Source organism: Coenobita brevimanus, chromosome 40 (genome assembly GCF_032717465.1).
Source record: "Coenobita brevimanus isolate Jiangsu-jjx chromosome 40, ASM3271746v2, whole genome shotgun sequence".
NCBI classification, from domain to species: Eukaryota; Metazoa; Arthropoda; class Malacostraca; order Decapoda; family Coenobitidae; genus Coenobita; species Coenobita brevimanus.
The window spans coordinates 3710303-3774016 of record NC_136993.1 but is presented as its reverse complement, the minus strand read 5'-3'; the positions used below and the strand labels follow the sequence as shown (position 1 = coordinate 3774016).

Genomic DNA, 63714 nt, shown 5'->3' with positions numbered 1-63714 from the left:
GAAAGGGTACAGCAGGGAAGAAAGGTTGCTGGTTCTTTGAAAGCAGTGATAAGAAACAGGGAAGTGAGCATGGAAGTGAAAAAGTTACCACATGACAGTATTGTGATACCAACTCTAACGTATGGAAGTGAAGCTCGGATGTTGTTGGAAGGACACAAGTCAAGAGTGAGAGCAGTGGATATGAATTATTTAAGAGGAGCCTGTGGAGTCACATGGAGAGACAGGCTGACGAATGAGAATATAAAGGAGCGCTGTGGTGTGGATGTGGATGTGATAGGAAGCGTTATAAGGAACACACTGAGGTGGTTTGGCCATGTGGAGAGGATGGAGGGTGAAAGACTGATGAAGAGAGTGTATGTGAGTGAGGTGGAGGGGGGAAGAGGGAGGGGGAGGCCGAAGATGAGATGGAGGGATGGGGTGGAGAGGTATATGAGAGAGGGGGGTGAGTTGGGAGCAGGGCAGTGAAATGGCGGGGGACAGGGCGACTTGGAGGCGATTTGTTTGTGGCCAGCCCAAGCGGGATTGAGGCGTCTGGCAATAGATAGATAGATAGAGAGACAATGTAACCCAGAGATGATTTTGTTCTACCAAACCTATCAGGGGGTTCCCCGAGGGCTGATGACAATAACAATGCTGATGATAAAATAAGGAGCACGGTACAGTAATCCAAAGAGCACTGTTTCTGGCCCGCATAGGTTGGACTGTAAAACTAAATCCAGGGGTGCTTCTACACAACAGCCATCCCGGTACTGATGTGCATTTGAAAAGCTTGATTTGTTGGGCTGTATTCATTTGTGTGTTACCATGGGGAGCTGCTGTGCAGAGATACCCCAGATTCAACATGTCTTCCAACTAGGGTAGCACAGACATTAAGTATTACAACTGTACACTCTGTTGTTTTCATGTCTTTTATCTGAGTTCTCATATCAAAGAGTCTGGGTGGGACAGATCTTAAATAATTTCACCATTATTCTACTATATATTAACCCGTGGATTGCAAGCCACAGCTCAGGCTGGGTAGCGTCGCATTGCAAACCACAATGCAGACTGTGCTGGGCGTGCATCACCGTAAACAACTCGACCCCTACGCAAACTTATGCATGGCCCTATGCAAAGAGAGAGAGAGAGAGATTTTTTCTTTTCACCAGATGATGCCCTGGATGTTTATCTTCAAGCTTATAACAAACAAAGCAAAAAAATTTTTGTTTCCCATTTTTTCACTACTCCCGTATGGAAACTTAGGCATGGCTCTACACAAAGACGGAGAGAGAGAGTTTTTTTTCTTCTCACCAGATGATGCCCTCAATGTTTATCTTCAAGTTTACAATACACAATTACTAAAAAAAAAAAAAAAAAAAAAAAAAAAAAAAAAAATCCTTTTTTTTTTTGCACATCACGGGGTGGGATAAAAAAGGTAATTGCGCAATCCACAGGTTAATGGCTTACTACACTATCAGCTTAGTTCTCAACTGAATTTAGGACACTAAGTGTACGGAAAAATTACTAATTTTTAAAAAGAATGCACAGCGAGGTTGGATGGTGAGGAATTGGAAAATGTGAGTACGTTTAAGTATTTGGGTAGTGTGATGAGTAAGGATGGAGGTTTGGAGGGTGAAGTGCTTGAAAGGGTACAGCAGGGAAGAAAGGTTGCTGGTTCTTTGAAAGCAGTGATAAGAAACAGGGTAGTGAGCATGGAAGTGAAAAAGTTACTACATGACAGTATTGTGACACCAACTCTAACGTACGGAAGTGAAGCTTGGACATTGTTGGAAGGACACAAGTCAAGAGTGAGAGCAGTGGAAATGAGTTATTTAAGAGGAGCCTGTGGAGTCACGTGGAGAGACAGGCTGATGAATGAGGATATAAAGGAGCGCTGTGGTGTGGATGTGGATGTGATAGGAAGTGTTTTGAGGAACACACTGAGGTGGTTTGGCCATGTGGAGAGGATGGAGGGTGAAAGACTGACGAAGAGAGTGTATGTGAGTGAGGTGGAGGGGGGAAGAGGGAGGTGGAGGCCGAGGATGAGATGGAGGGATGGGGTGGAGAGGTATATGAGAGAGGTAATCCTGTACCTCGCCTATAGACCCGTTTGCAAAATGGTGTTGGGGGGATTTCTCACCTGATCTTAGTTAATGGGTCCCTGGACATGACAAATCACGGAGGTGCTTGTCCGCCATCGCGCCACGAATGTTGCTGTGGTCAAATTAAATATGGCTGCCGTGAACAGTGATAAAAATTCACATTTTTTTATTATTTTCAGTAGATACACATGTAATACTTCCAATCCAACTATTTTGAGGGTGGAAAATTCATTTTTGATGTTTCTTTTACCATTCATTGTCATCTTGACCTTCAAATGTCTGGGACAATGTGACCACAACTAGACCGTAATTCACTCATGGGTTCCAAAATTAATACCTCAGATTTAAACCAAAACACACACTATACTGATTTGTGACATGATGGTATAAACAGAAAGCCATAATTGCTCTGAAATATATGGCTGAATATTATTGATAATTAAATAGAAAGTGTCATAGTGTTAATAAAATTATAACATATTCTCCGTAAAAAAAAAAAAAATAATAAAATATGCAGAAGGAAAACAAATAATATAATGTTTTTCCAAACGTGCGCCACATCACATCTCAGTACCAGAGAGTGATTATCTGTCTGCATAGTCTGAGTTGTCCATGGCTGCCATCGTGTAAAACTCCCTGGTAAAAGTGCTCGGTAAGGGTGTCTCTTCTTTTTCTGAGCATTTAACAGCATAGCTAGCAAGAAGGTTACGGGCAGTTCTAATGGTCTGGTAGCTTGTACATGAACCAATTCTATGGAAGACTGTGAGAAGGCTCTTACTACGATATCTTGCATAGAGGGCATGGCCAAGCATCATATGTAATGGAGTTTTTTTCCTTCCACTGTGGATGTTGTACACAAGCATTTGGAACAGACAGTGCAGCTGTGTACTCTTGTGATCCCTGACCCATGTCTTCTCTTGTTCCTGAGAGGGTTTTTGCTGGTCGGAAGGCAAGTCATCTTGCTGCTGTGGGAACTCTCCTTCTTCTCGGCTAATATCTTCATCCTCGAAAGGCTGGATAAGATCCTCTAGATCTTTAATACTACTTCGGAAGAGCTTGTGCTTTTCCACCTTGAATAGAGCAGCTAAGAATGTGAGAAGAGGTGCTGGCATCATTGTTCTCTCCCATGATGTCTAAGTCAGTGCCGTCACAGAAGCTGTCCTGCAGACCAAAGTCGACGTCCATAAGTGAGTCTCTCAACTTGCTGCCAGCCTCTCTCATTATGTCCTGATTCTTCAGTTTTACGGCTAGATCAGCAGCTGTGATATCAGAGGAAAAAAAAAATCTCAGGTTCATTCACCTTACTGTTTGGACTGATTGTGACTGATTCACCATAATGGAAGATGATCAACTGTTTCATATCACAGTTTTGAAAGGTGCTCGTAAGCATCTCTCCTTCTTCCAGCAGACTCAGTGCAAATTCTACAATATCAGTCATAGTCCAACAGTCTCCACTCATCAAAATTTTGTCAATATATGGGATAGCACGAGTGAACAGCACACGCTCCACATTGTTGATGGGCAGTTTTTCCAGCTCTTCTGGTCTAATGTCACGTTCGTATTTACGCATGTAGTTTTGACGTTAGAGATTCTGGCAGTATAAATCTGCAGATACGACTGATCTGACAGAGCTGTCTTCATCGTCATTCAGTCTATCTGCAATTCTTGTAAAAACAGCATCTTTGTTGTGCCTCGCAGCATTAATGAATTTCTTAGCACTGCCATACTCACAGATTCTGAATTTGTCACGACATTTCTTGTGTTCGATTTTCGCGCAGATAACGCAAGGTAGTGTTCTTGGATCCTTGTCGCAGCTTGGAGGTGAACAGGGTAACGCACTTTTACGAAGGGTTTTCTTAAATCCAGCAGTTTCACAAGACGTGACTTTTGTGTGGCACACCATAGGCTCTTCAGTTCTTGCACTCTTTTCCTCAATAGCTTTAAGCTTGGAAGAATGTGTGTAAAATTTGTAGCACTTGTTGGTATTATGGTAAACAAACATGCCACTGTGATCACTCTCCTCTTCATCCCCTGTCACCAGTCTGATACGCTTTGTAACAACATCATTTCGAATTTTGGCAGCTCTTTTCATTTTTGCACAACCTGTCTTTTCACTAGTTACAGGTACTTTGTTATCTTCTTAACAGATAATGCAGAGTTTTGGATTTACTATCTCCCTTTCCACTGAGGCGACCAAATTTACCCTACTTGGTACAGATAATGTAGAATAATTCATGATTAGCAGTGAGATGAAACTTCATGAATTCAGGAACAGCATGCACATGGCAGTGAGATGAAGCTTCATGCATTTAGGAACAACATGCGCATGGCTGAAAAGAAACAAGAAAAAAGAAACATTAGAGTTCCATTCAACATTCAGTAAATGGCAAAATTCATGCAATATTGATGACCCACACGGGTGAAGGCCAAGATGACCCTGAATGGTAAAAGAAACATCAAAAATGAATTTTCCACCCTCAAAATAGTTGGATTGGAAGTATTACATGTGTATCTACTGAAAATAATAAAAAAATGTGAATTTTTATCACTGTTCACGGCAGCCATATTTAATTTGACCACAGCAACATTCGTGGCGCGATGGAGGACAAGCACCTCCGTGATTTGTCATGTCCAGGGACCCATTAACTAAGATCAGGTGAGAAATCCCCCCAACACCATTTTGCAAACTGGTCTATAGGCGAGGTCCTGGATTAAGGGGGGTGTGAGTTGGGAGCAGGGCAGTGAAATGGCGGGGGACAGGGCGACTTGGAGGCGATTTGTTTGTGGCCACCCCAAACGGGATTGAGGCGTCTGGCAATAGATAGATAGAATAGAAGTGGATCTCAAATCATGAGGTCTAATGCAGGACTGGACCTTCTCCTCCATGGGAGAGAGTTAGCCAAAACAGACCCTTCCCCATGCTGGCACACACAAGGAGTGTCTGTAGGAAGAGTGATGTATGTGAAAGAGAAAGTGTTGTAATGGCTGTGCTTGTGTCAAAGTTTGCATATGGTATCAATGGGAACTGACAGGGTGAAAAGACAGGCAACCATATAACAGGACATACTAATGTACCAACACCCAATTAAAAGCCCATCATGACTTGAACCTTAGACTCAGGACATACACAGACTGCAAGACAGACATGCTGCCAAAGAACCACCATGTCTCTACAATATTTGAACTGGTGAGTAAAACAGCAAACATGCTCTGCACTAGTATTCACAACTTTCCAAGTATACAACTGTTAAGCACCTGACCTTGAGTCTGACTATATTTCTGTTTAGTTTTCTTACAAAGCACCAACTACTGCAAGCTCAGCTTTGGGTTCTTTCTTTTACATTTAAAAAAAATTGTATAATGGAAATGATTGGATGAGTGAATGGTGAGGCTATATAACTTACCTGACAAGGCTATTCAGCTCTGTAGCATTTACAGTATACTGAAGTGCATATAATATGATGGAAGGTATGGGATGAGGAAATGATCTGGTTTGATAACTTACCTCACAAAAATAACCAACTCTTCCCCCTTCATTTTCAATGTAGGTTACGGTCACCACACCTTCACCATACTCTTCAGCTAAAATAATTACATAACCATGTTCACAATGGGAAACAGACTGACTACAACAAAGTTATTTCACAAAATGCCAGGTTATATATAACTAGTTACATACATCAGGGTAATTGTGCCAAGTTCATTCTCTCGGCATTAATCTTGGAATAATCATATTACCTCTCTTGTAAAATCTGCTTCCAAGAAATTAGGTGTGTTGGGCTGACTCCATACCTTCTTTGCACTGCACAGCTGATGATTTTATACACGGGTTTCATTTGCCCATGTAGGGTACAACTCTCGTGTGGGGAGGCTCCCCACATACAGCTCTTCTCAACAAGATGGAGTCAAAGGCATTTCGTCTCATTAACTCTCCTCCTCTTACTGGCTCCATTCAACCTCTGTCTCTTTGTCACTCTGTTTCACTTTTTATTTCTTTTTTATCACTACTTCAATGGTCACTGCTCTTCTGAACTCTCTGCTTGCATCCCTCCACCACTGTAGCAGGCACATAGCACCTAACTGGCAGCAATCTGTCATCCTTTTTCTGTCCAACTCTCTAATGCAAGAGTTAACCATTACTCCCAGTCCTTCATGTAAGCAACAGGTCAACTCTGGAACTGTCTTCCTTTGTCTGTATTTCCTAATGCCTCTGACTTCCGGTCGTAGTCTGTCCAGGCATCTCAAAATGAACAGATCTTGAATCTGGAACTATGTTTTCTTGTTTTTATATTTTCTTGGAGGGAACAATCTTAGGGGCTTCTAGCATTTGGTTCCTTCTTCCTTGCATTAAAAAATAAAATAAAAATAAAAAATAAATACAAAAATATTTAATGAAATGGGGGTAATTTTGCCAACTAACTGAAAGCGGTCAAAATGTATACACTTATTGAAATATAGCCATCCAGAATTTATTCACTACTCAATGTTCTACATAATCTCTAAATTTTATCAAGTTAATGATTAGTACCACATGTACTCTTATCTTAGGAAAAACGGTTACCATCAAATCTTTACAAATATATTTGCAAAAAATGTTACCGTCTGGCATTAAATGAAAACAGTCGCCTGCATAAGACAAAATGCTATCAGTAATTGTGGACAGTATAGGGCATGTTATGGCAATCATGTGAATTTATAGCTTTTGAGCACATATGTAGTCCATTCTACACTTACGGGGCAAATGCACTAAGGTTGTATGGGGCAAATGCACTGAACTTTTTCAGTGTCTCAGTTACACACAGAGTAGGCCAGCATGCTCTCCAGTACAAATTTCTCCAACTATCTACACCAAACTACATGCACAGTACACACTTCACTTCCTATTCAAAATTTAACTAAAATGGCATCTCTTCACCAAGCCTTGGAGTCCCCAGGGGGGGGGGGACCATAAATGCCCCCACCATCCGCCCTTCTCCCGGTGATGACTCGAGGTGCCTGGAACCACTGTCTGACTCTCTTCTTCTTCATTTCTGCAACATTCGATGCCTTTCCTCTAACTTTCGCTCTGTTGAGCACCACCTCTCCTCCTCTAAACCTCACCTTCTTTTTCTAACGGAGACTCAGCTGTCTGAGGCAACTGACAGCAAACCCTTTTCTGTATCCTCCTACTTTCTCTATACTCATCTGAAAGCCAAAGGTGGCTCTTGTGTATATATACGCAATGACTTATCTTGCTCTCGTGTTCCTGAATTCGATCCCTCTGAATTCTCTACACTCTGGCTTCGGCTTTCCTGTCATTCTCTGACTAAATATATCTGTGCTGTTTACTTATCCCCTAATTCTACTGACTATCAAAAATTCTTCGACTATCTTACTTCTACGATGGAAAACATTCTATCCATATCTCTTTTCTCTGAAATCTCCATTCTAGGAGATTTCAATGTTCACCACCACCTTTGGCTCTCCTCTCCCTTCACGGATCCACCTGGTGAACAAGCCATCTTTTCTATCCTTAATGACCTAGAGCAGCTTGTACAGCACCCTACCCGTATCCCTGACCACCTTGGAGAGCGCTCCAACATACTTGACCTCTTCCTCACAACTAATCCTTCTGCTTACTCTGTTAATCTTTTCTCTCCATTGGGCTCCTCCGATCACAACTTTATTACCTTAACCTGTCCTATCACTCCGGTACAGCCTGTGGACCCTCCAGGGAAACGTTGTCTGTGGCATTTTGGAGCCACGGACTGGGAGGTCCTCAGGCAGTACTTCTTTGATTTTCCCTGGAATGATTATTGCTTCCATGGCCGGGAGCCATCTGAGTGTGCCTTGCGCATTACGGAGGTTATTCTCTCGGGCATGGAAGCATACATTCCTTTCTCATATCCTTTGACTAACGCAAGAAAGCCTTGGTTTAATCATGCTTGTTCTAATGCTGTCCGCAACAAGGAGAAGGCCTACAAAAGGTACCGAAGCCAACCCACCCCTGAATCACATCAACTTTACGTTTCTGCCCGGAATAGTGCTAAGTCTGTTCTTCGCTCTACTAAAAATAATTTCATCCATACTAAATGCTCTCAACTCTCCAACTCTAATTCTTCCCACTCCTTCTGGCACCTTGCCAAAAATCTTTCTAACAACTTTACCTCATCATCCTTCCCTCCTCTTTTCTACTCTGATGGTTCTGTAGCTATTTCTTCTACTGATAAAGCAGATCTCTTCACACAGACTTTCTCCTCCAATTCCACCTTAGACGATTCCGGTGCTGTTCCTCCATCACTTCCCCCCTCTGACTTCCTCATGGCTGACATTAAAATTTCTTCAGTTGATGTATTTTCTGCCATCACTGGCCTCAGTACTAACAAGGCATATGGGCCTGATGGGGTCCCTCCTGTTGTTCTCAAGAACTGTGCTTCTGTGCTTACACCCTGCCTAGGCAAACTCTTTCGCCTTTGTCTGTCAATTTGTACCTTTCCTTCTTGCTGGAAGTTTGCTCTCATTCAGCCAGTCCCCAAGAAGGGTGACCACTCCCAACCCTCCAACTATCGTCCAATTGCTTTAACGTCCTGTATTTCAAAAGTTTTCGAGTCAATTCTTAACAGAAAAATTTTAAGGCATCTGTCCTATCACAACCTTCTTTCCGATCATCAGTATGGGTTCCATCAGGGACGCTCCACTGGCAATCTTCTCACCTACCTTTCAGACTCCTGGTCATCCTCCTTTCAGGACTTTGGCGAAAGCTTTGCCATTGCACTTGACATCTCAAAGGCTTTCGATCGAGTCTGGCATAAATCTTTAATTTCCAAACCGCCCTCCTACGGTTTCTATCCTTCTATCTGTGCCTTCATCGCTAGCTTCCTTTCTGGTTGTTCTATAGCCGCTGTTGTAGACGGCCATCGTTCTTCTCCTAGATCTATCAACAGTGGTGTTCCTCAGGGCTCTGTCCTATCACCAACTCTCTTCCTTTTATTCATCAATGATCTTCTAAGCTGTACATCTAACCCTATCCACTCATACGCTGATGACTCCACCCTTCACCTTTCCATTCGGTTCCCGCAACGCCCATCTCAACAGTTACTTCAAGAAACAAGGGATGAGGCTATGGCACACCTAATGTCTGACTTGGCTCGTATCTCTGACTGGGGTAAAAATAATATGGTTGTCTTTAATGCATCTAAGACTCAGTTCTTACACCTATCAACCCGACAAAATCTTCCACAGGTATACCCACTAATGTTTAATAATATTCAGCTTAATCCTGCATCATCCTTGAACATGCTTGGGGTTTCATTTACTCGGGACTTATCTTGGAAAGACCATATTACATCTCTTGTAAAATCTGCTTCCAAGAGATTGGGTGTGCTAAGCCGACTCTGCTCTTTCTTTACCCCTGCACAATTGTTGACTCTATACAGGGGTTTTATCCACCCCTGTGTGGAGTACAACTCTCATGTGTGGGGAGGCTCCCCACATACAGCTCTTCTCAATAGGGTGGAGTCAAAGGCTTTTCGTCTCATTAACTCTCCTCCTCTTACTGACTCCCTTCAACCTCTGTCTCTTCGCCGCACTGTTGCATCTTTATCTCTTTTCTATCGCTACTTTAATGGTCACTGCTCCTCTGAACTGTCTGCTTGCATTCCTCCACCTCTACGACGGGCGCGTAGCACCCGTCTGGCAGCAAACTCTCATCCCTTTTCTGTCCAACTCTCTAATGCAAGAGTTAACCGTTACTCCCAGTCTTTCATTTATGCAACAGGTCAGCTCTGGAACTGTCTCCCTCTGTCTGTATTTCCTGCTGCCTATGATCTCCAATCTTTCAAAAGCAGTGTGTCCAGGCATCTCAAAATGATCGGATCTTGATTTTGGCTCTCTATTGTATTTTGTTTTTCTCTTGAAGGGAACTGTTACTGCGGGCTCATGGCCTTTGGTTCCTTCTTCCTCGCATAAAACTATATATATATATATATATATATATATATATATATATATATATATATATATATATATATATATATATATATATGTATATGCATATAAGTAATCCCTCTAATATCCGAACGCCCACTATCCGAACATCCCCACTAACCAGACTTAATCGTCCCGGGATCCAATATTCCCAAAATGGTCCGAAAACTGCAAAATATTAAAAAAAAAAAAAAAAAAAAAAACGATTTTTTTCCTGCCCGTAATTTGAACTTGGTGCGTGGGGCAGCTTTGTTGTGATGCGTCATTCCTCCGACGTCCGCTAGAGCGCCCCTGCATCCTCCCCACTTTCTGCCTGTCTCTCGTCGCGAGTGAACGCTCGTCGTCATGGCTGCCCACGTGCTCGCTTTTGTGGTGGTGCCTTACCTGCTGCAGGCACTCCTGCTGCTCTCGTGCCTCTCCTTCGTGTGTGTGATGATGGCCCCGCTGCCTGAGAAGAGGAAGAGAGTGGTGGAGAAGAAGCAGGAGATATTGGAGAAAGTAGATGCGGGGTGGTCTTCTTCACGCATCCTCCGCGAGTTTAACCTGGCTCGATCCACTTTGTTTGATATTAAGAGATCCCGAGACAAACTCATGCAGTACATGGCTGACTTCTCGTCGAGAAGCAAATGCAATGTGGAGAGAAAGGTGATGTTTACTCCCAAGTTTGCTGAAGTCGACCGCTCCACGTTCATTTGGTATCGACAGCAACATGACACTGGTGTGATGGTACGTGGTATGGAGATGAAGGCTGCTGCTGAGAAGTTCGCCAGGCTTCATGATGCCCTAGACTTCAAGGCATCCGAGGGTTGGCTCTTCGCATTTAAGTTACGAGATGGCCTTACCAACCGTAAGGCTCATGGCGAAGCTTTGGACACTAACAAGGATGGAGTTGACGAGTTTTGGCACAAGGTGAAGGGCTTAATCGACAGGAAGGGCCTCACTCTCGGTCAAGTCTACAACGCAGAGGAAACTGGTTTATTCTATCGCTCTTTGCCAACGAACACTCTAGCCGAGGAGACAGAGAAGCGTGTATATGGCCGCAAGCTCTCCAAAGAACGGATATCTGCTTTGTGTTGTGCCAAAGCTAACGGCATGCACCGGCTTAAGCCCGTTATTGTTGGCCGCGCAAAGCAGCCTCGGTGTCTTCGTGGGGTGATGGATGTCCCTGTCGTCTGGTACCATTCTTTGAAGGCAAGGTTCACAGCCCAGATCTTCAAAGACTGGTTCCACCGCCATTTTGTCAAGGTCATACATTACCAGATAGAGAAACTGGGAATCCCACGCGACCAGGTAAAGGCCCTCCTTCTTTTCGACAATGCACCTGCCCACCCGTGCAACAGGGACTTGGTGGCTGAGAATGGCCGCATTAGGTGCATGTTTCTGCCACCTAATACGACTGCTCTTATCCAACCAATGGACCAAGGAGTGATCGTGGCAACGAAGAGCCTATACCGCCGGAAGTTCCTGGACGAGGTGATGGTTGTTCTCGAGGACGAGGACGAGTGCAGGGAGGGACGGGACACGCGAGGCCAGCGGACTTTGGGAAACCTTCGCTGCTACATCAAGTCTGCAATCTACAACTGGGCCAGTGCATGGAAGGAAATCCCGGTCAAGACTCTAGAAAATGGTTGGTCTAGTCTGCTTCTCGGAACGGATGTGGAGTACAATTTCTTAGGTTTTGACATGGATGACTTCCATGCACGTCTACGTACACATGGCGACGATGTTGATGTGGACGACATGCGTGAGTAGTTGGATGATGACGAGGGCGATCCTGGATATCAGACCCTGTCTGATATCGAGATCGCATCTTCAGTTGCAGGTGTCAGTACCCAGCTTGAAGATTCCAACGAGGACGGCGACGATGATGCGGACTCCTCTCAGCATGACACAACTCCAGCCATCCCCAAGCTGAGCGCACTCCGGGAACACCTAGAGTTCATTCTGGACTACCTGGAACACCCGGACTGCGACAAGGAGATGGGGCCCTTGGGACTTGTGGAGGAAGTGCGTACTTTCAGGCAGCGCATCATAAATCGTCAGAGTCGTCGTTCCTTGCGTCAATCAACCACTGACAGTTTTTTCAGGCCTGTGACCCCCGCTGTGCCCAGCTCTGGCTCCACTCCATTGCCTCCCCAAGACAGGCCCTCATGCTCCGAGCCACAGCCCAGCACATCAGCCACGGTGGAGTCACCGCTCGACGTGAGTTTGCGTCTGTCTTCAGAGTCGTCTGCAGTGGGTATGGCATCACCACGACCCAGCGACGCACCCCTAGGTCACCTCCCTGTGCTACTCTCAGACAGTGATTAGACGCCAAAAACTTCTCCACTAGACCACACGGGAATTTACAGTGTTGTGCAGTGAAAAAACAGTGCATTGTGTTAAGGATTTACAGTTGTGAGTGAAAAGACAAATAATTTTTGGACTAAATTTAACGTAAATTAACTTGTGTGTTTTTGGTTTAGAAAATGGTTATAGGAGTGGAAAGACTTAAAGTGCAGAGTGCAACACTTATTAAGTTACTATCTATTGCCAGACGCCTCAATCCCGTTTGGGGTGGCCACAAACAAATCACCTCCAAGTCGCCCTGTCCCCCGCCATTTCACTGCCCTGCTCCCAACTCACACCCTCCTCTCTCATATACCTCTCCACCCAATCCCTCCATCTCATCCTCGGCCTCCCCCTCCCTCTTCCCCCCTCCACCTCACTCACATACTCTCTTCGTCAGTCTTTCACCCTCCATCCCCTCCACATGGCCAAACCACCTCAGTGTGTTCCTCATAATGCTTCCTATCACATCCACATCCACACCACAACGCTCCTTTATTTCCTCATTCGTCAGCCTGTCTCTCCATGTGACTCCACAGGCTCCTCTTAAATAACTCATTTCCACTGCTCTCACTCTTGACTTGTGTCCTTCCAACAACGTCCAAGCTTCACTTCTGTACGTTAGAGTTAGTATCACAATACTGTCATGTAGTAACTTTTTCACTTCCATGCTCACTTCCCTGTTTCTTATCACTGCTTTCAAAGAACCAGCAACCTTTCTTCCCTGCTGTACCCTTTCAAGCACTTCACCCTCCAAACCTCCATCCTTACTCATCACACTACCCAAGTACTTAAATGAACTCACATTTTCCAATTCCTCACCATCCAACCTCGCTGTACATTCACTGACTTCACCTCTCTCAAAGACCATCGCTTTACTCTTCCCTACATTCACCTTTAGATTCCGTTTCTTACACACTCTCCCAAACTCATCCACCAAGCCTTGCAGCTCCCCTTCGACTTCACTCAACAACACAGTATCATCTGCAAACAACAGTACAGGGAGTTTCCAAATACTACCCTCTCTCACCAGGGCCACTCCAACATCTACTACCCTACCTTGTACCTCTTTTATTACCCCATCCATGTACAGATTGAACAACGATGTAGACATGACACATCCCTGTTTCAACCCAACTTTCAAATAGAAAAATTCACTTAGTTCACCATCCACACGCACTGCAGCCTTCGCACCATCGTACATACTCTTCACAGCACTGTGAAGAGAATGGACTTCTGGGTGCGAATGACTAAGTTCAGCGCAAGACTTCATGAACAGTGTACTGCAAGTGCTTCAGGAAATCCTTCTTACGGTCAGAGTCTGAGAGGAGGCGGTTATTCATCGAGATGGCCATGGACTTGCTGTAAGTAGGGAGAATGTTTCATACTGTACTCTACTGTATTTTCCATACTATACTTACCTCAAACACCTCATTTCACTCTTTTATGTCCCTTATTGGTGTGAATATGCTGTGTCTTAGGTACAATGCATGTGCAGTAGGGAGGTGTTTTTCTGAGTTAGGCTAGGTTAGAGACCATAACTACCAGTCCAGGAGCCAGGGACTTGTAAGTACTCAGAATGTTGAATACAGTATTGTATGAACCTACCTCAAAAACCTCATTTTATGCTTCTTTTGCATTTATTTCAGTCTTTTATGTCCCTTATTGGTGTAATTTGGGTCTTAAATAGGTGCTATGCATGTCCAGAGGGAGTTGTTTAGGTGTTTTTCTGAGTTAGGGTCCATAAGTACAAGTCCAGAAGCTGGGGCCCAATATCCGGACAGGACCACTATCCGGACCTGCCTATGGCTCCATTACGTCGGATATTGGAGGGATTACTTACATATATATATATATATATATATATATATATATATATATATATATTTTTATGTGTCCAACTCTGGGCATAGGCTTCACAGCCTGCTTCCAAGGCCCAGTAGTCCTCCTTCATACTATACACCTCTACATGTCACCACTTCGGCACTAACACCCACCGTCCATATTGAATACGTGCTCGGGCTGTCTCATACAGGACTGGTGTATTGGTATTAGCGGGGGTATTTTTACGACATGTCGGCGGGTCTTCTGGTAAATCAGTAACGTCTGTTTTTATAAATTCAAATCCTTAAACTGTTCCCTGCCCCAGCGAGGATTTGAACCTGGGTCCGGTACGACCGCAGGCCACCTCTCTACCGACTGAGCTACCGCCTCCCCCAGTACAATCCCTGCTATCCGGTATCCAAACAAACGGAATACTCAGAAAAATGGGAAAATTCAAGGGCTGGTGAATGTGGCAGTAAGTTATAACTGTACGCCAATTTGAATGGACTGCCAAACCGCTGTTTAACCCTTTAACCGCGGGTGTCATTCCAGAATGACGTTGCAAAAACTGGACCAAACCGCGGGTGTCATTCTCGAATGTTTGTGAATATTTTGAATACCCCGCGTTTTTTCCGTGCGCCAATTGTTTCAAGGGAGAGTAGCTATTAAATTCTTTCACTCCAGCCGACCCCCACCTCCCTCTTCCCCCCCTGGGGCCCCACCTCCCACCCCCTGGGCCCCCCACCCCACCCCTGAGCAAGCGCGCATCAGTATCTGTCCAGCTGTGTGAGTGACAACACATGTTGATGTGGCAGTGAAGTGCAGGCAATTACAGTGCCTTTACCTGTCTCAGTGAACACAGAGTGGGTGTTTATCGTATGTGCAGTGTTCATATATGTTTATAGTATTATTATCAGAATGTGATTGGCATTTGGTAATGGTGTGTGAGCGAAAAATAGTGATTACAACACCGCTGATGTGGCAGTGAAGTGCAGGCAATTACAGTGCCTTTTACCTGCCTCAGTGAACACAGAGTGGGTGTTTATCGTATGTGCAGTGTTCATATATGTTTATAGTATTATTATCAGAATGAGGTTGGCATTTGGTAATGGTGTGTGAGCGAAAAATAGTGATTACAACACCACTGATGTGGCAGTGAAGTGCAGGTAATTACAGTGCCTTTTACCTGCCTCAGTGAACACAGAGTGGGTGTTTATCGTATGTGCAGTGTTCATATATGTTTATAGTATTATTATCAGAATGAGGTTGGCATTTGGTAATGGTGTATGAGCGAAGGTAATGATGTGTGAGCGAAAAATAGTGATTTTACACCCCTCACTTCTAACGGCACTGCCCGTCCTGTGAAAGTCAACAGAGTCATGAAACCTACATCAATGGAAAGCTGAAGGTTAGTACTTTCTAATGGTACCTAATTTTTTTCTCTAGCTTTATTCTGTGCAGAGTTATTAAGGTTTAAAGGTTTGTTTACATTTGGCTGAAACCCCCGCGGGAGAGGACAGTCAGACCAAAACAATACCCGCGGTTAAAGGGTTAATCGTGTCACGCGAGGCTGGGTGAAGTCAGACAAAGCGAGGTGAAGGCATTTCCAGTTAATGTAAATCCCTAATAAATCCTCTTAACCACCCCTCCTCTCCCCCTGTTTCCCCTTCTTGAATTCAGTCATCATCCACATCCTCCATAAATCACCAGTCTGCTTTTTACCACCAGACAGTAAACAAGCTCACTTGCTGTTGTGTTGCCCTGATAGACTGTATTTCTACACTCCAAAATGCCTAAAGAGCAAATTCAACGTAAGCATGTCGTGCTTACCTTGAAACAGAAGCAGGACATATGCAATTGACTTGAAAAAGGCAAACAATATAAAACACTGATGACTGAATATAATGTAGGAAATTCAATGATTTACAATATCAAGACCCAAGCATCCAAACTCAATGAATTTTTCATGAAAAGCAAAACAAGTAAGTCCACTGCAAAAAGGCATACTCTTCATCGTATGAGTGGTTTTGCTTAGCAAGATTTAAGGGAGCATGTATTTCTGGTCCTCTTATACAAGAAAAAGCAAGAGAGTTTCACAGTAAATTGAATATAGAAGTCGAGTGTGATTTCAGTATTGGATGGTTAAATCGTCTCAAAGACAGGCATGGAGTTGGTAAACCAGACTCCTCGGAAGAGCAAATCAGCAAACGTCGGTGCGTTTTTCTTCCTAACCGACCAACTATAACTTGCACCACATTAATTCATCTCAGAGCACATATGCACTGGCAGAGTTTAAAAAAAAAAAAAAAAAAAAAAAAAAATTAATAGGAATGAATGCTTACTTTGCTGGAAGAAGAAAAAAAAAGGCTTGCACTTTGTACATCATTTATTTTATTTTGTGCAAAACAGCTGCTTGGCGGGTGAGGGGTGGATTGGTGGCGGTCAGGGAAGAAATACAGTCAGGGGCAGGACCATAAACAATGCTCATATGGGGGCACAGGTGTCGTGATAATTCTACAATGCAGTCTTAACATCAGTTCATCAATAAATGTTCAGGATTTTATTTCTTTATTTTTCCATTTTTATGAGTACAGTACATACAACAAATACTTCGGTAGTTAACAGAACGGTGCAAAACAGCAGACTGGTGGGTGATGGGTGGAATGGTGGTGGTCAGTTGGGGCCAGGACCGTAAACAAAGCTCACATGGGGGCACAGGCGTCGTGATAATTCTACAGTGCAGTCTTAAAATCTGTCCACCAACAAATGTTCAAGATTTTATTTATTTTTCCACTTCTATGAATACAGTACATACACCCAATAATTCGGTAGTTAACAGAATAGAGTTGTGCATTTTGCAGTACTGCTAGGCATTGCATGCACGTGCATTATGACCATGGTGTGTGTTTACGAGGCAATTTTTCAGGTGGAATCTCTTAGTGTGGCCCTTGATGTGAGTGGTGAGTACCTGAATTGTATTTACTGCTGTGAGAATTATGGCCTTTGTATAGACCCGATTTGAATATCAGAAATACGGGAAAAATCTGTAACCGGGAAGGTAAATTCCCCAAGCCTCCCGGTTAACTGGGATTGTACTGTATATAGATAGATAGATAGATAGATAGATTGACAGATATACATATTTGTATATACAAACATTCACTCAGTATCTGTTTAATTCATTTTGGTTACCGTATAATGTGTGAAATGCAACACTGTTCTTCAATTGTTTGGTGGGGCTAGATCAAGACTGAATAACATCATCTGCATCTTTGATCCACATGAGATTGCCTCCTTGAACACGTACACAGCTGATTGAATGTACACCATTAACGATCTATCTATCTATCTATCTATCTATTGCCAGACGCCTCAATCCCGTTCGGGGTGGCCACAAACAAATCGCCTCCAAGTCGCCCTGTCCCCCACCATTTCACTGCCCTGCTCCCAGCTCACACACCCCTCTCTCATATACCTCTCCACCCCATCCCTCCATCTCATCCTCGGCCTCCCCCTCCCTCTCCCCCCCTCCACCTCACTCACATACACTCTCTTCGTCAGTCTTTCACCCTCCATCCCCTCCACATGGCCAAACAACCTCAGTGTATTCATCCTAACACTTCCTATCACATCCACATCCACACCACAACGCTCCTTTATATCCTCATTTGTCAGCCTGTCTCTCCATGTGACTCCACAGGCTCCTCTTAAATAACACATTTCCACTGCTCTCACTCTTGACTTGTGTCCTTCCAACAATGTCCAAGCTTCACTTCCATACGTTAGAGTTGGTATCACAATACAGTGCTCGTCAGAAGTATGGGGCGCCCTGCGTCCCTCCTGAGAAACAAACCTTTCAACATTGAAAAAACATATAAATAATGCATTTTATTTACCTTTAGTGCTTCGTAGGGTAGCCTTTACGTTTCTTCACGGACCTGAGACATCTTGGAAGTGAAAGGGCGAGGCTCCTGAGGTGCTGGAGGGGTATTTTGTCCCAGGAGTCACGAATGGCGGCTTCCAGCTTAGGCAGAGAGCTCACGTCCTTCCCTTGGAGACTCTTCTTTACGAGGTACCAGAGGTTTTCAATCGGGTTGAGGTCTGGGCTATTTCCTGGCCAGTCTGTCATGAATGATACCTCGCAGTCACGAAGCCAATTGGTGACCGATTTGGCCTTGTGAGCAGGTGCACCGTCCTGCTGAAACACTCGTGCACCTGTTAGCTCAAAGGAGTCTGGTAAATGATCACACAGAAGCTCCAGGTAAACATCCTGATTCACTCTGAGGTTCTTGGGAAGTACAACAAGCTTCCCCAAACCCTTCCCTGAAAAACAACCCTATACCATGAGTGAATCAGGATGTTTAACTGTGCTTTCTACATACCGTGGGTCAAGTGGGTCACTACCTTTGCATGCTCCTCTGTTACAGGTAACACTAAACGTTGCCTCATCAGACCACAACACTGACAACCATTGCTCCTCACCCCAATTTAGATATTTATTAGCAAAGGCAAGCCTACGAATTCTCTGGCTGCTAGAGAGAAGAGGCTTTTTCACAGGCCTGTGACTTGTGTAACCAAGCTCATGCACCCTACGAGACACTGTTCTAACTGACACCTCACCAAACACTTCCGGGTTGCTCTCCTTAATTTTCCTTGCACTCACACAAGGATTAAACTCCACTGCACGTTTTAAAACATTAACAGACCTTGGGGAAGTTTTCCTAGGCCTACCAGACCTCGGTTTCTTTGTGGGAACTTCACCACTGTTTTCCTCCCGAAACCGTGCACACCAACGACGCACTGTCGATCGTGCCACACCAACCAATTCACTAATTTCCTTTGTCTGGTGGCCTGCCTCCTTTAGAGCAATGATCTGGGATATGATTTCACTCGATAGTTCACGGGTAGGTGCCATAACAAAGTTTTGAAGGCCAAAACACTGCGGGACACTCGGTAAAAAATGGCGCAATTTGAGAGGGACACTCGGCGGAGTTCCTCTCTCTCAGGCAGCCCGTGGGCGACTGAGGCGGGAACCAACCAGCGCGTCAGAAGGCCTCAGGCTACCGTGACGTCATGCTCGGAGCTCAAACTTGTGGCTCAATTCTTACCCCCAAAAATGGGTGATTCTTTTTGGGCCATAAGTATTGCGCGCCCGGCGGACAACGCTGAATACTTCTGACGAGCACTGTACTGTCATGTAGTAACTTTTTCACTTCCATGCTCACTTCCCTGTTTCTTATCACTGCTATCAAGAACAGCAACCTTTCTTCCCTGCCCTACCCTTTCAAGCACTTCCCCCTCCAAACCTCCATCCTTACTCATCACACTACCCATGTACTTAAATGTACTCACATTTTCCAATTCCTCACCATCCAACCTCGCTGTACATTCACTGACTTCACCTCTCTCAATGACCATCACTTTACTCTTCCCTACATTTACCTTTAGATTCCGTTTCTTACACACTCTCCCAAACTCATCCACCAAGCCTTGCAGCTCCCCTTCGTCTTCACTCAACAACACAGTATCATCCGCACACAACAGTACAGGGAGTTTCCAAACACTACCCTCTCTCACCAGGGCCACTCCAACATCCACTACCCTACCTTGTACCTCTTTTATTACCCCATCCATGTACAGATTGAACAACCATGGGGACATGACACATCCGTTTCAACCAAACCTTGAAAGAGAAAAATTCACTCAGTTCACCATCCACACGCACTGCAGCCTTAGCACCATCATACATACTCTTCACAGCATTCAACAACTTCCCATCTACTCCATATATTCTTAATACTTTCCACAATCCTTGTCTATCCACCCTGTCATATGCTTTCTTCAAATCCATGAAAGCCGCATACAACTTCTTTCCCTTCTCAAGAAACTTTTCCACAAAAGATCTAAGAATGAATATCTGATCTACACAACCTCTTCCCTTCCTAAAGCCTCCCTGTTCTTCTCCAACTAATTCCTCTGTTCTTTCTCTAACTCTGTCAATAAGTATCCTACCATACACTTTTCCTATTATACTAAGAAGACAAATGCCCCTATGATTACCTCACACTTCTTTTTCTCCTTTTCCTTTGTCTATCTATCTATCTATTGCCAGACGCCTCAATCCCGTTTGGGGTGGCCACAAACAAATCGCCTCCAAGTCGCCCTGTCCCCCGCCATTTCACTACCCTGCTCCCAACTCACACCCCCCTCTCCTTTGTACAAGGGAATAATTATACCTGACTTCCAATCCTCTGGGACTCAACCTTCCTCCCAGGCCAATCTGCACATCTTCCGCATCCATTCTCCTACTATCTCTCCCCCATGCTTCAGCATTTCACCACACTCCATCAATTCCTTGGGCTTTCCCCGACTTAACTTTCTTCATTGCTTTCACAACTTCTATCCTACCATTCTATCCTACCATTAACGATACACCTCATATTTCTATATTTTCTTTACTCAAATAATTTTCAGTAACAAAATTTTGATTTAAGTAGGAATACCAGGAGTGTAACCTGAATCAGTTACTAACTTTTATAATGTAAATGTTAACTGTCACAAAAAGTGCCATCATCACATGAGGGTTTGTTGTCTAATGCCAGTTCAGTACAAGTATGGGCCATGATCTTTTCGTCGGATGATTGTCTACAGCCACCCATGTTTTTCGACGACAACTGTCTATCTCCTTATTGCCAGACACCATAATCCCTCAAGTGGTTGCTGTGTCTTTGTGTTACTTGTTTTACAGGGAGGGGACCCGAGAGCAGCACTACACAGAGTGAGTGGATGGTGAGCATCCCCATCTACCAATAAGGTCACCACCATCTACTGTAATTTTTCAGTTTTACACTGCAAAATTCCAAACCCCAGCCTCAACCCAGGAAAATAGTTTGGTCAAAAATTGCACGCTAGTTATCTGATGTGCTATTGAAAATCAAGACGTCAAAATCGAGCCATGCTAAATTTGAGATTTATTCATTGATGCTGTCAACACAATTTCATTACATATCTTCATTACATTTAATGCTGAGTCCATGTATGCTACATGAATTTTAAATACAGTATTTCACAATACTCTGTTCTCAGCATTGCATGAGTTTCTAATATCTCACAATGTTCTGTTCTCAGCAGTGCTTTATGTTTGTTTGAAGGTAATGCCACTGGCAAACAGTGTTTGTGCACAAAAAGCATGGGGCAATGTTTTCCCATATACTGTATACGCAAAGTTATTACTTTGTGCAGCAATATTTTCACAGTATAGTTTCCTCATACATAAACACCTATAACCTGAGGCAATAAACTGGAGCCAGCCACACATATAGTTTATGTGACATTAACAATTAATGAGAAAAAAAAAAAAAGCAAAAAACTGGCGTGATTACCCTGATGTATGCTTCAAGTTAAATGTAAATCTGCTAGAATACAGTACTTATGATCTAATATAAACACTGTGTTCAGTTCTTACCGTACAGTATACCACAAAACACACACACACACACACACACACACACACACACACACACACACACACACACACACACACACACACACACACACTACTATACTGCACTGTATTCTATAAGTATTTCAGTATAGTACATAAGAGGCTTACCCAGTCGTGCATTCTCTGCATCAAACCATTCCTGATCATGGTCATCATTATACTGCAACATGTCTGACCATTTTTTCGGTTCCGGGGGAGGTGGTTCTTCATAATCCTGTTTTTGCCTTTTGAAGTCTCCACCACCCCTTTCTTCGGGGTTGGCATCCTGCATCATGCCTGAGTTTCTTCCGTTTCCTAGCATAACAGTAGTTCCACATTAGTCTTGAACAGTGGGGTATTGTTGTTACTATTTTTGTTTTTCTGGACACGAACATGGTGGATTGCATGCCTTCCTTCCGCAGTCCACCAACCCCCTTTCAAGGGATAAGGAGGGAGGTTGAGGGACATTAGTATAACCAGGCAACACGGCTGTCTGGTTATACTGATGCCAGCGAATTGAAGCACTTCTCTCCACCAGAGTAAGGGAGGTTTATGATTACTCACAAGTTCTCTCACTCTTTCTACCAAGGTCAGTCTAAGCACCCAGAATTCCCCCAATCCAGTGATGCAGTCTAGATCTTATTCAGAACAGAGGAGACTTTTCAAACAGAAGGGATTAAATACAGACTTCACTGATCGCATCACCATCAGAGGCTATCCATAAATTGTAATCTCACTAACAAGTAGCCTGAATAGAACAAATGCATCATCACAGTGAATGGGTTGACTGCTTCACCAAACAGCACATAATGGCAGCATCACACTGGCATGTTTTCATCAACAAAACTATCTACTGTATCATCCATTTTTTTTCTTCTTCTTCTTCTTCTTCTTTATTAGAAGCACAGGGGATCAAGCTAGGCTATTCTGTCCTAATATGTATGGCATGGGTGACCAGCCTCACTCGCCACCAAATGACATTATGTACACTATAAACCCTAATCCCCCGGATGGAAATCATACAGGTCCCATCCGGCTGGAGAGCAATAACCCATTAAATCACCAAGCATCCACAAGGTATGGTTACAATCCAATGCCATGAATGGCTTCCTGGGCTACAGGACACCATCTGGTTTGTCACTTAGTGTAGTGACGCATAAAGGCAGTGCTGCAACAAGCGAGAGGATGTTAAGTGCCTCAATCAACCAACAACTATATGAAGAAAATGGTTACTGAAATTATGAGTGACCTCAGACACCCCAACAATGAGAGACATATTCTCATTTACTGCTGTTGTAGCTGAGCAGTTTGTACAGCTAGTGATGATGCTACCAGCTTATTTGCACCAAGGTTCGAGTCCTGGTGCAAGCAACTGGTGTTGCTTGACTCGGGTGTCTATACACCCTTTGACGACTGGTAGGTAAAATTAAATTCTTGGGTAACACCTAGGGGAAAAAACTTACAGATATGAGCACCAGAGCTATGTGCCTCATCTGTTACCCTCGGAGACCCTTTTAACTCTTCTCCATTGTTAACGTATTTTGCACTGTATGCCTTGATATTTTCTTTTATACTATCCATATCTTCTTAACCCCTTAATCGTGGGGCGTCACTTTCATGACGCTTGGGAAAAAGGGATCATACTGCGGGGCATCACTTTTGTGACTGTTATTTTGAATTCACCCGGGCTTTCAAGTGGTGGCTTGTGTCATCTATCAGTACTGCCAATGTCCAACACTAGTCAGCACTCCTAATCTCATCTGTACTCCCATCCATTGTTGACAATTTAGCCATTTCTCCCCGTTCTTGACTCCCCTTCCTACCTCCCCTCCATTACCCTCTCCTCTCGCCTGCATGGCCATGATACGCTAAGTAAATCTTCCCTGGAATTTTCCACTAATTTCATCCATTGAAATAAGCCCTATGCCCTATTCTTATACCAAATAATATATACAAAAAAGAAATAAGGTAAGTGAGAGTGCCATACACCTGGAATTGGCTAATTATCACTTGACAACACCTCACGTGCACTCAATCGCTAATTTTCGCTGTTTATTTCCCTTTGAAATATGCCGTATAATCTATTCTCGTAATAAAAATATATATAAGAAAGGAAGGGAGAAGCCTAAGTGATATTTACATTCACCTGGAACTACCTAATTGTTGCAGGCCACCACACTGTATTCTACGCAAAGTAAATCTTCCCTGGAATTTTCCACTGATTTCATCCATTGAAATAAGCCCTATGCCCTATTCTTATACCAAATAATATATACAAAAAAGAAATAAGGTAAGTGATAGTGCCATACACCTGAAATTGGCTAATTATCACCTGACAACACCTCACGTGCACTTGTTCGCTAATTTTCGCTGTTTATTTCCCCTTGAAATATGCCGTATAATCTATTCTCGTAATAAAAATATATATAAGGAGGGAAGGGAGAAGCATAAGTGATATTTACATTCACCTGGAACTACCTAATTTATTATGTACTGTCTAGATTTCCTGCCAATCATTTCATAGCTATATATTAGCAGCTGTCACAAGGCTGACGTTGGCAGTATTGCACTCCCCCTAGAGGCAGGCCACCAGTATCAGTTTACTGTCACCTTTCAAGGTGAAAGTACATTGGATTTGCGCCTGTCAAATTCCGCTGCTTTTTAGCTCCCTGTGACCTCTACCCCCTACTAAACCTCGTGTGGAAAAAGGTAAAGGGTTGACAAATGATAGAGAGTGACTACGATCTTTCTGGTGAGTAAAACAGTGCAAGTGGAAATGTAAATAATGTACTGGGGTAAAAATAATATGGTTGTCTTTAATGCATCTAAGACTCAGTTCTTGCACTTATCAACCCGACAAAATCTTCCACAGGTATACCCATTAATGTTTAATAATATTCAGCTTAATCCTGCATCATCCTTGAACATGCTTGGGGTTTCATTTACTCGGGACTTATCTTGGAAAGACCATATTACATCTCTTGTAAAATCTGCTTCCAAGAGATTGGGTGTGCTAAGCCGACTCCGCTCTTTCTTTACCCCTGCACAATTGTTGACTCTATACAGGGGTTTTATCCGCCCCTGTGTGGAGTACAACTCTCATGTGTGGGGAGGTTCCCCACATACAGCTCTTCTCAATAGGGTGGAGTCAAAGGCTTTTCGTCTCATTAACTCTCCTCCTCTTACTGACTCCCTTCAACCTCTGTCTCTTCGCCGCACTGTTGCATCTTTATCTCTTTTCTATCGCTACTTTAATGGTCACTGCTCCTCTGAACTGTCTGCTTGCATTCCTCCACCTCTACGACGGGCGCGTAGCACCCGTCTGGCAGCAAACTCTCATCCCTTTTCTGTCCAACTCTCTAATGCAAGAGTTAACCGTTACTCCCAGTCTTTCATTTATGCAACAGGTCAGCTCTGGAACTGTCTCCCTCTATCTGTATTTCCTGCTGCCTATGATCTCCAGTCTTTCAAACGCAGTGTGTCCAGGCATCTCAAAATGATCGGATCTTGAATTTGGCTCTCTATTGTATTTTGTTTTTCTCTTGGAGGGAACTGTTACTGCGGGCCATGGCCTTTGGTTCCTTCTTCCTCGCATTAAAAAAAAAAAAAAAAAAAAAAAAAAAAAAGTAAAAGCAATGAATGTAAATATACGTGAAGTGGAAAATAGTTTTATAAGTTACTGCAAGTGACAGTGCCTAACACGTGTAAATAAAACAGAAATGTAAATAATGTAAATAACATAGAGAATGTAAAAAGAATTGTAAATGAGTTGTATTATATTATAAGAATACGAGTACAGTACATATATTAGGAGTAATGAAAGTGAAAGTTTCACTCAAGCATGTATGAATACTATGAGTTATGAGAGAGAAGGTGAAAGTGACTTTCACTCTCAACGCTAATATACAGGATGAGAAAGTGAATGCTACGTATTTTACTGAAAGAGAAATTGAATGCCTACAGTGACAATAAACTACTATTACTGAAGCAAACTTATGGATAAAGACTGCAGATAAATATAAGTGTTATATAGTAATAGAAATATAAAGTGTGAGGAGTTTTATGAATAATAAATGACAGAACACCAGCGGCGAACGATTGCAAGTGGGAAGGTCATACGCCCTCGTAAATTAATTGCTTTCACAGTGTTTTTTTTTTGGAGTATGGATTCCAAACCATTTGAGAATCATAGAATAGTGTTTCTAGTGATGATATCAGGCTGTGGTAATCATATTACGGGTTGTCGGGAAGTGTAAAGTGGAGATTTCGTTACCCAACTTCAGAGGTCTCCACAAGTCCTATGGTACTCGACAAAGGCTCAACAAACATCCCAGGAGAAAGCTGAAGGTATGTGCCATATGCATATGTAATTTTAATATTCTAGGACTAATAACTGATTTTTGGCAAATATTTTTAGAGAGTCTGTCGGAGCGCAAATATGCCCGAAGGAGCCGCAAGTCAAAGCAAAACAAGCCCGCGGTTTTGGGGTTAACCGGCCCCATGCCGACAACATACATGTACGGCAGCCCCTATATGCGCGGACAATGCCAGCGACGTACATGTACAGCGGCAATTTGATATATTTGACAAAATTTGAACATTATAATTAGGCAATCCAACTCACTTGCTCGCTTGTCATAATGCGCTAACATACATAACTATGCTTAGGGACACTTCCTATATCATCTATATACCCAACAAGTGTCCTTGGCTTGAATAGCATAGTTACCAATGAAGAAAATGCAGAGCTTCTGCCTCCTTTCATTCTGTGGCTGTGGCAGACAGTGAAGTCTACAGGCGTTACTCTTAAGTTTTCAACCACCTGCTCAGGGAGAATTGACTCAAAATCGACCTAAATGGCTTCTGTGAGTACTTTTATGGTTGTTCTCCATGTTTTTCATCATTTCTAACCTATCTAGTAAAAAAAAAAAGGGGGGGGGGTGAAAATTGGATGGCACCATGGCTCCTTGAGGGTTCCAAGTCTGCCGGCACACAGCAGGCTAATACTAATACAGTTTGTATAAATACTGTACTGTAGAACTATTGCTGAATATATTTACGTGCCATATGCAACAGACTAGTATGGACGAGGTGCAGGAAAAATTCCTTAGCCAATAAAAATACAATCTCAAGACTGTATGGTTCATTCAAACAAAAACATACCACTGTAAATGATTAAGAATCAGGATGTGCTCCCAAGAGCCACAGTTGATACAACTCACACTTGTATTTCCAGTATCTTTATGCAGCACTTATTTAAACTGCTTATGAAGTTTAATCCATCCATCCATCATCCAATCCTACCGTACACTGCCCCATGAGGAAGGTAGGAGCCTGGGGCTTGGCAGTTGGGCCTGATATTTAAGATGAGAGTGACCAGCCTCACTCATCCCTAAGTGGCATTACATGGGCAATCAACCCTAACCATCCCTTGGATATAAACCTTCACCGGCTCAATCCGATTGGAGGTAACACACTGAAACACCCAGTCACATCAAGTACACTGTGATATCTATCTGAAACCCTGAATTACTTTTCTTATACTGGAGGAAGTAACGTTTCTTGATGAAAACAACCTTTCGTTTAGATCCACACTTCAACATGGAACTTTTCAGGAAGACTTTCTACAGTGTTCAGTGAGGAATTACTGGATAGTGTGTACAGTAGAATACTGTATTTAAATACTCCAAAGATAGAGTTTAACCTACACAACCTATGGAAAGAGATTAGTACTTGCATAACCTGTCCTTGAACAGTCCTGCCTACCCCTGGCTTTATCTTGCTGTTATGAATACTGAAGGTCCACTGTAACAATAATTTTTATTACATTTTGAAAGTCCTTTCATAATGCATCAAGGAGTTATTTATGAACAAAGAAGAGAAGTCATCTAAATGATTCCTCAAAATTTGCAACCTCTCCTCATATTTACATAATAAAAATGTGAGACTTTGTGAAGCCAATAAATTACTTTCCTCCTACACAACAGCAATGGAGGCCAGCTGAGTTCGGATGATCTGGGTCCACAGACTTTATCAGCCTTTGTAGTTACACAGGCAATATAGTACTTAGTAACATTATAGTCTGACCACTCCCTTTCAGTTAGATACACAAAGGCATACAGTAAACTTCTGTCATATCCTACATTATGTACCATCCAGTTTGCCACAGACTTGTGACTCAGATAGTACCCTTATAAAACACCTCAAAAGTCCTCTCTGCCACTGCTGGGCACAATGAAGATGGAAGGGTTATTCTTACTCAGCCACTGACCATCAGGTAGAGGGTGTTTACAACTCAACCTATACACAGGATTTTGAGAAACCTCCCATAAATTTCACGAGATCTCTCATACCTTACCATTCCCACTGACCGCCCACCACCCAGTCTCACTAACATTATACAATGGTAGGCTGCAGGTTATTCCTCCTATATGTAGCAACATGAATCACCTACAATGGACTGAGAGGGGAATCCTGGAGACATTAAGAATGCATAGGAATCCCCTCTTGTGAAGCATGATGGAGGCTTTCTACAATCATGTGCTTCAGTGTAGTGGTTTTGTAAAATTAAATGCTTTAGCTTAGTGGGTGAGATGGATCCTCCAATCTCCACTGCATTTGTGGTGGTGCACGGCACTGATGAGCTACTGCCCTCAAGTATTTGTCACTGACCCAACAAAGACTCCACGTTACCTTCCTTACACAGCCCCATCACACTTGTCTGCACCCCCTACAAAGTCACTGAATGACTGGTTTTACAATTATTAACATCTCACATCCCCCTAGCCCCATCACAATATGGTTTTAGGCTGTTACACTCCACAAACACTCTTCTTACAGATCTTACACAGAGTTTTTGATGGCACCAATTCCACTAGGCCACCACACAGAACACTCCTAGTCACACTAGTCACACTAGACATTAGCAAAGCTTTTGACGCCATCCCGTGCCACAACCTCAAGAGCGAAATATTCAACACAACCATGCACAATAACACAAAAAGATGGCTGGCAAACTATTTTGCAGGCAGATGTGCACATGTATCATTTGCCAGTCTGTCATCAAACATCAGATACTTCACAAACGACGTCCCCCAAGGATCTGCATTGTTCCCTACACTCTTTAACCTACACTTGCATGACATACCCACACTCCACACACCACAGATACACACAGCTTCCTATGCAGATGACAACACTTACATGTACGCACCAAAACACAAAATCAGCCGCACACATCCTCCAACCTTACCTCAACACACTACACGAATGGTTCACCACAAACAGACTCAGAACAGCCCCAGCCAAATCTACAGTGACCCTTCTCACAAAGTGGACAGCAGAACATTGCTTCCACGTAACTGTGGATCATCAGAGGTGAAAATATGTACAGGTCTCCCTTGTTGTACAATGTTTCACTTTAAGATATTTCACATTTACGATCGTTCTTTTTTAGTACCAATCGTTCATTTTACAATTGTGCTCCCCCACATTTATGATGGGTGATGTGGAGAAATCTTCTGCTCACAGGCAGATCACCTGAGAGTTGCATGGCATACCCACCCCGCACACACAGTTTCCTGTGCTTCTGCCAACCAAGCATCACTGATTCTGAGACAATTCACCATCAAGTCAATTCGGCATCAGGCAATTCACCTTCAAAACATGAACGATTCCCTGTCATTCTATAAATATAATTATTATTAATTAATCAATACAGTACTTTAATATCTATATTTCAGGGGGATCCATCAAAGTCTATTTTCAATAGCGTAGGCTTTGGATATTATTTATTAGTTGCACCTTTAGTCAATAATTAACTTGTTTCTTCCTCAATGTAGTCACCTTTTAATTTTATTCTAGCATCACCCATAGCTGTCTTCCTTAATGACAGCGAATTATCTCGTTATTTTTGTGACGGTGAATTGACTCGATGGCGAATTGTCCCAAAACTGCATCACTGCCCAGTCTCACCCGCGCGCTCGTTCAGCTTACAAATTCCATGCGTCTGTGTTCGTCAGTGCCCAGGATATTACTATTTTTCCTGTTCATCATACTGTACCGTATTTCATGTTGTTCTTTATGCTATTTCATATCTTTATATCTGCAAATGTACATTCATGTGCAATTCAGATGCACTGCAGCACATAAAGCATCGTTATTATTGCATATTAGATCAATTGTATGGGTGTTGTTCTTAAATATGAGCCCAGGAACACATCCCTAGTTTTCCCATTAAACCTTAAGTTCGCTGTACGATATTTCCGTATACGATTGCATTTCTAGGAACGCATACCGATCGTAAAGATAGGTAGACCTGTATTTGGACTTCAACTTAACAGCCATATAAACCTGTGGATCAAGGCTATTCAACTGGCAGCCTGCAGGCCAAATCCGGGACTTGAGTCGTTTTTGTTTGGCCCTTTGACCAATTTAGGAGAATAAAACTAAACAAATAAACATGCATAAAACAGGAAGGTTTGCATTTTTCTTATTTATGTATTTAGTGCAAAATGCAAAGGCAAAGACTACAGTATAAGAATTTCTTGTTTCTTTCTCTGTATATGAGTTTAGACAAAGGGAAACAATACAGGCAAATAATGTATGGCCCTTTTGTTAATCTGAGTTTCATTATGCAGCCCTACTTCTACGGCAATTGAATAACCCTGCAGTATATGAACTTGAACAAATGAACTGTAGAAGATGCATATTCCAGACACAGATAGCCAAATTTAGTATATATATTTTAACCTACAAGTCATAGGTATAACTGGTTCACAAACATTTACAGGTATTCCAGTACAAAAGCATTTGTGGAAAATGTCGTTGTTATTGTTGCCCCAGGCTCATTAGAACATGAACCAGTGAACTGCAAGCCACTCTTTGGCAGTCCACTATCTTCCAGGGAACTGGGAGTGAGTTAAGAATGTTTACATAACTGGATATACGTATAACTGCAAAATGTTTGGCGATGGGGGCAAGCATTGTGACCAAGTGATCAGTGTGTTATGACCATAACTTGATATGGAAGATTTAGACTTACATACTGAACTTTTTTCAGGAGGTGGGTTTGATCTATCCATTTGAACTATTTGGGGCACATATTATAATACATTTCTCTGAATCTGCTTAATCACCCACTATCCAAACCATAATCATTACTTGCTACCTTCCTAGTACAAAACCAAGTGCCTTGCTGCCCTGCCAGGCTGCTGCACAATTGCTGCTGCATGGGGCTCTCTGGCTTTGCCCTTGAATCTCAATCATTTGCAGCTGCACAGGTTCTATTTCACTAATTTCACAACAGCAACAGAATGACTGAATGTATGGGGAATCTGTTTACACAGCTGAATTCACAACTCAGCACCAGTGCCAATGGTGCCAAATTATATTCTCACATGTTTGCAAACTTCAAGTGCTATAACTGTGTTGAAGAGGAACAACTTTCAACAATTTGATGTCCCCTCCCAAACCGCCAGGAGCTGTTTCACTTACACACGACTAGCTCAGAAACTGTACATCTGCTTTCAATAAATTTTGCACCACTGCACACAGATCATATGTTGATGCCAATGATATACAGTGCATATTGTTCAGGAAAACATGATTTTGTGCAATATTTGACTTCAAATGAGGGCCATTTTTGCAAGTGTCCCTCCTGCTGGTCAAAACTGATGAATATAACCCCAACTCAGCAAGTTCCACATAATGTAAAGCCAACAAGTACAATTATTACAGACCAAAACACTCCCTTAGAAAATATCAATGGACATGAAATAGAAATGGGCCCATCTGTGACCCAACTGCAACACTCCTGCCACCTTACACCAAAATCCTTTTTCCAGTTTCGGTTGCACTACACACACACACACACACACACACACACACACACACACACACACACACACATACACAGCTACAATTATACTACAGTACATTATACTGTGGCAAAAACTGTTAACACTGTGGCTACAGACATGCTAGTGGATGCCCCATCCAGATAAAATGTCCAGCCAGCTGCAGTCCACTGCTAACCTATGTGGTGCTTACTCTTACGAGTGATGGTACAGATCTGGGTCATCGTATGTGACATCTGGCCAATTGGCAGGTGGGCAGACCTTATGGTTCACAGCTTAGTCATCTAGTGTCAAAACTCAACAGGCTGCTCAGCATAGGTTCAACACCATACTACCCATCCTAATGATTTTTAAATGATTAATATAGCTGTCACACACAAGTGCAGTGACAAACACTTTCTGTATTGCAAAATTAACCTTCAGTAATACATAACAATACCTACAGTAACAAAATGTAAATACAGTATGTAGTCACACTGAGAAGTGATGTCACGAATTCCACTAATTTTCAATGGACTGTAATATAACCCAACCCTTGCCACACTGCGACCTTATATGAGGTACAATGAAGGTCTGCAAGCTTCATATGAGGTACAAGTTCCATAAGTTATAAAACAATGACTCAGGGGAGGTGAACTACCTTCCAAAGAGTCAGCCCAGCAGAACAATCTGATGGGAGACTGAAGTACAGTAAGCCCTTATGTTTCGCATGATTTGGGTTCACGAATTTACCTTTCGCAGAAAAGCCCAAACTTGTGTCTCATGATCAAGAATTTACCTTTCGCATCAATATATGTGACACTGGTGGGCAAGGCAATTGTCAGCTGTTGTCCGCCATGATGTTTTCACAGTTCCCGCCAGCTGTGAGACTGTATGTGTGATGCTCAGGTAGTGATCACAGCCACAGTCACTTTTTTTGCCTTTCCCTTTGTTCAAATATTGTTCTGATGTGGTCTACATGTAGTGTAATATGGCTTCCTTTCATTCACTAGAGGACCAGGTAAGAGTGGTGACAGTGAAATACCGGGAAGTTTCAAGGATGGAAGCAAGAAGAGAAAAAAAAAATGCCGTGAATTTTGAGTCAGTGTGAAGAGTAAAATGTATTCGGTAAGAGGATAAGGCGAAGATTTTTCTGGCTGGTGATCCATTTATTTCATCATCATCATCATCATTATCCGGACCTCCTTTCCCACCCATGGGCAGGGTGAGGAGTAGCAATGTCCAAAAAGCACAAACTTGCCCAATCCAAATAGGCCACACTTCCATTCACTCATCATTCAAGTCCCCGGTATCCTCGCTCCACTGGATATGCCAAAAACATTCACCACATTCTGCAGCTTCACACAGCGTATCCGACTGAGTCAATCCGGACGCTGCCATGCTCACAAGGGGTACCAAAATCCCTGATCACGCACTTCTCACAAAATTCATCCAGCCAGCTCGATCTCTTTTCAGTTCCCTAGCCTCACCGACTTCCAAACCTCTCTTCCTCACACACGCATCCACCATATCTCTCCACCTTCTCCTTGGCCTACCTCGCCTCCTCCCTCCTTCAAATTCGCTCAGGTATACCTTTTTTACCACTCTATTGTTATCCATTCTTTCCACATGACCATACCATCTCAGGACACTCTCTTCGATTCTGGTGTCCACCGACTTCCTCACTCCACATCTTTCATGAATCACATTATTTCATATCCTATCCACCCTCTGTACTCCACATACATTCCTCAGCAGTCCCATCTCCACTGCTCTTACTCTTGACTTTTCATTTTCATGCCACACCATAGTCTCACACCCATATGTTAGAGCTGGCACTAACACTCCCTCATGTAAATCTCGTGCAACTGCAACACTCAAGCATCTGTTTCTTATCAAGGCCTTCATTGCACCAGCTACTTTTCTTCCTTGTGTCACTCTACTTTCAACTTCTTTTGCACATTTTCCTCTCTTTTTTATCACTGTACCCAAGTATTTGAACTCTCACCAATTCCAGTCTCTCTCCATTCATTGTGGCATCACACTGGGAGTCACCTTTGCTCTCAATAACCATCACCTTGCTCTTCTCTACATTTACTCTCAAGGCATGACGCTCACAGACATCAGCAAAACTCTGCACTTGCCTACCAAGTTCTTGTCCAGTACTTGCAAGTAGTACTGCATCATCAGCATACAACTAATTTGAGATATTCCATCCACCACCATTCATTACCAGCGCCATCCCTCTCCATTACTCATGTTTTTACTTCTCTCATCGCCCCATCCATATATATATTGAACAACCAAGGAGACATCACACAACTTTGTCGCTCGCCCACACCGATCGTGAACCACTCACTTAGATGCCCATTAACCCTTACACATGCTTCACTACCATCATAAAAACTCTTGACAGCACCTAACAGCTTACCATCTACACCATACATGCGCAAAACTTTTCACAATCCCTCTCTGTCTACTCTGTCGTATGCTTTTTCCAGATCCATGAATGCCATAAACACCTTATGGTCCTTCTCACAAGCCTTCTCTGCTACCTGTCTCACTGCAAACACTTGATCCACACATCCTCTGCCAGTCCTAAAGCCACCCTGTTCATCACTCACTAAGACTTCTGATATCTCTCTTACTTTCTCTATGATAATTCTTCCATACACCTTCCCTACCACACTCAATAAACTTATGCAACGATAATTCTTGCACTTACTTCGCTCACCTTTATTTTTGTACAGGGGTACAATCACAGCCTTTTTCCATTCTGCAGGCAGTTTCACTCATCCATGCCTTCTTACATATCTCCAACAAGCACTTCATTCCAATCTCTCCACTACAATTCAGCATCTCTGCATAGGCCTACACCTCATCAACCTCAGCTGCTTTCCCATTTTTCAGCCATTTCACAGCCCTCTTCATCTGTGCGAGTGTCACGTCTCCTGGCACTGCATTCCTTCTCTGCACACCCCCAAAACCAACCATGTTTATAGCCACTCTGCTCTCTCTTATTTCCATTCATCAGGCTTTCAAAATATTCTTTCCACCTGGTCCTTACTTCATCTCCATGGGTTAGTAACCTACCACCTGCATCCTTCACACCATCACATTTCTTTCTGCTTTCACTTCTACATTTCTGAACCACTTTCCAGAATAACTTCCTATTTTTGGAGTAGTTCAAATTCATTTTTTTCCCAGATCATCATTTACCTCCTCCTTTTTCCTCTTCACTAGTCTCTTTACGTGCTTCTTGCTCTCGATATACTCAGTTCTTATTTCAACTGAACCCCTATCCTGTAACCACTTTAGCCACTTCTTTCTCTTTTCCTCCACTGCTCTCTCAACCTCCTCAATCCCATCATGTTGTACCCTTCTTTTTGTTGATACTCTTGCCACACCACACACCACTTTAGCATTCCTAACTAAGCAATCCCTATATGCATTCCACAGTCTGTCCAGATCCAATTCAATCCAGTTCATTACTTCTAACTCGTCCTCTACTTTGGCCCTGTAATCATCTGCCATTTCTTTGATCCTCAGCTTCTCAACTTTCAGTCTTTCTCTCTGACTGCTCTTCTCTCTCTTGATCCAACTCACTCCTCTCAGCTTGATCTTGCATACCAAGATCATACGATCTGACAGACCACCACATCGTCCTCTCACAGCCCTCGTATCAGCAACCATTCCCATCATCGACCTCTCTACGAGCACGTAATCAATCAGGCTTCTTTCCACACGATCCCCATTTCCTCTATACCATGTATATTTATGTGCATCTTTGTGTTTGAATTAAGAATTACAAATGCACAACCTCCTCTCCTGACACATATCCTTTAGTCTCTTCCCATTATTTTCTTCTGGTACTCCATAACAACCCATCATTTCATCCTCTGGACCAGTGCCTACTCTTCCGTTCATATCCCCCATCACGATCACTTTATAGCCCCTGGGCATTTCTCCCACTACTTCACCTAGCTCATCCCAAAACCTGTCTTTCTCTCTCACTCCTGTCCTCACACAGTGCATACGCTAATGTTTCTTAACATTTTTATCATATTCATGTGGTTGTCAATTATTCTGGAATCCTGTTTTATGAGAATTATATCTCAAAAGTGAGCAAAAAAGGGGACTTTGGGAGGGGCTCTAGAACCAATCAGATTTTTTTCCAATGAATTGATACTTTTCAGCTCGTGAAATTCAGGTTTCGCGCTACCCTCATGGTACCAATTGGATGCGAAACTTGGGGCTCACTGTACATACTCTAATTTTAGGTAGAAAAGTATAGGGTCATCAGTGTTTTCTAATGAATAAAGACTGCAATAAAATGTTAGTCATAAACAATGCTATACACCAGTTACACTGTAAATAAAAATGTATTCCACAAAATGCTATAACCTTCCACTGTTAAGCACTACTACCCATCACTAGTCTTCTACTGTTAGCAAAACATTCAAGGGGAGAGATCTCCCTCAGCCAAATACAGTGGGCTCACGCAGTACGCAAATGGATGGGCGGTCCTGGTCCTCGCACACTGTGAAATCGCTCACTGTGAATACATAATCATATAGGAAAAATTACATATGGGTGGTACCTCTTCATACCTTGACATTTTTTTACCCTTAGAGACATAATAAAGGGAAAATTTTTCAAACATATACTACAGATATAGCTACAATAACAAAAATATGGTCAGTCACCTTAAACAACAGTAGACAATAGGCCTGATGGACTTTAATAACAGAGATTCCGAGGCACGACAACACTTACAGTGCCGCACCCACCGCCACACAAACACTCCTGTCCTCAGACTCCTCTTAAGCACCCTCCCCACGAGCCTGTAACACAGTCACTTCGGCCAAAAACCCCATGAAATCCAATGCTGACACAACTGACATTGCATCCTCTTCTTCCTCTACAAGAACAGGACCAGATGATGTGGCTGGTTCCTCACTTTCACTTTCTTGAGGCCGCCGTGTGTAACTTGTTATGAGTGTCTGCCGCCTCCTGTTAAAATCTTGCCTATGCCTGTCTGTGTACCAGCGGAAGGCTTTGTCGATAGTAACGAGAACCTCCTCCGTTCTTTGGTGGCTGATTTCGTGTTCCTTCACTTCTTCTTTGAGCTTATCCACAGCAGCAAGAATCTTGCTTATCCTTGACATAGACAGTTCTGTGCCACCCTCCATCATGCTAGCAGAATGCCTGGGGAATTTCTGCGCATCTACATCATGAATGATGGGCCCCTTGTGCGTGGGTGGGGGTTGCACACCCAGGGAAAATGACATTTTTGTGCCACTCCTTGCCTCTGACATGTGTATTGTGGGCTAAACTTGTGCAATCAAAGTTTTTGGGTTATTATTTTTGGTCACTTGCGTACTATACGATTTGCGTACTGTGCGAGCCCACTGTACAATAATTTGACATTAGCCAAACTTTCATTCCACAGAGTACCACAACCACTGAAAGGGTTAATAATTGGTTAACTCTTTCACTGGGGGAGGTTTTCCTTACCCAAATAAAATCAAATGGATTTAACCATAATTAATGCTCTGTGTATACGCCAAACACTGTGAGGGTTTTTAAACGAGTTTTCAACCATTTCACTTAGAAAGACTTCCCCCAGCAACCATCAGGTGCCAGCCACAGTAAATTCCTCAAGGGTGCCTCATTCACTGAAAGGGTTAATTGAGCTTGGATTTAACCCATTCACTGAGTGAAGTTCCTCCGAATTATAAAAAAAAGATTGGAACTGCCCAAAACACTGTATAACTCCTGGGTCTACAGTAACCCCTGTGAGCATATCTCTCTCTTCAAAGGTTTGGACATCCTTTGCAAACAGCTCTTTGAAAGGAGAAGGTAATGAAGTGGTTTTATTCAAACAAAATACTAGGGTACTCAGCACACAGATGTCAGTGCTGCCAAGACTGTACAGTATCATCATCATCATCTAGTCCTTGCAGCTGCCTATAATATCAATCATTTCACACACAAAACATAGAGCTACTAATTTCTGATACAGGTATGAGTATAAAAGTTTGATAAACTATATTTATCATGATAAATTTTAGAAGTTTGAAGGATAGAAACTTTCATTTGGCGTTGCATCAGCCAATGATTCAACTCTGCATTTATTCTGCACTTTTTATGATAGGTACCATATACAATCACATAAATTTACATAATACTATACAGTAAAGCATGCATATGGCACCACATAACTTAAATATACAAGAAATACTTGAGTGCACAAGCATTTTGGGAACCTTAACAAAACTGATGCACAGTATTCATTACTTTCAAAACTATCCAATGATTATTTATACCATACTGTATATTCATCATCTAACTCTGAGAAATTGCAGCCTTAAAAATACAGTAATAAACTAATACTACAACAAAAAGGTTAAATACCTTCGTCACTCCTGGACTGGTTTCCTCCCACAGCTCCAGAGTTTAAGTCATCCCAACCTGAGAATCCTCCTGCACTGAGATCAAATCCCTGGTTTGCTTGTGACACACCTGACTTCCCTGTAAATCATACTCGTTATCATAATCATCACCCCAGTAAATAAGGTGGGAGGATATCATCATAATCCTGACCCTATCCCATCAACCCCTTAAATTCATTCATTCATTCATTGCCAGACGCCATGTATCTCAAACGGGGTGGCCAAGGGCTTAGAGTTAATTGTTTTACAGGGAGGGGCACTAATCCTCCACCAACCCCACTTGACACGTAGGGAGAAAATCCAATTATGTATTTTAGTGAACAGGGTGAATAGCATATTATAATCACCCTTACCTTTTTCCCCCCGAAGCCCATTCTATCCACAGATGTAATTGTATTAAACTTTTGAAGGATCACTTGTAATGATGTGGTTTATGTACACAATGCTGTATCTAACCTCTCATGTTCAAAAAGTCTATCCAAAGCTAAATACAGTGCACTCACTAGTTTCACAAATTATACTTTAGCGAACAGCGGTTTTGCGACGCAAAGGAATATTCCTTTGCTAGAAGCCTTGCGATTTTACTGAGAATTTCGTGAGCCCCGGTGGCGAGTGATCGCACGCATGTGCATCTCCTCAGTCACTTGTTCATGGCCACAAACCGAGCTAAAAATGTCCATCCGCCCCTGTTCTGAATGGCCAGAATCACGCGCTCATCAGATCACTCCCAATAAACCCCCAGTACCCAAGTAACAACCATAACCCACAAGCAGTCAAAACGTCCGTACGCAACCCCACTGAATGTCCAAAGTCACGCGGCCACCAGGCTAAGTCTTTCCTAACTGCCACCGAGCCTGTAACACAGACCGCTAGCCATGAGTACATGTTCGGTGAGAGTGGTCATCCGCTTCTCTACCGAACGTCCAAAGTTGCCCGGTCACTGGGAGCTGTGTTTCCACATGGCCACCGGGCATGTAACACTGACCGCATGCTACAAGTAACTGTAGGGTAAAAGCAGCCATCCACCTCTACATTAAATGGCGGGAGTCCCCCGGCCTCCAGGATTAGTGAGGAAACTCTCCGCTATGAGAGCCTGTCTGCTTCCCTTCCGAATGGTTAGAGTCGTCTGGCAGGCCACATTAGTCATACAATGCCTGAGGCAGTGATGTACTGGTCATCCAATGTTGCTATCACGTGATAACTTGCATGGGCAAATGGAAGTGAACTTTATATGCAGATGTCAGTTTGCCGCGTTTGGCTTCCTCTGTGCTCAGATGCAAGCGTGGGGGTGCGATATGGAAGCGCCGTACTGCTTGCCACTTACAAGTCCACACCTCAGTTTCCGCCTTTGTCTCGTTTGTGAGTGGTAACGCTTGCAAGTATGGCAGTGAATGCAGCTGCTTTTGTGGTGGTCCCCTACCTTCTTCAGGTTGTGGCCCTCCTCTGCAGCATTCTCAGGTGTGTGATGATGGCCTCACCATCACCTGAGAAGCGGAAGAGGAAGATTTTGACTCTAGAGAACCAGCGTGATATTGAGCAAGGTTGACGTGGGCTGAACTACAGGATGTATACTGCGGGAATACGATCTAGCCCGTTCAAAACTGTTCAATATCACGAAGTGACAGGACAAGCTTTTGCAGTAAGGAGAGGACTTCAGCGAAAGCACACATAGAGGCGACAGGAAGGTCATGGCCCAGGCCTGGCACACCATTGTTGACCAGTCGAGACTGATGTGGTTTCGCCACCAACGTGCTGCCAGTGTGCTAGTGCATGGGACTGAGGTGAAGGCTGCAGCAAAGAAGTTTGCCTGTCTGCACAACGTACATGACTTCAGGGCTTCCGAAAGATGGCTCCTTCGCTTCAAGCTTTGCCATAGACTTACTGATCATAAAGCACACAGCGAGGCCTTGGACGCGGCAGTGGAGGAAGTATACTCATTTCGCCAGAAAGTGTAGCGCCTGATCAAGGACGAAGGCCTTGCCCTTGCTCAAGTAAATAACGCTGATAAAAACTGGTCTATTCTGCCACTCATTGCCCACCAACACCCTGGCAGAGGATAAGGAGAAGACTGTGCCTGGTCGGAAGTTATCCAAACAACGTGTCTCTGTTTTATGCTGTGCCAATGCTAATGGGATGCACCGCCTCAAACCCTCTGTTGCTGGGCGTGCAAAACAACCACACTGTCTCCGTGGGTTATAGGATAGCCTGCCTGTTGTGTGGTACCATTCTGTGAAGATTTGCTTTGCTGTCAAGATCTTCAGAGACTAGTTCCACAGACACTTCGTCAAGGAGCTTATCAGTTATCAAATGGAGGTCCTTGGTGTTGCTCGTGACCAGGTGAAGGCACTCCTGCTCCCGGACAATGCATCCATGCATCCGTCTGAGGAGGATTTGGTTGCTGATAACAGGCGGATTAGGAGCATATTTCTGCCACCTAATACTGCTGCTCTGATTCAACCAATGGGCCAGGGTGTTATCATGGCTGCCAAGAGACTGTACCGGTGGAGGTTCCTGAATGAGTTAATGGTGGTTTTAGAGGATGAGGACGGGGCCGAGGACACACATGGGGAGCAGACCTTGCAGAATCTTTGGCATCACAACCTGAAGTCTGCAGTGTTCAACTGGGCGAACACGTGGAAGGAAGTCTCCGTGAAAACCCTTGAAAGCAATTGGTCTCGTCTCCTCCAGGGAATCGAAGCCAAGCACAACTTTGAGGGGGATAGTTTCCACCGCCGATTTTGAACAGCAGAGAAGCAGGTGGACATCAACAACATGAGGGATTGGCTGGACGACGACAACAGTGATCCTGTTATCAGACCATGTCTGATGAGGAAATCGTCGCTGTTGCCTATGAGGCACGAAAGAGGACAGTGAGACCGACAAGGATGAGGATGAGGACTCTGACTTGCAGCCCCCACAACTCCTTCACTCCCTCATCTCAGTGCCCCTCGTGCCAATCTGGAGGGGGTGCTGGAGTACACCAAGCACCCACACAGTGACAGGGATTTGGTGCCACTCAGCATGGCAACAGAGCTGCGAGCAGTCCTGCACAGTCATCCTCCAGTAGAATCATCAGTCCTATCATCAGACCAGGATCGACTCCTCCTTCAAGCCTGCAACCCCCACGAGTGCTAGCCCATTCGCACCACCTCCACCATCACCACCACCACCACCACCTCGTTTCCTGCCTTCACAATTAGAACCGCAACCGAGCACATCGACAGCTGATGAGTCTCCATTGGACACACTGTAAGTCTGTGGCTGTCTTTGGAGTCTCCTGAAGTGGGTAGGCCACCACCACCACTTTGCATGTCACCACTCATCGCCCAGCTCCAGCAGCTACAGAAGGAGAAGGAGGAGTTCTTCAAGCTTTGCTAAGGGCAATGGTTAACCACCAGACCACATGGGACAACTGTACACCTGTTAGAGGTGTGTAGGTTACTAAGCCTGTCTGCGGTGCACTGGGTGGTATGTACCTCAATCGAATGTTTTTTGGCGGTGTGTGCCAAAACTGTTCATAAATTTTAAGACATGGATGACAAAAATGGTTCGAAACACAGGACAGTACGGGTTTGACTCATTCCTGTAAAGAAACAATTAGATAAGAACACGCACACACATGGGCACACAGAGACGAGCACACACACACATGCGCGCACAAACACACATGCACACACCCACCCACCCACACATGGATGCAGAAGGGTGGGAAAGGAAGAAGGGAGGATTTGGGGATGGTGAAGGGGAAGGATGAGATGTGGAAGTGTCCAGTACTGTTCTAATAGCAGCCTGCACAGTACACTGACTTGTATCTTCAACATATACCCTTTAATTCAGCTATACTATGGATGTATTTCCATTAAGATACCATGATATGCCATCCCATAAGCAATAATTCTGATGTGCAAATACTTTGGTACAGTATTTAATACCATAACTATACTAGCTTCAATAATACTTGCTGTTCATACTGTTAAATGATTATACAGTCAACCATGAAACAGTAATTCGTAAGACTTGGGGCCAATCTTCCTCGGGGATAAACAACCACTGAGGATGATTAGGGAGTGAAGTCACTGTGAACTACAGAGTGTGTGTGTGTGTGTGTGAGTCAGTTGGTTGGGTGGGTGGAGTTGATGAGGCTGAGTTGGTGGGTGTGGTAGTCTGGTGCATTGTCAGGGTGGGTGGACAGTGGTAATGGTGGGGGGGGGGGAGTTGTTAGGTGTTGTGTGTGGAGTGGTTTTGGGTGAGTTGTAGGGGTAGATGGGTTAGTGAGTGGATGCATTTGGTGGGCTGGGTGGGTGAGTGGCTTGATATGTGGGTGGTTGGGGAGGGGTTGGTAAGTTAGGTTTGGATAGGATGAGTTTGGTGGATGAGTCGGGTTTAAATGGGTGAATGAGGTGGCAGAGTGAATGGAGCTGGGTAAGAAGGGTGGTTTGGCATGTGGATAGGCGGGTGGGTCGGCGGGAGGCATGGGTGGGTGAGTGTTTACGGAGAGATGGAGTGCTGTAATAGGGGCATTCGCGCGAAGAGGAAAATCTGCCAGACACTGCCAGAAACCATGTCTCGTTTTCATTTTGACGGGCTAAGGGGGTCTTAGTTAAACTTCAGTGTTCTTTTTCTGATCGATATTTACGATATTGGTTGAGCAAATACCTTTTAAAAATTGTAAATTACTCTTACTTGTACTATTTCACCCAAAATATCGCCTAAAAATTTGTATATTTATATATTCTTCCCTAAGAAGGTTAGGACAGTATCTGTCAATAAGGCTGTTTTTGGACTGTAAGAAGCAAAAAAAGCGTATGATTCGTATATAATCTGACTTGTACAAAAAATGGCAAATATGGTCTATCCATAGTTTAATATTTAATAGACTCTAAAATGTTACGGCGTATCGAAGCCTGGCACAGCCAGACGTACGAAGCAAGCCAGCTGATGGAGTAGGTCACAGAGCAAGGAAAGACACAACTGTTTTGGTTTGCTTGAATAACTTGTTGTACCGGAGGCATCAACTAAATATCGACATACTTTCTTGAAGTGAATTAAGTTTTATTCTTACTCACAGGGAGTTTAATGTGTTAGTATGAATTATAACTACCTATTATTGTTGGTTAAAGATATACATATATATTTCTATGCATGCATAAACCAGGCTGCAGCTGCTGTGAAATATTTTTATATTACTATATTTTTTCATGCTGCATTGACAAAGCACTGTTTTATAGAGAAGAAATAGAATATTTACATATTTACAATATATAAGATGCATGAAAAAGGCCATTCAATCATTGCCCGACATGTGATTTATTTTCCGTCCAAAAAATTAAAATACCGGTGATATCTGGCATTTCTCTAGTCGTGCGAATGCTCCTATTAGCCACTAACCACCAGGCGCTATTATATGGTTACCACCTAGTGTACAGTAGTAATTGGTTTCCTGGTGTACAAGAAACCATTTGGCTTGTCACTCAGTGTGGAGTAACCCACTGGCAGAAGGAAGAGGAAAGATTGAAAGAAAATAAGACAGAAGAGGGTGTGTAAAATGGTAAATAAACCACGTCGAAGGAAGAGCTACAAAGTCTCGTATGCCATTTAAAACACACACTGATGTCCAATTCTGACCTTACCATGAAGAAGCTATTTATGGTATTTTTTTCAACAACTCACCTTTCTGCGATGGTGGACTGCCACCATCACTGCCTCTGTTTCCAGGAGGAGGAGTAATAAGTGATGGTCCTTTACCAGCCCCTATGTTAGCCAGAAGAGTTCCCAGGCCACGGTTTTGACGCAAGACTTTCTCATCTGTAATTATAATGTGCTTTAGTTTATCATTAGCAGCAGCAATACAGTAGTTACCATCATCCTGACCCATTTCCTCAACGATAGACAGGTAAGGTAGGATCCAGAACTATAGAAACAAAGTACAAATATGTGGGAGCTATCTTCATAATTGTCACCACCATTCCGACCCTTTTTCCCCATGTAAAGATGAGGTGAATTACGATCCAGAAACATGGCAAGAATTCCTACCTAAAGATAAGGAGGTAGGATCTAGAAAAAGGGAGAGATAAAACAGAAAGGTGGGAGAACTACACTGTCATCAACCTGATCCTTTTTTTCCCACCCAAACATGACCCTTTTCCTTGTGCAGATTTATCATGAAATCCCGATGTCTTTCAAAATAACTGATTTTTGGCTATTCATGCTCATTCACTCATGATGAAAGGTATGCAGTATAGAATATAAGGTTAAATCCAAATTAACTTACAGTATACTGTATATATAACAAATGAATGCATTTCTGTCCAAACTTCCCCAAATTCATTACGGAGCTTTTGGCACTATAATGTCACACAGCTCAATGCCAAAGGAAGGCTCAACTCGTTGCAGTGATTAATGCCAGCAGTAGTCAGCAGGTTTAATGAGCTTCTCCAATGTTTATGATATGATATTTTCTTGTAAATCTGGTAGACTGAAAATTTATGGTGATTTCAATTTCTGGGCTAATAACCCACATTTGAAACTCTTTCCTTCAGCATACCCTGAACTGACTGCTCTAAATAGCTTTTTCAATCATGTATCAATTGACTCACATCTCAGAACATGTCCTAGATTTGATCTTATCCCCTCTTGTTTCATATCTTATTGTATCATTTATAAAAGCTCTAACATTCTTGCATGCGTTGGCCTTGGTCACCACGCTGCTTGATCTCTGGCAGCCTCTCTATTCAGTCCCCTATCCCTGAGGATACACTCTATGACCTCATCCCACCCAACTCTCACCATTCACTCTTCTCACCTTCTGCACCCAACTGTCATCCTCCATCCTCTCAACATGCCCAAACTATCTCAAGCTACCCCTCCTCATCACAACACCAATATATTCATGTCCCATCCTTCCTCTCAACTCTTCAATTGCAATCCCACACCCCCAAGGTCCTGTATTTAAGGACACACTACACATCCATCTAACCACTGTCATTTCTGTACATGTGAGCCAATGATTACTGGTATCCTCCTTTACTGCCCAGGTCTCACTACCATACAGCATTACACTCTTAACACATGCTGCATACAAAGATCCCTTAGCACAGAGGGAGAGCTTTCTCAGTGTCAAGAGAGGCAACAACTCTCTAAACCTTCTCCAACCACTCCTTCCCCTAGCCACATAGCCCCATGTCCAGCACATGATAATTAGGCCTAAGTCCTCCAAAAAACAAATAACATAGCTTGAAGATACTGATCCAATCAGTGCGCATGCAAACGAGTTTGTGCTGAAAGTATCTGCTTGTTATCTCAAAAACTGTGCCATTTATCACCAACATTTTATAAAATACATGTGTCAGGAAGATAGTTGCATATCTTATTGACCTATAGGTAACTACAGGTCAATATATATATATATATATATATATATATATATATATACTGGCAACTTGGGAAATGTCATTTCATGAATAAAGGTTAGGTTTGGTTAGGCTGATTTAGGATACGGTTAGGTTAGGTTAGGTTAATTTAGGCCAAACAGAGAAGGGAGTGGTAACTTCCAGCATGTCACTCCGTGTATACGACACCAGTACTACATCCTGAGAAAATGTCATAACATACTAGACAACATTGGGTGTTTGTAAGCCAAAGTAAAAAAAATTCCACCTTTCCTAACCAAACCTAAGTTAAATGTAAATACAATATTCCAAAATAATACCAGTGCATTACAGTTATCATCGCTGAGTGTGGGCTGAATAAAGGAAAATACCAGTAGTTCTGACTGGGAATGACATTGTTTGGGGAATCCTAATGTGCAAGAGAAAAAGAAAAATGAACAATATTGTGAACCTGGCTCTGTTAACTAAGCTCAAATTTACAGTGAATAATCCTATATAATTTACAATTCAGTACCGTACATATAAATCACATATCTCTAGGGAAAGGCTGATGTATAGTTTTTGGGCAATTATTTGGAACAACGCTGCCTCTCACGGGATTGATGAGGGCTTGGTTCAATATGCTCGAATATATTTTAACTTCGGTTTCTTTACAGATCTTAACAATACTGGTTGAAACTGACTGAACCCCCCTCAACCTTCACCCTAGGGGCAGCAGTATCGTTCCCAATAATTAACGGTTCTTCCTCCAACCCATCTACTTTCTTGTGTAGTTTGTTACTTCGTCTTAACTCGACCAATAACATCCTCTATCAATTTACAACAAAAAGATCCATCATCATCGTGAAGCAATGCAAGAAGCTTATACACTTCACAATAAACAAAGCTGTCAATGTTATACGGGTCATTATTCAGTACGACCATACTGTAAGCACTCAATTGAACTTACTTTCAGTCATTGTTGAAAAAATGAGGTGTACAACTGCTAAAACCAGCCACAATTCCTAGTCATCCTAACCCACCCTCAGCATCAGTGCCTCAGAATCCAGACTGCAGAATTAAGCGTTAGCTGCTAAGAGTCATGTCAGAGAACGCTATATAAAATGCTGTTAAATTCGAAGTTCCCGTTTTTTTTTTTTATCCGCCGATTTCTGGAACATTGTTAAAACAGTTAAAACAAATCTCTATATTACTGCTAAATTTACACAGCAGGCATCAAAATTTGCTATAGATGGTAATGATTAGATTATCAAAAGCGCTAAACTTGCTCAAAGCATCTTAGCAGTTTACTAGATACATAATGAGCATAATAGACCCAATATATATATATATATATATAACAATGCTCACATCAGTAGAATTTCACTAAAATATTGATAAAATACTTAGAATATAACTAATTTTACATCGCAAATTTTCTACTTCACCAACAACATTAAAATTCCCAAGCAGCCGCACTTTCACCATCATCTACTGGTGGTGGTGGCAAACGCTCTAGTCTTGGTGTTAGAATCACCTTCAGTTCAACGAAGTGTGGCCTTTGAATTGGCACTCTCTCAGGGCATCCTGAAAAAAAAAAAAAAAGAATAAATAAAATAATGAGAGGGAGCTTTGTGAGAGGTTACGAGAAATATGAACACAACAGTATACATCTCTTCCATGTGAAGTCACGAGTCATGTGACTTTTGTTTACGGTAAATTATCGGAAGTCTGCAGTGAGAGAATTGCAGATTCCACAATGGTATTCCACTGCTGTGCCTTCGGCTGTAAGCCAAGGTAGAAAAGTGGAAGTGGGGTACATTTCTAGAGGTTTCCAGCCAATGAGGAAAGGCGACATAAGTGGATAGGTGCCGTGAAGAGGGAGCGACAGCCTACACCAGCTTTGTAGCAAGCATTTCATATCAGGGATGGTATTTATCATTAGTTGTGAACATTCACAAGGGTCCTTGTGAATTCACAAGCCAGTGAACCGTTCACAAATTTGTGAACGATCGTAAGAGTTATTTATCAAGCTTATTCTTACCTTACCTAATTGTTCTTACCTAATTGTATCTTTACAGGAATGAGTCAAGCTCGTACTGTCCCGTGTCTTAAACCATATTTATAGTACATATCCTTAAATTTGTGAATTGTTTTGGCACACACTATTTCATTCGGTAGTGCATTCCATTGATCAATTGCTCTGTTTGGGAAACTGAATTTCCTTACGTCTTTATCACCTCTCTTCTTATGCAGTTTTTTGCAGAGTCCTCTTGCTGATGCTTCTCCATATGTTAAGTAATCATTTATGTCTATTTTCTCCTTTCCTGATATGCACTTATATAGCATTATCATGTCATCTCTTTTCCTTCTCTCCTGTAGTGTTGGTAGATTCAGTTTAATTAGTCTTTCTTCGTAGCTTAGGTCCCTTAAGCTTGGTATCCAACCTGTAGCGGCCCTTTGAACTTTTTCAATCTTGTCTATATGCTTTTTGAGATGAGGACTCCAGACTTTTGATGCATATTCCAGGGTTGGTCTAATGAATGATGTTATTATCCTTCTTAGCATGTCTTCATTTATGTATGTGACGGCCATACCACGTTGGCCAACGACCATACCACGTTGAGTACACCGCTTCCCGTTTGATCAGCGAAGTTAAGCAACGTTGGGTCTGGTTAGTACTTGGATGGGTGACCGCCGGGGAACACCAGATGCTGTTGGCATCCCTACGTCAAGTGGGGTTGGTGGAGGATTAGTGCCCCTCCCTGTAAAACAATTAACTCTAAGCCCTTGGCCACCCTGTTTGGGATACATGGCGTCTGGCAATGAATGAATGAATGCTATTCTCATATTTGCAAGCAGTGTATACATGTTCCGTACCTTCTCGCTGATGTGGTCAGCCGGAGACAGTCTGTTATTGATAATCACACCTAGGTCTTTCTCTCTTTCTGATGTGTATAGGGTTTTGTTTCCTAACTTATAATCCCAATCAGGTCTTTTTCCACTTTTACCAAACTTGATTACATGACACTTGTCAACATTGAATTCCATTTGCCATGTACTACTCCATTCATGAAGTTTATTTAATTCTTCTTGTAGCTCCCTACAAGAGTCTGTGCTAGTAATTCTCCTTTGTATTTTTGCATCATCTGCAAACATATTCAGATAGCTCTCATTTCCAGTGTTACTGTTTATATCATTTATGTACACTAAAAACATGATTGGTGCCAGCACCGAACCCTGTGGTACTCCACTAGTCACTTCTTTCCATGATGAGTAGTTTCCTCTTAGTACTGTCCTCATTTCTCTTTTTATGAGAAAGTCTTGCATCCAACAAAACAGTTTGCCTCGAATTCCTCCTTGATGGTACAGCTTCCATAAAAGTCTTTGATGTGGTAATGTGTCAAAAGCTTTCTTGAAATCTAAATAGATACTGTCCACCCATCCTTCCCTTTCCTGTATTGTCTTTGTTACTCTCTCATAGTAGCTCAACAGATTAGTAACACATGATTTTCCTTTTCTGAAACCAAACTGTCTTTCTGTTATCATACTGTGTTCTTCTAGATGATTTACCCAAGCTTTTCTTATAAGTTTTTCTAATACCTTGCTTACAACACTGGTCAGTGATACTGGTCGGTAGTTGAGAGGATTTTGTCTATTTCCTTTCTTGAATAAGGGGACTATATTTGCTTTTTTCCAAATATCAGGTAGTTTCCCTTGACTCAAGGATTTCATGAAAATTAAAAATAATGGTTTACTTAACTCCTTTGCACATTCTCGTAACACCCAAAATGAAATTTCATCAGGACCACTTGCTTTTCCTCTGTCTAATCTACTTAACTCCTCCTGTATTACTTTTTCTGCTATTTGTATATCTGGTAGTATGTGTGGACATGCGTGTTCCACACAGTCCCTCTCAAAATTTTTTTCTTCTGTAAAAACTAATTGGAAATTCTTATTTAGTGCTTCACAAATATCTTTCTCTTGTGTATAAGTGATTCCCTCGTCCGTAATGGATTGTATTATATCTTTTACTTTGGTTTTGCTTCTGATATAGCTGTAAAACAGCTTTGGTTGATCACTACTTTTATTTATTATATCCTCCTCAAACTGTTTTTGGGCTTCCCTCCTTATTCTTGTATTGTCGTTTCTTGCCTGTTTGTAATTATTATACGCCCTTTCACTATTGTGTCTTCTGTATCTATTCCACAACAAATCTCTTCTTTCTTTTGATTTTTTACATTCTGTATTGAACCATTTCTGTATTTTCTTATCTGCTTCTTTGTGCTGTGGGATGTACTTCTGGACTCCTATTTCATAAAATTCACAAAAATTTTTATATACGGCATTTAAATCTTGTCCTCTAAGCTCATTTTCCCAATCAACTTCTAAGAAATACTTCTTTAGGTCTTGATAATTTCCCTTTTTATAGTTTAGGCTCTTTTTGTAACTGTCATTGCTGTTTACTATGTCATATGCTATCCTGAAGTTATAATTTAGTACTGCATGATCGCTTTTGCCGAGTGGAGGGTGATATATTAAACTGTCAATGTCATTTTCTTGCCCAGTAAATATTAGATCTAGCACTGAAGGTACATCAAGTCCTCTTTTTCTAGTGGTTTCCCTCACATGTTGCGTTAAGAAAAACTCTTGTACGAGATCCAGGAGCTTTTGGTCCCAACAGCTTTCTTGGCTATTTATATCTAGAGTATTCCAATTTATATTTGTATTGAAGTCCCCAGTTAGTATAATTCTTTCCGATTTCTCTTCCATTTTATGTAGCAATGATCTTATACTCTGAATTGTACTCTCTGCCAGGTCCTCATATTCGTCTCTTTCCCATGTGTTTGATCTGGGTGGCATGTACAAATTGGCTACAATTACTTTACCTTCAGATGTGTCGATCTCTACTGCAATCAGTTCTACTTGTGATGGTATGTCTAGGTTTATTTCCTTGACTTTTAGATTTTTCTTGGTTAATATTATAATTCCTCCTCCTTTTTTTAAATTTCTGTCTCTTCTCCATATATTGTATTCCTCTAAGTTTAGTATGTCATTGGATATCCTTGGTGTTAATTTTGTCTCAGTTAGGCATATTATTTGTGGTTCATTTTCTCTCACACAATCATTCATCTCTAGTAATTTAGATACCATTCCATCTACATTTGAGTACATCAACTTTATCATCTTGTTTATATACTTGTCATGACATGGTTCTACTAACTTCCTCCTTTTTCTTCCATCCTGTTTGTGTACCACTTTCGTACCTGCAATCCTAAATACTTTGTAAAAAAAAATTCTTCTTCTCCTCTTCTGATCTTCCCTCATTTTTTGTTTTTGCTTCCTCCCTTTTCTCTTTCAGTAATTCCAGTTCCTCTTGTGTTAGGCATCTTTTTATCCAAACATTTTTGAACTCCTCTTTTTCCATAAGATTCTTTGCATTTTTTAGTATCTATTCCACAGTGTTTACACTCTGGCAAGTCACCTTTAGAGGTCTTGTCTTGCTTTTCTCGTATTTCCCTAACCTTTTGTGTTCCTCTATGTCTTTACTACAGATTTCCTCTGATACTTCTTTCAGTAAGCTCATTACATTTGCCATCTCCTTTTTGTCTCTAGTGATCTTGTTTTTAATTTCTTCCCCTTCTATACCAGTGATTACTATTGATTTATTTATTTCTACTGAATCTCTGACTAACTTTGGATTGTTTAGGATTATTCTTTTCACTTCCTTTTTAATGCTTTTTTCCTCCATCCTTGTTTCTAAGTTTTTCTTTACTTTCACCATTTCGGCATACGTGGTTTCTACATCATTTTTGTAGCTTTGCACAGCTTCATTCACCTGTGTTATCTTCTCAATATCACTGCTCTGGTCCGTAAGACTGCTTGCTTGTCTAATTGTCTCTGTGTCATTTTTTAACTCTTCCATAACACTCTTGTGATTGACTACTGTACTTCCCATTTCACTCACTTTCTTCCTAAGTGTACTCAATTCCACTGTTAGTTCACTGATGGTTGTGTCTTTCTTATTGGCCTCCCTTCCAAGTTTTTCTATCTCTTCCTTTTGCAAGTGCATCTGCTTCTTTATTTCCTCAATTTCATTTTTGAAAGCCATTTCTAGTTTGTGTACACGTTCAACCAGTCTATTGTGGGTCTCTACTTCAACCAGTTCTTGGTAGAAATCATCATTTTGCGTTTTACTTTTATCCCTTTTCTTTTCCAAATTTGTTTTACTAAAGTATGTATCCATTTTGTAATACTAAATGAACAGAGTATGTACTTACAGATTATGTACACTTTCCCCGTGTTGCTGTAGTATAAACAAACCCAGCTGACTCAACGCATCGTGGTTCTTTGTTCTGTTTGAACCAGTCTTATTTAAACTTTTTTTTTTTTCCTTTTATTAATGAAAAATCATTTAGTCTAACCTGGTACAGAGCTTGACTCATTCAAAGATACTAATTTAGGTATTGCCACTGGCCGTGTTGGTCTGGTATGGAGCGCCGGGGCCGGACGTCTACCTCCGATGATTCCCTTTTTTTGTGAAGTGCTCCTAACGCTGTGAACCGTTTGCAACGGCGAGGGAACTCTGCTAGCTGTCCGGGGTACTTTTAAGGACTTAAGAGTCGTTCACAAGAGGCAAGTCTGCGACAATACAAACAACAATGGACCCGCGCATCCTCAACCAAGGAATTTTCGACCAGGAGATGCTGCCTAGACCCGGTCGTTGTCGGACGTGTTCCTCCCGGCTGTGTTGTCGACCGTCTTACTCTCGGGTGTTAACCCATCTCAGCCGTACAGTCACATCCAGCTTATTTTGGGCATATCGCAGTAACACCACAGTGTTCCAGTGTTATAACAGTGAGTGTAACAGCCAGGCATGGAGTCTTCCATGACCGGCCTCACCACACAGGACGTCCATATGAACCTCGCTCCTGCCACTGCAGAAGTCGTTGCCCCTGGTAAGAGGGTGAGGACGGCCTCCGCCACTAGTGATGAGGGAGGTGCCCCGGAAAAGTGGATACGGCCTTCCGCCCCAGTTGGTGATGTCTCCAGTGAACCAAGGAGCCTCGTTTACATAGCAAGGTCGGCTGACAACACCCCTGTATTTTTAAATCCCCGCAGGTTGTCGGATGCCATCAACAAATCTTCATGGGGTAAGTACTGTATAGAGGGATCACTTAGAGTTTTAGGTAAAGGAGCAGCTATTAGGTTCTGTGTTTTTGCAGATGATGTAGCCAAAATGACTGTACCACTAGAGGCCCTCACCCAGCTGGGGGACTGGCCAGTAAGGCGTTGCTTGGCTCGCTCACCTTCCAGTGGCGAGTTCTCATATGGGAAAATAGGGCCTGTTGCTCCTGATGTCACAGAGGAGGAACTTGCTAGTAATCTTCGCTGCCTTGGCAACTGTTCCTCCCAGCTAGAGGAAGTCACCCGCCTTATGGTCCGCCCTCCTGGTGGTGAGGCAGCAGTGGCAGCCAGGGTGGTACGGCTCAAATTCAGGGGCCCCCTGCCGGAGCAGGTCATATTTGGCCACTTATGTTACTCTGTAGGAACTTACACTTTTCCCATCCTGAGGTGCTATACATGCCATCGATTTGGACACGGCACAATATCATGTAAAAATAAAGTTCGTTGCTCTCATTGCAGCAGGTTCCATCCATGCAAATCCCCATCGGGTGGTCAATGCACTATTGACCCCTACTGCTTCTTCTGCGGTGGAGCACACCAAGTTGTCTCCCGTATGTGCCCAGTCTACCAGCAGGCACTTGCCATCCATGACGCTGCTAGGACTGACCCGTCAGCCCTGTCGGATGTCAACACCTGTTTGCGTGCCCTTAATCCATCCGGCCGTATTCCTCCCAGCTCCAATCCCTCAACAACATATATTGCTCCCAGTCGGACTTCCCGGCCTGTTCAGGAGGGTCTAACATACGCAACAGTGGTTAGCAACCGCTTTTCAGCATTGGAAGATCTTCCTGAAACATCTGGTGGTGAATCTCCAACTGAATCAAGTGAAGTGGAGCGAACAGTTGCCGTGTCCTCCCACCCAACCTCCCAGTCAGCAGTGCTGCTCCACCCTCTCCCTCCACCCAAGCCCCGTCAACAGCGTCCCCATCCAAATCGGACCTCTTTCCCACATGCTGCACAAGAATCAGTAGCTCCTTCCACCCAGCCTGGTGTAATGTCAGCCAGTTCCACCCCTTTAATGGCCACAACTCCCGCCTCAGATCCAAACATATCTTACGCCACCTCCCCCAGATCTCCTGAGACGGGCTCCACACCTGGTGAATCTCCTGCCCCTCCACATCAGCCTGTACCAAGGGCAACCTCCCACGCTTCCCCTTATGCCAACCCCACAGGTGCCCATTCTACAGGGTCCTTTGTGGACCTTCTGCTTACAGCCCTGTCCATGTGCAAAAATGGACAGTCCTTTATAGACATATGTGTCAGCCTCCTGCCCCAGTTTCTCTCTACTCTCCCCACAGTGATGGCTCCTTTACCTCTACGTAGATTCTTCCTCTGGAATGCCAGATCGCTTCCTCGGAAAACATCCGATTTCAAACACACAGTAGCAGACCTCGTTCCAGATGTTATTGGTCTATGTGAGACTTGGTTAGCTCCACATCTCCATCTATTGCTCAGGGGTTTTAGTGTATACCGAGCTAATCGTCAGGGTGTCGGAGGAGGTCTAGCTGTCGCAGTCAGGGAGGATGTGCCTAGCTCGGTTCTGCCATTGACCCACTCCCCTCGAGGGGTGTTGGACGTTCTTGCGGTCCGCCTATCCCTCGTGCAGGGATGGATCACTGTGGCGGTTTGCTACAACCCATGCAAGGACATAGGCCTGGAAGAACTCCAGGCCTATCAAGACCAGCTCCCTTCACCATGCCTCCTCTTGGGTGATTTTAACGCCAGACACCTCCATTGGGATCCTTTCCTGACCCGAGGTTCTGGAAATAGGTCAGGAACTTCCCTATTCCGGTTTCTGCTAGAAAGTGATCGCTTCACCCTGCTCACCCCATTGAGGCTACAGACCCGTATTGACCCGCACTCAGACCTACCCTCCACACTTGATCTATATTTGGGGGATCCTGTTTTTGGAGGCTCAACCATCTGGACTGGCCCATATTTGGGATCTGATCACCTTCCAGTTATCCTAGATGTCCCCAATCTCTTCCCATCTTGCTCTGCTCCACCTCGTCCACATTGGATTCTCACACGAGGGTCCTGGTCCTCCTTTATGGCGACCCTTGATAATACTGGGCCTCCGCCTGGAGGACCCATACATGATCGCATGATGGACTTTACGTCCTCTGTGATCGCAGCAGGTAAGGGGACCTTTCGCAGGTCCTTAACTCGTCCCCGAGGCACTGCCACGGTTCCTTGGTGGACAGAGGACTGCACCAGGGTTGTCCGGGCTAGGAGGTCTTCCTGGAACATCTGGCGGAGATGTCCCTGCCCTAGCCACCGAGACACCGCCGTAGGGATGCAGAATGCAAGCGGACTCTCACCCGAGCTCGCTGTGCTGCCTGGTCTGCTTTCTGCTCAACCCTGTTATTCTCAAGCTCACCATCCCGGACCTGGTCCTTTATTCGGGCAATGAAGGGTCGCCCTACCACCCTTTTGTATCCTCTGGTAAAGGAGGGTAATCTTCTGGTAGGCCTCCAAGACAAGGCTACCTTACTGGCTGCCTTCTTTGGAGCTAGACTTGGCTCCCCAGCTCCACTTCCAAATCTTCAACATCTACTCAGGGTCACTCAGGCAGGCATCTCCTCCTCCCCCCCAGCAGGCTTAGCCTCTCCTTTTACCCAGGCAGAACTCTCTTCTGCTCTGCTGACCCTACTACCAAAGAAGGCATGTGGGTCAGATTTAGTACCTAACGAATTTCTGCTTCATCTCCCTGTCCGCCTTCAGATGGCACTCTTAGACATCTTTAACAACAGCTGGGCATCAGGGATATTCCCATCTCACTGGAAAACCTCCCACCTCCTGCCCTTCCCCAAGTCGGGGAGAGACCCCTCTTCTCCGGCTTCTTACAGACCAATTGTATGGCTCTCCAATATCGGGAAGGTGCTTGAGATGATGGTGTGCCGTCGGTTCTCCTGGTGGCTGGAGCACAATAGCCTCATGTCTGATGTACAATGTGGATTCCGCCCAGGGAGAGGGACATCTGACATCTTCCTCCAGTTTGACCATCATGTCCACCAGAAGTCCTGTCATAAGAAGATACTCCTGGCTGCCTTCGTGGATCTCCAGGGGGCTTTTGATTCTGCCTCCCATGATGGGATACTGTACAAGTTGTGCCGTCTTGGCATCACAGGTTACTCCTCCTCCCCTCCATATTGTCTGAGACCTCAAGGCTCAACTGCCAAGCTTTTTCCAAAAACTCATTTACACTCAACTGTTACCTAAGTCCACGCATCCATCCTACTCTGGCCTAGCAAGAACAGGGCTGGTCTTACTATGTCCCATTCTAGCATTTCCATTACTTGCCCCCATTTTTCCTCACCTTTGCTATCCTTGTCTTATTCTAGTAGCTACGTCACTCTTGTAGGACCTGCCTAGCATGGGGCAACTGCATGGCTTGCTGCAGTTATCTTCTGATGTTCTTATATATCACCACATCTAACATCTCTGCTCTCTTCTGCCCATACCTACCATATTCCAGCAACAGATGTTCAGTGTTTTCATCCTCACCAATCTCACGCATCCTATCTAACTTGCAGCTTTCATTCCTCCATCTATACACTCCAACATTCATTGCCAGGGACTTCGTTCATGCCCATACTCCTACCATACAGTGTTCCACTCTTTGGCCTATCTTTACACATATACCAGTCAAGCGTACTCTTCGACCCTATACTCTGAAACCACTCTTCACTCCCTGTCTTGTAATTTAACCCCTTCTTCCACTTACTACTTAACCTCTCCATACTCTGTCCCCTTATCAATCCTTGCATTCTACATTTTTCTATTTTGTCACACATCTTCCACTTATTGTTATACCTGGCCCATCCATACATCATCTTTGTCCATCTGCTGTCACCCATTCGTTCTTGCTTAACTCTACCTCAGCACCCCTTTAGCCACCCTCCCTTCAAAGGAACTCCATCCAGTCTCCCCTCTCACTGCTTCCACAGCCACATATCTATTCGCACCCAACGCCATCCTTCCTGCCTTATTCTCTATCACCTCCAGCTTTGCCTAGTCATTCATCGACCATGCTATTGTGCCTAGTCCATACCAAAGTCCAGACACTGACATTCCCTTCTATACACCCCGTACCACATATTTATTTGCTTTACACTTTGTCACACTTCCCAGTCTCCCAATCCACTGCTTTACCCTAGATATATATTTTTTTGTCACACCCCTTCTCATCCACGATCATCCCGACATACCTATACGTACTGTTCTCATATTACTTTCACTATTCAGGCTCCAGCATCCACGTTCTCCCTCCATCCTGATCATCATTCACCAACACTTGTATCTTTTCCCAGCCAAATTTCACGTTCAGGTTATTACCATATTTCTCACTACATTTAGCATCCGTTGCAGGTTTTCACTACTCTCACTGAAGATCTCTACCGGTATATCATCTGCATACAACAAAATGCTCAGTACCTTATCCGTATCCGTGAACCTAACTTCCTTGCTCTCACTCTCAGTTTTCTGTAAACACCAAACAACAGTGGTGATAACACACAAGTTTGCCTCATCTCTCTCACTCTTCATGCATCCTGTTTCCCAATTACCCCGCAAAGTTTCTTAAGATATACTCCTACCTATGTCGATGTGCCTCCTACTCTGCCCTATTATCTCTTGGATCCTGCTTAGCTTGTACCTATTCCTGATGTACGCTTTCTCAGTACCTCAATATCTGAAAATGCCAAATATGCCATCCTTCTATCCTAGGCCATTTTCTCAATCACATCTGTCACGACAAACATATGATCCTCCCCAATTGCATCCACTTAAAAACCATTCTGTTCTCCATCCAACACTATTCTTCTCTACACTCTCAACCTCTCATTCAAGATTCCACAAAATACCTTGGATATGGCAGCCGTCAGCGCTATTGGCCAATTTTTAAGTTCCCTTGCTCTTATGTCCTCCCTTGTGCAACGTTATTCTGCTATCTTTCAATTTACTCAACACTCTTTCCTCTTCCCAAATTCTCTTGAACAGTACATACAAACCCGCTACCATCCTTATTCCCCTCTCTATAGAAAATAAAGGAAATTCCGTCCCTACCTGCGGCTTCACATAATTCTTGTTTCTCCTCAACGTATTTCCCCATCCATGTCCTCACTTATACTTCTCTCTCAAATGCTGGCTCATTCCTGTCTTCCATTTCATTTATACCCCACATTTCCTCCCAGAATTCGTTTATTGCATTCACCTTATCCCTGGTTTCTCTCACCACATTCCCTTCTACTGCTAGTTCATCCACTCTCACTCCTTTCCTGTCCTCTCCCCATAAATCCTACCACTCTTTACCCCTTCCTGTCCCTCAATACGCAGCTCCTCCATTCTTTCTTTCTCGGCCCATGTTTTGGATTTCCTGATCAATTTCTACATCCTTCTGCTTTTTCTTGTACTCCATCCATGCTTCTTCATCTGATGCTCTTTTTCTTCCTTAACCTTTTACAGTTCCCATTGCATTCTTTTCTTTGTTTTCTTGCACTCTCGATATCCTCATTCCACCACGCCTTCCTTGTTCTTTTTGCCTTGCCACTGCACCACACCTGTCCTTTCAGCCACTTGTGTTATCTTCCCACTCAACTTATCATTCAATTCATCTACTCCTCCATCCTTCTCCCAGTTCACTTCCTCTTCCGTAAAGGCACTTCACACTGCTCCTAACTTATGTCCACATTCCTTTCTTTCCTTCATGCGTTCGTCTCTCGCACAGGAGTACCCCATCCCTACCCCAGTCATCACTCAGTTCTTTCCTCCTCTCCTCATTAGTCTACATATATTCGCACTGGACGTTACCTGGCATTTGCATTCACCAGCAACTAGCAACAGCAAGTTATCAGCAGCAAATAACTGCACTTCTCCATGCCGTGCAGTTCTGTAGGATCCTCTAGCGAGTACTAACAAGATGTGATCAATCTCCTTTGAAACCCCTCCGGCACTGAAATACCTGGTGAAGGTATGGCCGCTGGAACCAGAATCCAGCAGTTCTCAGCTTACGGGACTTTGCGAAATCCAGAAGGTAAGACCTGGTGGGATTCCTGGTCCTAGAGCCATGGGTACCTCTACACTCCTCGAAGCCTTCCCTGCCAGTGCCAGAAATCACTGAGTCAACCTGAACCCAAAGCGTATCTCGCGAGGGGCACTTCCACAAGTGAATCAACGATGGCACTCTAGCACTGGCGTGGAACTGCTCTTTCTCTTCAAGATCACACCACTTCAGTCGGAGTGTAAGTTACACTGCAAGAATGCTTCTGCCTCACCAGCATTATACGCTCATCTGGAATAACCGTGTCGACACAAGAAAAAATTTCGCTTTATTAAAATTGGGAAAATCACTAACAAAAGTGCCCTAGTGACTGCACAACAATCCCTGGAATATTGTTCGATTTTTTTATGCGAAGCGTTAAATGTTGTCCCAGACGGATATCTGTTAGGTTAAATTATTAGGAACAATTAAGCTGGGTTGGGTTAGGTTTAGTTAAGCACTTAGGTTAGGACAGTCCCTTCCGTCATTACGCTCACGAATCAGACGAGTTGACACAGTGGAACATAGCTAAAAACAATGGGGAAACATTTAACAAGAAACGTTTATTCATCAGACCAGAAATAATAATATATAACAGACTATCAGGATGTGGAGAGGATGGAGGGTGAAAGACTGACGAAGAGAGTGTATGTGAGTGAGGTGGAGGGTGGAAGAGGGAGGGGGAGACCGAGGATGAGATGGAGGGATGGGGTGGAGAGGTATATGAGAGAGGGGGGTGTGAGTTGGGAGCAGGGTAGTGAAATGGCGGGGGACAGGGCGACTTGGAGGCGATTTGTTTGTGGCCACCCCAAACGGGATTGAGGCGTCTGGCAAGATAGATAGACTATCAGGAAGAAATACTGATCTGGTAAGACGCTTCTAGTAAAACGTATGTTTATGTTTACCGCGATAAATAATGTTGGGTTGCGTTACAAAACTTTAGATTAGGTTTGGACAATGGGTACATAATGGCAATTTCATGCAAACAATAGCGTTCTAAGCTGGCGTCCATCTATCTTCGCTCACCTCAAATAGCGTCCGCCGGTAAACAAACACGGCTTTTTAAAGCGCTTTTCATCTTATTCAGAACATATAAAAAGCTCTGAAACTTGAAAATGCAACAAGAAAATACTTAAGGAAGATGGCCTCCAGCCAAGACGGGCGAAACTACTGGGGGCGAGGGAAGCACCCGGATTGTCAAGTGTCGGGGCTGAAGAGTCCGCAAAGTCGGCTTGAACCTTTTCTTTAGCCATTTCTATTACTTCCACATGTACAAACTTTTCCTTTTCCAGGAACTAAGTTCATTGCTTACCTGGCCATTCGGGATGCCCAGGAAATCCTAAGAAAGGAAAACATGGTGAAATATGCTCGTAAACTTGGAGTCTCACTTACGTTTACAGGACTGGCAAATTCTATCTTCCTTACATCAGTCTCAATTTCTCACACTGTCAATCTTATATAATCAGTTTCTGCCCATGGAAGTGAAGTTCACTGTCTTAGGTTTTGAAATCACCGCTTAAGATTATGCACCTTGTCACTGCTTTGTGGTCCTGCAATGAGAAACTTGTAGCTCTGAACGGAGACCGGGTCTACGGCAAATGGCAGCCGTATCCAGTGTTGCCACCAAAAAATTTGGTAAATCTGAAGCTGGATGCCAAAAAATCTGTGGAAATCTGTAGATCCCTCAAAGTGACCATTCCGTGGGGGGAAATGGAGAACTACCCCGTCCGAATTTTCCACAGCCTTCCCCTTGAACCTCCCGAATTTTTCCCTAACTGACCACAGAAATGACATACCACATGTTGAAGATAGAATTTGGTCATAATATAATAGTACCATTGAGCAGTTACAAACTAATATGGCAGGTTTTTTTTTTCCCAAAAAATAGTGGACTGTGTATAGCCAGTTGTTAGCTCATGGAACTAGGCCTGTCACACAACTTGAATACAAAATTATGGTTACATGAATTTTGATCAGCCTTCCTTATCAAATAGGAATGGTTCTCCTTGGTTACAAGTCAAATTAACCGTCCAGTCCGACTACACTTGGTCATAAGCTAAACTGGAAAGGAGTGTAGGCCTAGTATCTTTGTTAAGTGATAGTAAGTCGAATTCATATTAACTCATTATATCACAGGAACCACACCAGAATTAGAGCATATACTGTACAATGTATTTCCAAGTGAAGTAATGCACTTCTTTGCACTGTCTGATTAAAAAATGCAGCAGTTGTTTACTAAGCAGCTCCCAGTGCAGGTGGTAAATTATACAACATGTGAAATATTGTCTTAGTGTGGAACTTTTAAAAAATTCTCAAAAGGCAGATGCAGTATTTATATTTGATAAGTTTCTTATCCACAAAGGAAGCAAAGCCTGTAATACATTGAAAATGTCTTCCAATATGAAAATCTGTAGATTAACCCTCTTTATCAAACAAATTCTGACAATCTGAAAATAGTTACAAAATCTGTAGATTACAGATAAATCTGTAGAAGTGGCAACACTGGCCGTATCTCTGTATGGTGCTTATGAAAGATGGTCTTCGAAATAACACTAACAAATAAAAAAAAAATGATCATAATAATATTAAGAATAAAAATTTTACAGCATTTTCTTGAACATAGAGTGATGTTTATGCCCCCCTCCCCCCAAAAAAATAGACACGTGATCCCTCAAATTCAATAGATATTTTCTGCAATATCACAATAAGATTGGATCCTGCAAATCCAACAAAATATAGAACTTGATACAGTATTTGGGTGACTCGATTATATATTTTTCTCTTCTCGATGCTATTTTTGAAATTCTATTTCAGGTAAATTCAAGTCTCCTTCCCCGGCTCACGCACACACCGCAACTCAGCCAGGAGACAGGGCGTGTGTGCTGGTCATTCCCCAGGCCCTGTCTTTCCCCTTTACCTTACTCAAGACAACCACCACCAACCGGGCTACAGCAAGGCCCGGTCTCCTCGATAATGAGGAGAGAATCATCAACAACAACAACCCAGGCCCAGCTCTTCCTATGTGTGTTAATGTGTCATACGTGTTCGTCTGAAACAAGGATTTTGCGAGCCATACTGTACTTCAGTGCATGGAGCTTCAGTAAAAGGTAAGGAATGATTGAGTAGTTCATCTTATATTAACATTGTCAGTAATAAGTCACACAGTATTTACCAGTGACCTTAGGATTAGCCTGGCCACGTGAAGAGTGACAAAAGACACCGTATGATGGTTAGTCGGGCAAGAATTTCGCTTGTGCTGGAGACGTACCCGGTATTCAGTGAAAAGAGCCAGAGGTGTGGAAACTGACACCCTGGAATAGCTGTCGTATTTTCAGCTAATTGTTACGTGTTGCAGTAAGTTTACACCCTAGACATGCAGGCAGGACTGGAGAGGTGGGTGCTGTGATTGATTACACTAAAACTAAATATCTGGCGGATGAGGGAGAGAGAAATTCCGGTGTCATCAGGTGGGTCATTTATATAGGCTTACTCGTACAGATGACGTTTCCTATTTCCAGTAATGACCTTGACATATTTTGTTTATTTGGCCTGTCTTTTTTTTTGGGGGGGGGGCGGAAATGGTGTTTGGGGCTTTTATGTATTGTGTACTTATATTGGTTTGGTTTAGTAAGGCCTAGTACATGGCGGCGTCAGAATTTGGTTTGGTTAGGTCTAGTGATAGAAAAGATATCCGGATCAAAATTTAACTGGGCTAGGTTAGATCTAGTACCGTTGTAATCTCTAGATTATTTATAACGTTAGTCAAGACTGTCATTTTTACTTTAGAAGACATAAAGTTCCTTGCAGACAGTTTTATCAGAAGTTCTACATCGCAACTGAGACATGCTGGTATAGATTTCATTAACTTCAGCCCTTCAGGTACATAGGCCCTGTTTGCCCTTTCAGTATGTTTTCAGCACTTTGCGCATTCATTCATTTGTATTTCACTGACAGTAACGGTAAACTTTACTGAGAAATGATGGAACATTGTTGGAGACTCCTTCAGTACTCTGTACTGCATAAAGTTCCCCTATCTACCGAAAAATAAATCACCAGCGGTGAATTATGGCATGGCATTCCTGATCTTTTTCACAAGAGCTTGAAGGTACTAGATAATTGATCCAAGGTACAATGATTAACACACTGTAACTGAACACAGCTTTTGGTGCAATTCATAACAGAATTAGAGATGTGTTCATAACCATAATCAGTGCTGAATATGTTGTCTTTTGATAACACTTTTACTGGACCAGCGTTTTCAGTTTTTCAGTGCCTGTTAAATGAAAAACCTTTCTGTAATTCCCAGAAAATACAAAATTCCTTAGAAGAGGGTACCTGCTTCTTTTCTCAGGTAGAATATTACCCTCATTGTCTTCATATAACAGATTTTGAGGGACATGTATTAATATACAGTACTGTACAAACAGTAATGACATTTCTTACAGTTGCTATTCTCCAGCGAAAGTAGGCTATTTGACCAACTGATGGTTAATTTTAGTAGGGTAGACACTCATTAGTGTTTCAAAAATCTGGTCCTTCAGAGTGACTGACTCAACTTCCAGCCAGCAAAGTAGGTTACTGTACTTTAGTAGAAAGTATATACATATATCTGGCAGTCATATGAAAAATGAATGTAATTTTGCCATATACAGTACATTACGGTACTGTATACCATCATGGCTTGCATGTATTGAGCTGAATGCAGTTCTTCATAATTCTTTCCACTTTTCAAAAACTATAACGGTAAGTTCCCTCATAGCATTCTGTAGCTGCCTGGAGGATTATTATTTTCTGATTATATACGGTACAGTACTATGTTTTCCCATCTTTTCCTTTTTTTTTTTTTTTTTATGAACCAAAAAAATTTACTTGCTATTTCATATCATATGACAGGGTGGATAGACAAGGATTGTGGAAAGTGTTAAGAATATATGGAGTAGATGGGAAGTTGTTGAAAGCTGTGAAGAGTATGTACGATGGTGCGAAGGCTGCAGTGCGTGTGGATGGTGAACTAAGTGAATTTTTCTCTTTGAAAGTTGGGTTGAAACAGGGATGTGTCATGTCTCCATGGTTGTTCAATCTGTACATGGATGGGGTAATAAAAGAGGTACAAGGTAGGGTAGTGGATGTTGGAGTGGCCCTGGTGA

The 63714-nt window shown here is 43.0% G+C and overlaps 1 protein-coding gene and 1 non-coding gene across 2 annotated transcripts; one reads left to right on the top strand and one right to left on the bottom strand.

Moving 5' to 3' along the window:
* Positions 1-3328: 3328 nt before the first annotated feature.
* On the bottom strand, positions 3329-46378 carry LOC145397250 (uncharacterized). The gene is made up of 6 exons (XM_080270446.1): positions 46310-46378; positions 43643-43777; positions 37935-38051; positions 21811-21996; positions 5587-5663; positions 3329-3340 (listed from the first exon to the last, which is right to left on the bottom strand). The coding sequence occupies exons 1-6, from the start codon at positions 46317-46319 to the stop codon at positions 3329-3331; spliced, it is 537 nt and encodes a 178-aa protein (XP_080126572.1). The 5' UTR covers positions 46320-46378.
* A 1565-nt stretch (positions 46379-47943) lies between these two features.
* Positions 47944-48062, top strand: LOC145397362 (5S ribosomal RNA). The gene has a single exon (XR_013896942.1). It is a non-coding gene; the product is annotated as a 5S ribosomal RNA (ribosomal RNA).
* Positions 48063-63714: the final 15652 nt, after the last annotated feature.

Coding starts and splice junctions, on each gene's coding strand:
- LOC145397250 (XM_080270446.1), bottom strand. Junction 38,052..43,642: donor CAGTCCACCATCGCAGAAAG/GTGAGTTGTTGA, acceptor TATGATTTACAG/GGAAGTCAGGTGTGTCACAA. Junction 5,664..21,810: donor TGCAGAGAATGCACGACTGG/GTAAGCCTCTTA, acceptor TAATTATTTTAG/CTGAAGAGTATGGTGAAGGT.